The sequence below is a fragment of the Monodelphis domestica genome, chromosome 5 (genome assembly GCF_027887165.1).
Source record: "Monodelphis domestica isolate mMonDom1 chromosome 5, mMonDom1.pri, whole genome shotgun sequence".
Lineage (NCBI taxonomy): Eukaryota > Metazoa > Chordata > Mammalia > Didelphimorphia > Didelphidae > Monodelphis > Monodelphis domestica.
The window spans coordinates 3,427,008-3,492,448 of record NC_077231.1 but is presented as its reverse complement, the minus strand read 5'-3'; the positions used below and the strand labels follow the sequence as shown (position 1 = coordinate 3,492,448).

At 57.2% G+C, this 65,441-nt stretch overlaps 5 protein-coding genes across 16 annotated transcripts in view; 3 read left to right on the top strand and 2 right to left on the bottom strand.

Annotated features, from left to right (window-relative positions):
* CSDC2 (cold shock domain containing C2) overlaps positions 1 to 4,167 on the bottom strand; it is a 9,749-nt gene extending 5,582 nt beyond the window's left edge. Inside the window, exon 1 of the mRNA XM_001363692.4 lies at positions 3,235 to 4,167. The gene's annotated coding sequence lies outside the window, so the exon portion shown is untranslated. The remainder of the gene's footprint in view (positions 1 to 3,234) is intronic.
* Positions 4,168 to 9,192: 5,025 nt separating this feature from the next.
* Positions 9,193 to 16,564, top strand: POLR3H (RNA polymerase III subunit H). 2 transcript variants are annotated; one of them, XM_001363535.4, is made up of 7 exons: positions 9,193 to 9,360; positions 10,013 to 10,145; positions 11,463 to 11,559; positions 13,812 to 13,898; positions 14,354 to 14,417; positions 15,109 to 15,310; positions 15,963 to 16,564. In XM_001363535.4, the coding sequence occupies exons 2-7, from the start codon at positions 10,035 to 10,037 to the stop codon at positions 16,014 to 16,016; spliced, it is 615 nt and encodes a 204-aa protein (XP_001363572.1). In that variant the 5' UTR covers positions 9,193 to 9,360; positions 10,013 to 10,034; the 3' UTR covers positions 16,017 to 16,564. The 2 variants fall into 2 exon arrangements, with proteins under 2 accessions (XP_001363572.1, XP_007506129.1); XM_007506067.3 differs by lacking the exon at positions 13,812 to 13,898 and having other exon boundaries at positions 9,204 to 9,360.
* Positions 16,565 to 17,021: 457 nt separating this feature from the next.
* Positions 17,022 to 43,387, bottom strand: ACO2 (aconitase 2). Of its 2 annotated transcripts, XM_007506066.3 has the most exons (19): positions 43,250 to 43,385; positions 30,374 to 30,941; positions 27,349 to 27,491; positions 26,779 to 27,037; positions 24,499 to 24,591; positions 24,222 to 24,380; positions 23,900 to 24,050; positions 23,517 to 23,621; positions 22,907 to 22,998; positions 21,754 to 21,859; positions 21,020 to 21,177; positions 20,813 to 20,886; positions 20,529 to 20,640; positions 19,736 to 19,858; positions 19,451 to 19,606; positions 18,932 to 19,123; positions 17,713 to 17,845; positions 17,419 to 17,540; positions 17,022 to 17,319 (listed from the first exon to the last, which is right to left on the bottom strand). In XM_007506066.3, the coding sequence occupies exons 3-19, from the start codon at positions 27,420 to 27,422 to the stop codon at positions 17,185 to 17,187; spliced, it is 2,244 nt and encodes a 747-aa protein (XP_007506128.1). In that variant the 5' UTR covers positions 27,423 to 27,491; positions 30,374 to 30,941; positions 43,250 to 43,385; the 3' UTR covers positions 17,022 to 17,184. The 2 variants fall into 2 exon arrangements, with proteins under 2 accessions (XP_007506128.1, XP_007506127.1); XM_007506065.3 differs by lacking the exon at positions 30,374 to 30,941 and having other exon boundaries at positions 43,250 to 43,387.
* A 295-nt stretch (positions 43,388 to 43,682) lies between these two features.
* On the top strand, positions 43,683 to 49,514 carry PHF5A (PHD finger protein 5A). Its single transcript, XM_001363460.5, has 4 exons — positions 43,683 to 43,823; positions 44,265 to 44,288; positions 44,626 to 44,792; positions 48,943 to 49,514. Exons 1-4 carry the CDS (start codon positions 43,772 to 43,774, stop codon positions 49,030 to 49,032), a joined length of 333 nt encoding a protein of 110 aa, XP_001363497.1. The 5' UTR covers positions 43,683 to 43,771; the 3' UTR covers positions 49,033 to 49,514.
* A 4,883-nt stretch (positions 49,515 to 54,397) lies between these two features.
* TOB2 (transducer of ERBB2, 2) lies at positions 54,398 to 63,245 on the top strand. Of its 10 annotated transcripts, XM_056797427.1 has the most exons (4): positions 54,398 to 54,756; positions 56,212 to 56,415; positions 58,043 to 58,139; positions 60,678 to 61,896. In XM_056797427.1, exons 1-4 carry the CDS (start codon positions 54,413 to 54,415, stop codon positions 61,584 to 61,586), a joined length of 1,554 nt encoding a protein of 517 aa, XP_056653405.1. In that variant the 5' UTR covers positions 54,398 to 54,412; the 3' UTR covers positions 61,587 to 61,896. The 10 variants fall into 10 exon arrangements, with proteins under 10 accessions (XP_056653405.1, XP_056653411.1, XP_056653404.1 ...); XM_056797426.1 differs by lacking the exon at positions 58,043 to 58,139 and having other exon boundaries at positions 54,551 to 54,756; positions 60,678 to 63,245; XM_056797432.1 differs by lacking the exons at positions 56,212 to 56,415; positions 58,043 to 58,139 and adding an exon at positions 58,880 to 58,978 and having other exon boundaries at positions 54,622 to 54,756; positions 60,678 to 63,245.
* Positions 63,246 to 65,441: the final 2,196 nt, after the last annotated feature.

The following is a 65,441-nucleotide window of genomic DNA, read 5'->3' as shown; positions in this document are numbered from 1 at the left end:
GCTTCTCTCCATGCCAGCTTCCCTGGCCAATGGCTGTCGCACTAGTGCCTTCCTGGCCAGGGGCCCCGTGGGGACCGCGGGGCGCCACTGCCCTCCCTGGTGACTCGAGCAGCCAAACCAGGCCACGAAACGTCAGCGGGCTCCTCCACGGTCCTTGTCTGGCCCTGGACACGGCCCAGAGGAGAGGGGAGGAGGCTCCGCACAGAAGAGACTCCCAAGGGCACAGGTGGGTGAGTGGAGCCCGGCTCCTGGGACCTCAGACCCAGGACTCGCTGATGCACTGGGAGACCCGCCCCCACGGCTCCACACCATACGTGTGTGTGGTGCATGTCCACATGCAAGTGATAGTCCCGCATGGCAGGACAGGCACCGAAGCTGAGTCATGTTGGCCACATCACAAGAAGACAGGCCTTACTAGAAAAGCCCCCGGTGTTGGGAAAGAGGGAAGGGGAGGATGGCAGAGAGATGGATGGAGAGCGGCCTGGGAGCAATAGATGAGAGCTTGGCCAGACTTTGGGACCCACCCAGTGCGGGGCAGAAGGGCCCGGCACACTGGCGATGGTCCTCGAGCTCACAGGGAATAGATGCAGACACAAATATAAACATATATAAATGGAGATCAGGGACAAAGACAAAGCCGGGGACTGCAGCTGGAGATAGGACTTCTGGGACAAGGGTCCAAAGGCTCACACAGAGGAAGGATTAGTGAATGGATTGTTTTTTTAGACCACAAATAGCCTAATTCAACTTCTCATTGTATAGAGGGGTAAACTGGGGTCCAGAGAAGCAGGGGAGAGGAAGGGATCTATCCAAGGTCACCCCCAGCCATTTTTCAGTCCATGTGCACTGCAGTGCTATTAGGGGCAAACTAGAGAGTCAGGACTCCTGGGTTCTATTCTGATGATTCAGGCAGGAACTTTGAATGAGTCACTTGCCATCTCTGGGGCTCAAAAATAACAACAATAAGAAAACAAATGCCTTTCCGTGAGAAGGGCCCAGCCTCACACTACCATCATGGGAAGGTAATTACCATGGTGGGGTAAAAATAATAGGCGATAAGGACTCAGGGCAGGGAAAGGGCTCTGCAAGAGTCCCCAGTGCACCCTAGGGCTGCTCCAGGGGAACAGGGGACCCTGGACTTCCTCTTTTGTATTCCATCTCAAGGCAGGCCTAGTACTACCGTTTTGTCTGAAAAAGATATTTGGTGCCTAGGATGCAGCTATAACTAGGTGACCTAGTTATAATCCAGGTCTTTTAGGGAGGGGAGGTGGGAGCTCCATGAATAAGCCTTGTCACAGGGGCTGGAGTCCGGGGTGCTCCTGCCCAGAGAGGGACCCCCTTGGTCATGCCGGGGCCTCTTTTGGCCTTTTCTTGGCTTCCTCAGTACCTGTGCCAACCAAGCCTGGACAATGAGGGCTTTGGGGTTAGGAGACCTGAGGCCAAATCCTAGCCCTGCCCTGAGCAAACCTTAAAGCCCTACTAAGAACAGCATTAATTCAGCTCTTTAAGGTTTGCAGAACGAAAGTTTACATCTGGCCCTCAGGGCCCTGGCGGGGAGGGGCTGTTATTACCCCCATGTTGTGGATGAATAAACTGAGGATGATGGATCCTACGAAATGACTTGCTCCAGAGGACACGCTAGGAAGTAGCTGAAGCCTGATTTGAACTCAGATCCTGATTTGGCGCCCCATGCCAGTCCACTGTCTATAGAAATAGGAAGATTACTGAGAACTAAGCCCAAGAACATGCTGCCATCCTATGCTGATCCCTCGGTTTAGCGCTTTGTAAATGTGTTAGCGGAGGTTGTAACGTCTGGGGAGAGGAGAGATGGCACTCCTCCCGGATTCCTTTCCGTGCCAGCCTCCACTCTGGGGGCTCAAGGGTCTGGGGCTGAGGGGTGAAAAGGCCCAGCCCTGCCTCCCGGGACCTTTTGTCTGCTGACCCCGGAGGGAGCAGGGGGTTCGGCCTGCTCCTCAGGACTGACCACTGTGGTGCTTGGAGCGGCGGGGCGGCCGGACCCTCTTGTGCTCTCACCCTTCCCGGGGGTCGCCTATCCTCCCCTCCCCCCACGCCATCGTGTCCGGGGCGGCTGCGCAGCCCTGTCCTAGCTCAGGGACATCTCCCCCGGACAGCGGCATTTCCAAGCCCCGGCCCGGTCCTGCCCCCCCCCCCCCCGCCTCCCCCCGCTCCTCCTGCAGAATGAGCATCCCTGGAGCGGCTCAGGAGCCCCTCCCAGGGTCACTTGGTATGCCCTGCCTTTAGGCTAGAGCAGCCTGGCCTGGCTTCTACCATTTGCTCTAAGGGGGACCCCCTTCAGCCCCAGGCCCGGAAAGAGGCCGGAGCGGTCTCTCCGCACGCTCCTGTAGGGGAGGGAGCAGGGCCGGCCCCAAGCAGAGGGCGATTACTGAGAGATGGGGCGGGGGAGAGCTGAAATCGAGAGGTCGCCCTCCCCCCACATCCCCCGCCACATCCATAGCCACACTGGACTTATTATTGTTCCCTCGGCCAGCTGTCCCTCCCTCTGGGCCCCTCAGGGCGTCTCTCCCTGTCGGTGCCCCCCCGCCCCGCCCCCCGCGCCGCGCCTGCATTTTTCTCCCCTCGGAGAGCTCTGCGGTCCGGCGCTCCGTAGAAACGCTCTCTCGGGCCCCTCTTCTCCTGCCCGGCTCGGCCCGCACTGGCCTCCTCCCGCCGGGCGTGCTCTTGGGACCCCGGGGAGCACAGCCCCGCCGGGTGGTCGGGCAGGAGGCGGCGGCCGAGGGGGCCCCGGGCTCCGTGGAGACCATTACCGTAGGGGTGGGAAAGAGGCCCGGCGGAGGGCGGGGGCTCCAAGGACGGGGTAACCTGGAGTCATCCCTCCGGTCCTCTCCGCCCATTAGCCCAGCTAGCCCGTCACCGCCCTCCGGAGCAGCGAGGACAGCGAGGCTCCCGTCCCGGCCAGGGCCCGCGCAGCCTCCCTCCCCATCTGGCCCCAATTCGGAAAAGAACAATCAGGGCCGGCCCCTCCCCAGGGATCGGGAGCGTCGCCTCGGGCTCGCCCTCCCCCGCAGGCCTTTAGGGGCTCCTCGGGGGGGAGAAGGGACGGCGCTCCCGCCTCAGCTCAAGCTTCCCTTCCACAGGAAAGCTGGGCCGGGGGCCAGGGTGGGAGGGGTTGGCGGTCCTCTCTTTAGCCCCCTCGGCGACAGCCCCGGACCTTCCTGGTCCCCTCTCATCCGGGACCGGCCTCCCGCGCTTTACCTCCTTCCTTCGGCCGGCCGCGGCTCCTCGGGGTCGCGGGTGCCCTGTCTCTTCGAGCCGGCGTGAGGGCGAGGGTGAGAGCATGCAGCGGCGCCCCAGAACCCGAACTCGCACTCACACATCCACGCCTCCTCGTGACGTCACGGAGCAGGTGGGCGGGGCGGGGCCGGGGCTCGGCCTGCGGGCTTAAAGAGACCCGGAGCCTTTCTGCTCCTCCGGCCCGGCCTCTTGGGCAGCTGGCTTCGGGCTCTGCGGCTCTGATGATGCCCGCTCGTCCTGTGCTCCGAGGGGCCTTCCTGGCCGTCCGTGGCGCCTCTGCATTTGCCTCTGGGAATCAGAGACCCTGCCATCGGGCACTGGCCGAGGCTCCTGCGGGCCGCCCCGGCCAGCAGTCACTTCCTTGGCATCCCTGAGCAGGGTGCTGCCCCCTCTGTGCTGCTGAAATGTGCCTGGGCTCCTCCAGCCCTCCACGGCCTCGCTTTCATTCTCCCCATTGCCCAGAGCCAATCAGCTGCCAAGTTTCGCCGGCGCTCTAGTGACCTTGGCTCTGCTGTCGGGTCCTCGCTGGCCTTTCTTTCTCCGGCCTCTCCCTCTCCCCCAGACCCTGCTCTGACCCAGCCGCCGTACTCTCACAGCTCGGGCGGCTCCCTATTGCTGGGAGGATCAAATAGTTCAAGGCCTTCGTGGGCAGCTTCCTTCAGTGTTCTTCAGAGATTTCCCACCCTGGGCCGAGAGGTCCCCTTCTTCCTTCCTTCTGCCTTTTTGTTCCGCCTCTCTAGCCTTCCTTGGCAGTCGGTCTAGCTTCATGCTTGAAGTCACCCCCGCCCCATCCTAAGCCCTCCTCCAAGACTCAATGCCAGGGGCAGCTGGTGGCCTCAGACACTTCCGAGCTGGGCGACTGGCCCAGTGACAGCCCCTGTTACGGGGACTCTTCTTTCGGCCTTGGAACCAATCTCAGTGGGAAGGAAGGGCTTTCTGACCTTCCGTTCAAGCGCTGTCCCCTTGGCTGGTGTCCCCCCGACTGTTGGCCCTCCCCTTCGCCATCACTCTTCACTTCCCCTTGGGCTTCTTCAGGAACCTCCTGTCTCCTTCTGGTCCCGGGACTACTTCATTTTGCCCTTGTCTCTCTGGTCTCAGCTAAAAGTGGCCCTCCTACAGGAGTCCTGGCCCGTCTAGAGCCTCCCCTCTGGGGACTGTCCCACTTGGCTCTTATGGGATTTGTTTGCTGTGTCTTCCCTGTTCCGTGGAGAGCTTCTCGGGGGCAGCCCTTCCCCCTGAGCTAAGTCAAGGGATGCTGCTGTGGCCTCTAGGCTTGATGCAGGAAGTGGATTCTACAGCGCCCCTTTCTAGCCGGCGGCTCCCACCTCCTCCAGTTCCCTTGTCTCTGAGCCGTCCTGGTCCCTCCTGGCCCCTGCAAAGTGTCCCTGAACAGTCTATGGACGTCTTGCTGGATTCCGGGGTTCCTGGTCTCCCTTCTCAGGGAGGGCGTCCTTAAGGCTACCTTTCAAAGGCCAGAAAGCAATCTCCGCCTAAACGCCCTGCCCGGTATGGTGCTTGTGGTCCCCTCTGCCCCGGGTTCCCAGTTTGGAGACCTAGTCATGAGCAGAGAAGTTGTGGCCGGAGCACCCTTCCGCTCCCTGCGCTAGTCATTAGCCTCTGAGCAAAACTCTAACTCGCAGGAGAGAGAACAAGGGCTGCCAAGCCAAGCTACCTTCTCAGGCCACATCACAGATTCGCAGAAGTCTCCGAGAGGGAAGAGACCGACATTTTGGCCACCTGGCCTCCTCTTCCTCATCACAAGAGCTGAGGCCATAAAGGCTTGCCTTCTGCCTTCTTATTGGGCACATGCTAAGGCCTAGAGGAGGAGGATGCTTCCCCAAGGTCACTGCGGAGGAGAGCCAGTTGGAGCCCAGGGCGTCTGACGCCATCCTCCAACGCCATTGCTTTACAGCAGGCCTCAAGATCACATGCTCGGGGACAACAGAACCAAAGTCCAGCCCTTCCCTCTCCCAGACACTGCTCTTGCCACTCTGCAGGGCAAAAGCTGCTGATTTGGGGTTTTATTCAGACAAATTTACATCTGCTGTGATGGGGGAAAAAACTTCCATTTCACATAGACTAGACTGGCCTGCCTCAGTTTCCTGAACTGTAAAATGGGGATAGTAACAGCACCCACATCAAGGGTTGTTATGAGATATTTGTAAAGTATAGTGCATAGTGCCTGGCAGCACATAGTAGATATTATATAAATGCATTTTCCTTTCGCATTCCTAGTATCTCTCCCTCTTTTTCACCCCAGTCCCAGGACTTACTTGGGATTTAGCTACAGGGTTACAACTTGAATAACTGACAGAATTCCCAGTCACCTAAGCTTTGATAGCTTAAAGCCATCCTGACCTTCAGAACCTTCTATATGAAAGTCTATATGAAAGACTCCCCAAGTATTGGGGCCCCTCAGGCTCAGCCCACCTGCTGACCAGGTACACCAACATGGGAAACTTCGGGGTAATGAGGAAGGACTTGGGGTCTCTAAATCCATCTCCTCATTCATTATTCACCAGTCAGAGATGACTTGGGATGTCCAAGGGGGGAACTGAATAATGAGGTCCCAGATTGGATTTATAGACCAGTGTCAAAGAACTTCCTGGTCTTTGATCATCAAGAGGATCACCAACCCATTAATTAATCAGTTAAATGCTAGCTTAATCAATAAATTAATATTTTTCTCCCCCCACCCAAAAAAAAACTTGGGGCAGAATTGTTGTGTCCAACTGAACCCATGCTGTTTCCTCACTGAAGATCTTTTTCAGGCTATCATTAAATAAACTTGTTTGTGTTCTGAATCTGGGCCCCTGAACAGGTATGAGTCAAGCCTGGTCCAGAAGTGGCCTTCAGCTTCAGATGTAAATCATGGAGAAGGGCTTTATCAAAGAAAAGGACAGAATGGAAAAGTGAGGGCTGGGGGAGGAAAGCAGGAGGAGGCTCCTCCCCACCTGCCATAGAGCTCAAGGCATCAGTGAGTTCCATCTGTCCTTATGGAAATAAGGACCCACATCTTTCCCAGGGGCCTGTACCACCCTGGAGATGAAGATCCCCAAATGGGAACAGAACCTTTGGTTTCTAGAGAGTTGCTCTTCTCCAGGACCCTGCACAGTCCACATAACACACAGAACAGTGGAAGGCAAGGTCTATGTCTGCTTGTCCTCCTCAAGGGCTTGGGCCTCATGATTTCTTGGTTCTAGTTCCTGCATCTCCTGCAATGAATAGGGTCCCTGACTTGGTCCAGGACTTCCTTATCACTTTGTGCTCTTGGTGCTTTACTAGGTGTCTGGCCCCCAGGAAATCCTTGAAAATCCTGTTGTGTGACTGATTCCTCTGCTCCTCCTCAGGATCCTTGGCTGTAGGGTTGGCCTCTGTCTGGGATCGGCTCCAGTGGCTGGTACCCAGGAGGGCTGTCATGACTGCCTGCCACAAAAAGGAATCCTTGCTGTGTAGACACTCTTGCCCTAGCTCTTCTAGGCCTTTGGGATCTAGAGGTGACCCCCTTCCTCCCTTTTAGTGCTGACCTGGGTAAGGAACTGCCAGGGTGGAAACACTCCTCAGGGATACAGGACTTCTGCTTGGCTGGGGCACTAAGGGAATGACCCAGGTCTTTTCACCAGGCCAGCCTTGTTACAAGGGAATCTTAGAGCATTGTTCCAGGGCTGTGTCAACTTGGAAAAAGACAGAACTACTAAAGTAGTCATAAAACCAAATCTTTAATCAGGAGAAGAGATGGTGCTCAAGATTCTGCAGCCAATACCACTCAGAACCAAGGCTCTGAGGCTCTGAGAGAATCACCACCAAAGATGATTCTCCAAAGAATGATAAAACACAGGGCTCTGCTAAACCTTTGGGGGAACTAAGGACAGAAACTATACCCTGACTTGGTTACAAGCAGGCCTGGGAAAGAGGCTGTAGCCAGAGGCTGGGCTACGAGGGAGTGGCCTAGGATACAATGGAAGTAACTACTGGAGAACTTGAACATCTGTCACTCCTGTTCAAGACACTTCATGGATGCTTGGAGATCCTTTGTTCAGCCTAAGACAAGGTCAGTTTGGGACTTCCCTAAAGGCAAGTTCCCAAGGGACAAAGGCAAACTTGGGGCTCTCCAAAACCCAGGGCCAAGTCCAAGAGCCCCTATGAAGCCAGGTCAGGTGGTGCAGAGGTGAGGATTGAGGGGGAGGAGGGAACAGGATGCCCTGTCTTCTTTGGAAGATAGCAGAGGTGTACTAGTGGGGAATCAGGAACCAAAGTTTTGACAGGCAAGATAGGGAGAGGGAACAGATAAAGAAGAACACCAATTCTCCCTCCCCCCAGGCAGAGCTGTCTGGATGATGGGGTTAGATCTGACCAGAACTGAAGGGTAAGAGAAGATCCCCTTCAATCTCTTTCTTCTTTGTGGGGATTTGTGATCCCCCTCTAGTACATTTAAGATGTCTGAGTTCTCAGTGAAGTGAAAATATCTATTTATTAGATAAGGGGTTGGGTATAATCCTGAACTATCTCCTATAGTTTTCTTCAGGGGTTTGAGGCTCAAGTCTAGGGACTAAGTCCCAGATGATCTTAATATCTTTGTAGGTTCAAGATGATGGTATTTCTTGGCACAGAGATATAGTTTTTAAGGAATCTTCTGAAGGATAGGCTATTGCCTTCCCTGAAGGGAAAGAATCTCTATTCAATCACTATGAGACAGATGATTAGGCTGAATCTTTTCTGTTGAAAATGAGGGATTGGTAGCTAAATAGGCTCGGTGGAAATTGCTCCTTCTGCTTCTCAGTTCAAAAAGGAAGACATGCTCTCCAACTGCTCAGCTCCTGTTTTTCTTAACTGGAGGTCCCATTCCCATCCCCTGTTGTCAGCCAGAATTCTATCTCCTTTTTCCATGAGATAACACTGCCATCCAGTCCTTACATTACCTTCAATATTTCTCTCTTTCACAGAGGACAGTTCTTGGCCCCTTGGGGGTGTGTCCTGCCCCTCCCCCCAAAAGAACAAATCTGAGAAGGCATCTTCTTTGCAGAGGTGCCCAGGGAGTCCAGCTGGAGAATACTGTGCAGGTTGGTAGGGTTTTAGAACTAGAGAGTCATAGGTGGATAGAGACAGAGAAATATGTGGATAACTTCTGCTGGTTTTCCACCTCTTTTTTGTTAAAATAGTTTGAACTGCATTTTAGAATGGATACCAAGTGTCCATTCCATGGCAGAAGAGCAGTAAGGGCTGGGCAATTGGAGTCAAGTGACTTGCCCAAAGTCACACGGCTAGGATATCAAATTTGAATCCAGGACCTGGCTTAAAAAATTGTTTGTACTAGGGGGCAGCTGGGTAGCTCAGTGTAGTGAGAGCCAGGCCTAGAGACGGGAGGTCCTAGGTTCAAATGTGCCCTCAGACACTTCCCAACTGTGTGACCCTGGGCAAGTCACTTGACCCCCACTGCCTAGCCCTTACCACTCTTCTGCCTTGGAGCCAATACACAGTATTGACTCCAAGACGGAAGGTAAGGGTTTAAAAAAAAATTGTTTGTACTAAGGGATGGTTGTTTAGGAGAGAGAATGCTGGGGGAAATCTGTGGGAAACCAACTAGAGCATGTATTGTTTAAAAGGGAAGAAAAAAAGGAGCGGGCAGAAGGACTAGCCTCCTGGGACTCTCCCCTTGAGCCTCCCCTTCCTTACCGGCTCCCTTCTGAAGACTCGCACAGGTTCAGCCCTAAGGGGGGAGTTTAATCACAGCTGAGTGATGGAAGGCGGAGGGAGGAGAGGAAGAAGGGGGCGTAGTCTGAGCGCAGTGGGCAGGGCTCGAGGGGAGGAGGCAGCTGGAGGCGTGGTCTGAAGGTGAAGCCTATGGTAAGGGGGCTTCTGAGGAAAGGGGAGGAGTCTCCCTCTCCGACCGCCGGCACGACAGGAAACGGAAGTTAGGGGGCGGGACCTAGAGGCTAAGGTTGTTTTGATTTGTCCGCTCTCCGGAAGTGATACGGTTTCCTGGAGACGGCGCATGGAGGAGGCGGTGGCGGTGGCCGAGGCCGGTCTGGGCGCATGACGGCTTCGTGCCTGCGTGTTCGCTGTGGTCGCGGGGACCCCTGCCCCAGAGTGAGTGTGGGAAGCCAAGGCCCCCGAGGCCCGCGAATCCGTAGGATACCCCGGAACCCCAAGCCTCCCACGTGCCCCATGCTCCCGTTTCCCTGCCTGTAAAGAGAGGCTCGGAGGTCCTTGAGGCACTTCGGCCGAGAGACCTGACTTTGCCCCCGTTAGACCTTCCCGGGGTCTGGAGGAGGAGGGGATTGGGCTAGAGCCCTTCGCCCCAGACTCCCCCTGGGTCTCATGATCTGTTATTACAGTGAGACCTCGAGCCAATCACTTCCTGCCTGGGTCTCAGTTTCCTCATCTGTTAAAGCAGTCGCACACCCAGATCTTTTTCTGGCTTCTCGAGCCTTGTGGTTTTCTCACCTTGGGGATCCTCCTCCTATTCTTTGCTGCTTCCTCCCAAATCCAGTGCCCTTGAGGGCCTCAGCCGTAGTCCAGCAGCGCTCATTCTCTCAGAGCCCACAGGACCTTGGGTCCTAGTGCCCCTGGTTGCTGAGACCTTGGGCAGATCTATTCCTCCTCCCAGGCCTTCCTCATCTGTGAAATGGGGCTGGTCAGCGAGTCTCTAGCTTCAGGAGAGTTGGGATGCTTAGAGAGAGGGAGGGGGGACAGTTATGGTGGGCTCATACACAGTTTAATTTCTGGCTCCTGCCCTCAGGGATTGTAGCCAGGCCTCCAGGATGTTTGTCCTGGTGGAGATGGTGGACACGGTGCGGATCCCCCCGTGGCAGTTTGAAAGGGAGCTCAATGAGTCCATCTCGGAGGAGCTCAACAAGAAGCTAGCCAACAAGGTAAGGGGCGGACTGGGGCGCCTCTGGCTGTGGCTCTATCCCCCCCCCCCATCTCCTCAAGGCAGTCTGTCCGCTAGGTTGGGAGCCCCCTAAGGGCAGCAACAATTTTAGTTGAATTTGGTCTGAACCCCTTCCCTTCTGTCTTAGAATCCATACTGTGTATCGGTTCCAAGATAGGAGAGTGCAAAGGGCTAGGCCATGGCGGTAAGTGACTTGCCCAGGGTCACAGGGAGGAAGGGCCCAAGGCCAGCTTTTAGCAAGTCTTTGTTAAGTGCTTGGTGAGTGCCCAGCGTGCTAAGTGCTGGGGATCAGACAGGGCACGACCCCATCGCTGACCTTCCAGGGCTCCTGCTTGAGTGGAGGAGACAACATGCCTAGATATAAGTACATACACCATACTGGATCCAAAAGCTGTAAATGGAAGATGATGGGGGAAGGCAGGAAGGGTTTTCTGTTTGATCTCGGAGGCTATAGGGAGCCCAAGGGTGGTCAGGCTTGAGCTTGTGCTGAATCACCTTGGACACCTGGGTGGTGTGGGGCAGGGGAAGCTGGAGGCAGGAGGCCCAGGGAGAGGCTGTGAGTGCAGCAGTGAGAGCAGTGATTGGCACCAAACTCTGTTCTTCTTGTCTTTGTATTCCTGAGGCTGGACACCATGCCTGGCACAGAGCAGGTGCTCATAAATCCTCTTTGATCCATTGTCAAGTGGGGATGATACTCCCCTTAAGAGGCTTGAGAGCTAGACCAAAGGGTCTTTCTCCCCCATTTTCTGGATGAAGAAACTGAGGCCCAGAGGCGGCTTTCCAGGCACCAACTTGCCCAATTAAGAAACACCACCAGCTGCCTGCATTGTTGCTGTGAACCTTCTCCCACTCGCACATTGTAAATCGGTGCTTTATGGCTCAGCCTCTTCCAGGGAAAGCCCCAAGCCCTCTGAGGCCCCTAAGCTCCCCCTCTGGCCCCCTCCTCAGGCCTGGGAGGGCCAGAAGGGCAGGCTTCCTAGTGGGGCTCTGGCTGTGTGGGCCCAGCACCTACGTGCTTGTTGCTGGACTGACTGAGGCCCAGAGAGCCTGGGGGGGGGTCTAACCTGCCAAGGGCTGCCAGAAACATGCTGGCTTCCACAGCTTCCTGAGCAGCGCAGGGTGCTTGATGAGCATCTCTTTGGTGTCGGCCTCAGCCCTGACACGCTGTCCTTGGGGGTGCCAAGGACGCTGCCTGCCTGTGTTCTGCCTGGTGAGTCACTGGCCTCAGGCAAAATCCTCCCTGAACATCAGGCCCCAGAGCATGGCGTCGGGCAGCTGACTCCGCGTTTCCCCACAGGTCGTGTACAATATCGGGCTTTGCATCTGCCTGTATGACATCACCAAGTTAGAGGATGCCTACGTGTTCCCAGGGGATGGCGCATCGCATACTAAAGGTGGGCATCCCTGGAGTTGGGAGTTGGGAGAGATCCTGGAGGTCTTGTCCTGCCCGCTGGGGCCAAGGAGGCCAGGTGGTCCGTCCGCCGAGCCTTTGCCTGTGCTGGGGACATGACCTGAAGTGGTTCGTTCTCCTTTGGGTCACCTGTGATGGTTAGAGAGCCCCGTCTGCCCTCCTGTTCTGAACAGCTGAGCTACTTGGGGCTCAGAGGCATTGTAGCGGGGGGCCTCGGTCCCTGCCTCTGTCACACGGGGAGGTTGGACCCATTGATGTTCGAGGAAGGGCTGGCATCACGGGCCCCAGGACTTCCCTCCAGTTTGGAGGCCAAGCTCCATCTTCCCTCAGCTGATCCTTGACTACCCCTGTGCTGGGGACTGTCTCAGGTAGGCTGATGATCAGAAGCAGGCCTATTGACCAGCCCCAAGTTCAGGGTGCTCTGGGATGCACCCTCTCCTTTTATTTGTGTTTGTTTAAGCCCTCACCTTCCATCTCGGCCCTGTGTATGGGTTCCAAGGCAGAAGAGCAGTAAGGGATAGGCAGTTGGAGCTAAGTGACTTGCCCAGGGTCACCCAGCTAGGAAGTGTCTGAGGGCAGATTTGAACCCAGGACCTCCCATCTCCAGGCCTGGCTCTCTGTCCACTGAGGCACCTGGTTGCCCTACACTCTCTTTGAGTAAAGAAAGATGAGCAGAACCAGGAGACACATCTGCACTGTTTGGCACCTGCGCGAGCGGAGGGAGCTGGCTTCCTCTTCTCTTTTCCAGGCTGTCACTCTCTGCAGGGGGATCTCGGGCATTCTTCCCCCCACAAGCCCTTGGAGCGGCCATTGAATCACTCTGCCGCGCCGGCCAGGCTGACCGGGGAGGAATGTTCATTTTCAGCAGCCCGTGCCTGAGGGCTCTGCACGAGCCAGCCAAGGGTCCGAGTCCAGGGGTAAGGGGCTAGCTTGGCCCTTCGGAGATGCTCCATCAGACACTGGGGGCCACGGTTATCCTGAGGGGACAGTGGTGCGGAGTGGCCCCAGTCAGAGGACAGGCACGGCACCCCCTGCTCCCCCAGCGCCTCCTTGGGTCTGAGCAGGGCGTGCGATGTGATACGAACAGGAAACGTTCTCACTGGGCCTTCACTCCCTCAGGTGCCTGCCTTTCTGGAAGGTTCCTGACAGTCCCATATATGGAACCTGTGCTTGGGGCCCCCTCCCCCAACCCCCGCTTTCCCTGCCAGAAAAGGGCCTTGGATCAGCGGGACAGGCTTGAATGGCTCCGAATTCCAGGCTGGGGGAAGCTGAGGGACTTGCGATAAATGCTCTCTCCCGAGCAGCCCAGGCCTTTGCCTTATGGTAGCAGAAAATGCTTCTTGCTTAAGGAGGGGGGTCTCTCCCTGCCCCCCGCCCTTCCTCCACCTTTTGGGGGTGCAGGCTGCAGAGTGCAGCTTTCTAGACTTCTCTCACCTTCCTTTCTCAAGCCATTTTACTCCCTTTGCCCTCCAGGGAACAGAATTCAGACAAGGGGGAAGGCCATTCCGCCAGGGCCTGGGCCTCCAGAGCTGTGCCTCGGCACACTGGCCAGCCCTCCAGAAGGAGGACTTCTTTTTGACCTCTCTTCCTGATGGACATGGGCCTGGAGGAAGGTCCAGTAGAGGCCTCCACCAAAGCCCCAGAGCCAGCTTGGGAACGGCTCTTTGAGGTCATCTGGGGCCCGGTGGCTGCTGACCAGAGGCAGGTTCTAGGGAGCTCATTTCAAATCCAAAGAGATTTTGATTCAGGAAAAGGAAGAACTTGTCTTTAGATGCTCTGAAAATGAAATCATTTGCCTCGTGTCACTTTGTGGGGTTATTGTATGCGGGCCTTGGGTTGGGTCTAGATCGGGGTTCCTCCCCTTTTCAGCTGTGTCTGTCACCCTCAGCTTCCACTTGGGGCATTCAAAAATGATTGTGAGAAGGTGTTGGGACGGACGAGCAGTTGAGGGTGAAGAGCCCCTGTCTGGCTCACTAGGCAGCCTCCTCCAAGACTCCAGGGGCCTCCTTTGTTTACTTGGGTACCTCAAGTGCTGGGGAGCCCCCAGGTCTCTTCTGGCGCTGAGCAGGTCTAGTGTGCTCGGGGCTGCCTTCCTGCAGGACGTGGGCCAGAAGCTGGAAGCCTCAGCTAATGGCCCAGTGGAGAGCCTGGCTTGGCCTTTGTGATGTGGGCCAGGGAGGGGGGACAGAAGGATCCCGCGGAGCCTGGGGCCAGGCTGACTTGGTGTCTTTGCAGTCCATTTCCGCTATGTGGTGTTCCACCCCTTCTTGGACGAGATCCTCATTGGCGTGATCAAAGGCTGCAGCCCCGATGGGGTTTATGGTGAGCGGCTCCCCGGGCCTCTGGGAAAGAGCTGGGGTGGGCGGCCATGGCCGGCCCTGAAAAACTGTGTGCCTGGGGAGCTGGCCAGAGCTGAGGAAGTGCCTCAGCCTGTGTAACTCTTGGGGCTGGACTGGTCAGTGGCTACAACCCAGAGGCAGCAAACTTCCCTTTTCTTTTGGCTTCGAGGCAAAAGAAAGATAACGGCTGGGCCATGGGGGTTAAGTGACTTGTCCAGCGCCACACAGCTAGGAAGGGTCTGAGGTCACATGTGAGCTCAGGACCTCCTGCCTTTAGGCCTAGAGCTCCCTCCGCTGAGCCACCTCTGCCCTTTCCCCATCTATTTTTTTTAAGTAAAGGAGAAAGAAGTGGATCTGGGGAGTCAGGGCAGGGGTTGGGGCACACGAGGATGTGCTGAGCCCCGGGGTCACCCCAGCTCCCCCCCCATCTCCTTCCAGTCTCTCTAGGGTTCTTTGATGACATCCTCATCCCCCCAGAGTCCTTGCAACAGCCGGCCAAGTTGTATCCTTCCTGATGTCTGGGAACATTCTAGATGAGGGTGTGGGGCTGCCACTAGGGGGAAGCACGGCCACAGGCTTCGGAAGGGAATGAGGCAGTGATGGCGGGCAAATTCCAGCTGTTCACAGCCGAGGGAGAAAGTGCTTGCTTGCTTTGGGCAGCTGGCCAGAGGGGGACAGAGCAGCTCCGCAGTCTGGGCTCTAGGGACTGGCCACCTCTGTCCACGCTGACCAAGAAGTTCTCATGGGCCCCCCCTTTTCAGGGGTCTATGAGGTCAAAGCTGCTTTTTTAATGAATATCAACAGCTGTGACCCCCAGAAGCAATCCCTCTTGGTGGGGAGGTAGCTCAAGGCGAAAGGTTGGAGAAATGGTGGTGCCGAGAGCCCCGTGATGAGCTGGATGGCAGGAGGCAGAGGGGAAACAGGAAACTTGTGTATGCTGGGCACAAGAAGCAGGGGTGGAACACCCTGTTCTGCCACTAATTGTGAGCCTGGTGACATTGGATGGCTGTTAACTCTCCTCTAAAGTGAGGGGTGTGGATGGAGGGGACTCCCAAGAGCTGCCCTTTTATGTTTGAGCATAGGACTTTGCCCTTCGTTATCCTTGAACCTGGGCACTGGCTCTGGGCTCAGGCCTTGGGAAGAGGTGGGCCCCTTCCTGTTGGTTGAGCACCTTAACCTTTGAACCTGATCAGCGATGAGGCTGAGCAAGTGTGGGTTTGGGAATATGAGACGGAAGAAGGAGCCCACGACCTATACATGGACACTGGGGAGGAGATCCGATTCCGTGTTGTGGATGAGAGCTTTGTTGACACATCCCCAACTGGGCCTAGTTCTGCTGAGGCTTCCACATCCAGTGATGAGGCTCCCAAAAAAGAGGCCCCTTATACCCTAGTGGTAAGAGTGGGGGTGGCGGACCCCAGGCTTCAACTCATGGGGCTGAGGGGGTGGGAGGGGAAAGAGGAGGGGGCAGCCAGTTGGGGATTGGACTTGTCCAAACACCAGGAAAGCCTTCTGAGAGGAGGTGGTTATTCCCCGAGGCCATTAGGTCCAGGAAAGAATGGTGTTGGCTTGTCTTCCTCTCCAACATGGTGGAGCCAAGCTCGTTCACATGGGTGAAAAGGGCCTAGCCTGGTATTCTGATCATGTTCTCCCGGGGCCTGACTGGATCCCTGGCTTGGTATGGAGGTGGCAGCCCGGACTGATGGCCACAGCTTGGTGGCTGTAGAGGAGGGCAGCATCTGCTCCAGATTTAGAGGAAGGAGGGCCACCGTAAGAGCCCTGGTGTTCTGCCTCCCTCAAAAGGACCCTGATGACCCAGTCATGCGCCTCCCTCAGGTCTGCCCAGCCTGGTTTGGTCCTTGGCGCCATGGAACCGGCCCCAGCTGACCACGGACAGCCCAGAGCTCGACCTCCCCAGGCCCCAGGGCCAGCTGGAGGGAGGCCTGGTTTGCCAGGAGGGGCTTCATGAAGAGGGCCCATTCCTCGGAACGGGTTGGGGCAAACTGCAGAATTGAGGCTCAGCGTCCCTGTTTTTCCTTCCTGACAGGGATCCATCAGTGAACCAGGCTTGGGGCTTCTCTCTTGGTGGACCAGCAACTAATGATGGTCAGAGGGTGTACCTGTGGCACCCCCTAGGACGGACAGGCGGGGGTGCTGGAGGGCCCAGGCTGCTGGCCTCTACTCCTCCAGGAGCCCCCTCAGCCCCTGCTGCACCTTGCTGGGAAATGAGAAGACCCCTCTGCTCCCTATTTTGTGGCTCTGGGCCAAGACAAAGGGGGCCTCCCGGCGGGCAAGGGGATGCTGTGCGATCTGTGCCGAAGGGCCCCAGCCAGGGGAGAGCCCCAGTATTGCTGGGAGCTTTTCTCCGGTCTGGCCTCTACAGGAAAGGCAGGGATCTGGAGGCCGAAGTTCTGGGTCTGGATCCCTTGCCAACTTTGCGACCTTAATCAAGTCCCTTCCTTCCTCCTGGCCTGTTTCCTCACGCGAGCAGGGCTGCCCCGAACAAGGGTCTTCCCAGCTGAGCGACCCGGCCCATGGCTGTCACCTTCCTTCAGACCATTTGCCTACGAGGGGTTGAGTGGGATGACAGCTGCTGCCTGGGGAGCTCTGCTCTAACCCCAGAATAAAGTGGCTTTCTTGGCACTGGCATTGGAGCCTGAGCTGCTTCCTCAGGATGTTTGCGTGGCCCGTTGGTGGCCAGGCTTAGATGCAGGCAAAGGGCCTGGGGCGGACCTGGGAGCACCACGAGCCAGGCCAGGCCCTGGGGTGGCACCTCTGCTTGGGCATCTTTGCCCAGGGAGGCCCCCTGTCTATGGCAGTAAAAGGGGCTGCTCCAGGCCAAATGCCCTTCTGGGCCCCCCTTGAGGTCACCTCACACACCTGTGGCTGGCACCCTATTGCCTCCTGCTCAGCTTCCAAGTCTGCCTTCTGACCCCTGGTCCCCTCCAGCACTTCCTTCCTCTCCTCAGGCCTCATGCTGAATCCCTGCATTCCCTCCCAGTGCCCTCTGATACCAAGAGCCTTCCCGCCAGGGGCAGGGGCCTGCCCAATGGGGCTGTGGCGCAGGGGGCAGAGACACACAGTGGCCGAAGAAGCAGTCGCCGACTGGAATCTTATTACTTTCTTTTAAAATCCTCAAAGCCGTTGGCGAGACAGTCGGGAGGGAAGCACGTCTTCGGATGGAGTCTTGTGTAAAAACAGGCACGGGGGCAGGAGTGTGGGGGGAAGGCAGGGATGGGCTGGGGCGCAGAGGGCTGGCCGGGGAAGCCTCACTTCTGCAGCTCCTTCATCCGGTTCAGGGCGCTCCCTGCACGGAACCACTCGATCTGCGTCTCGTTGAAGGTGTGGTTCAGCAGGATGCTTTCCTGGTTGCCGTTGGGGTGTTTGATGATGCACTTGAGGGGCTGCAGGGGAACGGGGGATACCAGGCCTCACTTCTCTGGCCCAGGGCAGGGGAGCCCCCCTCCCCCCGGGCTGGCCGGGGGACCCCGTTCCCCCCTTACCTTGCCAGGAGCAAATTCCTTCAGGCCCTGGATGGTCAGTTTGTCCACAGGGTGGATCTTGTTGTAGTCTGCAGGGTCAGCGAATGTCAGGGGCAGCAGGCCTTGCTTCTTCAAGTTGGTTTCTGGAGGTCAGAGAAGGAAGGGCCCCAGTGGTGCAGCCGGGGCACAGATGCCCCCAAGGCTACCCCTATGGCTGGATCTGAAGGAACAGGAGCTTGGGGACTCTTCCCACGCCACGACCCAGAGGCCTGGCCATGGAGGGGGCCCGTTGGGGCAGGGCAGGCAGCGGCTTACCGTGGATCCGAGCGAAGCTCTTGGTGATGATGGCTCGGCCTCCCAGGTGCCGGGGTTCCAGGGCTGCGTGCTCCCGGCTGGAGCCCTCCCCGTAGTTTTCGTCTCCGATCACCACCCACTTGATTCCGTTTTTCTGTGCAGGGAGCAAGTGTGGGCTGTGAGGGGCCTGAATGCTTCCAAGCCCGAGAGTCCCGGGGAGCCAGCTCTTCTGGTGCCAGGAGGCTGGGGCACTGGGGACTAGGAGAGATGGGCTGTCAGCACCAGAGAGCGGCCAGACTTTCGTGTGGGACTCAGAGTTGCCGGCTCCTAGGCTCACAACCTGGCTTTGTGACCCTGGCACATGATCCTTGCTTCCCTCTGCCTCAGTTTACCCATCTGCCCAAAGAGGCTACCTGGATGGGCCAAGCCGAGGGGAAAGAACAGTTTTCCTCCCCTTCCAGGTGCCCCCCCCCCCCCCCCCCGCCCAGGTCAGCAGAGCCAGATGAGGTGGCATGACAGGGGAAGGCCCTTGGGGGCTCAGGGAGAATTGGGGCAAACACAAGCCCCAGAGGTGGGACCTCCCGGCCACTTTGAGCTGGCACAGGATTTTGGCCCCAGATTCCGAATCTTAGACTTCCGCCTGGGAATCTGAGAGGAAATGATCAGTCCACTGTCACACTGGTGGGAAGAGAACCCAAACTCGGGACCCTCATATTCTATTCCCAAGCCAGAGCTTCTCTTCCTCTGGCTCCTACTCACAATGTGCCAGGGCCTGTATGCGCTGGGCCCCGCACCCGAAAGCTGCACCCTCCAGGCTGCTCCCCTCTTCCCCCCATGCCAATTGCTTGCAGCTCCTGCCAAAAGAACTGGCTTCTAACCCCATGAGCCCGGAGCTCCTTCCACCCCAACCCTTCCCGCTCTGCTCTTAGGGGCACTCGGGCAGCCAGCTCCACACCAGGTGACCAAACAACTAGGGCCACACAGTTGGCGAAGACAGGATATGGGAGCCGAGTCTGCGGGTTCTGGCTTCCAGTTGTGGCAAGGAGGCCTAGGAAGCACCTGGCAAACCCCTGGTGCCCTCTCTGACTGGGCCCGGATCTTCTTTTCTAAATCCCTCCTCTAATGTGGCTTTGTGACCCCTCCCTCCTGTCCTTGTGAGCCCTTGGAGAGGCAAAGCCAAAGATGCTGCCTCCCCCTCCCCCCCCCATCCGGTCCCCGTGGTCCTCTGTGGCCGGCCTACCTTGTAATAGCGAGCAGTGTCCGGGACCGGCCCAAACTCCTGGGTCACAGCATTGCGGACCGAGTTGGCTTTGCCATTCTCGATGTTGATGGCGCCGATCAGCAGGTTGTTGGAGATGTTGTCCAGGTGGCCGCGGAACTTGAGCCAGGGACCGGCAGCGGAGATGTGGTCAGTGGTGCACTTCCCCTTGACCTAGGGAGGGGTGGAGAAGCAGAGGTTGGCTTGGGGGGAGGGGCACTCCCGGGGGGGGGGGGGGGAGGGAGGGGGCCCTTAGCTTTTGTTCCAAGCAGAAAGGCCCAAGGCCAAGCTCAGGAGAGCTGGAGGATGATGTGGGGCTGCAGGGGGGCACCACAACCGCCAAGTCCTCCCCCAGGGCTTGAGCTCTCAGGCTGTTCCCTGGAGCAGCTGAATCTGAGTGTGGCCATGATGATGGACCCAGGAGGTGGGCTCTCTGGAGGCTAGGGAGGGACAAGGGATAGCCGGCAGCCAGCAGAGAGGAAGGACGCTGCGCCTGCCCACCTTGATGAGGATCTGGAGGTCCTCCAAGTCTCTGCCGTCCCACTTGTCAAAGGGCTCCAATAGCTGCAGCCGCTGGCTGGTGGGGCTCACGTCCACACGCTGGCTGCTGCCGTCTTTTGGGGGGTGCTGGTAGGTGTCCTGCCCGGGGTCAAACTCCTACAGGAGGGCCGAGGCCCAGACCAAGGTCAGGCCCGGAAGCGGGGCCCCCACTGGCTTGTCTGGGGCCCAGCCTCTGGCCCTGGCCCTGTGGGCCTCCCCACTGGGGGAGGACGTGCGGACACTTACCGCTCTGGGAAGCTCATCAGCATCAGGGGCCTCAAGCTTGAACTTTTTGCCGTCTTTGCCCGTCAGAAAGTCTGTCTCTGGGTTGAATTTGAGGGTGCCGGCGATGGCCAAGGCGGTAACAATCTGAGACGGAGAAAAGCTTAGAGGTGACCCCCCGTCCCCCTCCCCCCCCTGACATTCCGTCTAGGAATCAATCCTGGGTATTGGTTCTAAGGCAGAAGAGTGGTCAGGACTAGGCCATGGTCGGTCAAGTGACTTGCCCAGGGTTGGGCCAGCTGGGGAGTGTCTGAGGCCAGACTGGAACCCAGGACCTCCTGTCTCTGGCTCTGACTCTCAATCCCCGGAGCCACCCAGCTGCCCCCTCTCGCTCTCTCTTAGCCCTTCCCTTCCATCCTAGACTCGAGCATTGGCTCCGAGGCAGAGGAGCAGTAAGGCCTGGACGATGGGTGTTAAGGGACTTGCTCAGGGTCACCCAGCAGGAAGGCCTCTGGGCCTGGCTTCCTCCAAGAGTCACCTCACTGCCTTCCCAAGTATCTTATGACAAAAGCAATGCCTGGGCTGAGGCAGAGACCACAGAGGCCGAGCCCAACCCTGCAGCCATGGCCATCAGCCCTAGGACCCCTAGGAAGAGAGTGGAGGTGCCCAAGTGCACTTGGGGGTGCGCCCAGGGCCACGTGCCCATCATGGCCTCCACAGACAGGCCTGGGGAGGTCACAGATGCCACGGCCACGATCGGGTCACATGAACCTTCCCCTCCCCAACCCCGCCAGGCCCATCGCCAAGGGAAGCTTGCCTCTGGGGAGGTGACGAAGGCATGGGTTTCAGGGTTGGCATCGTTGCGGCCTGTGAAGTTCCGGTTGTAGGAGGTAACAATCGTATTCTTCTCCCCCTTCTTAATGTCCTTCCTACAGGGGAAGCAGAGGGCAGCAGGTGGGGGTCACTCCTAGCTCCCTGACCCCCCTCAGGCCTCCCCACTCTGGGCCAGCTCCAGCAGGGCTGTCAATGCTGGGCTCTGGCTCAGGGGGTGCTGGGAGTAGCGGTTGAGTCATTCAGTCACTCCTGGGCTGCCCTCCCTACCTGTCCCATTGGCCGATGCAAGGGCCACAGGCATTGGCCAAGACGATGCCTCCCACATCACGCAGGATCTGTGCCTGTGGGAAGGAGGGAAGGGAGGGGGTCAGCCCAGGCTGGCTGGGCTCTGGGCTGGCGGTGGGACCGGTGGGGAGGCATGGCTGGGCAGAGGCCCACCCGTGTCTCCATGGCAACTGGGGAGGAGATACTCACGTAGCCATCCCTCTCGATGGTGGCCCGAATCTGCTCGGAGCCAGGGGTGATGGTAAACTGGGACTTGCACTTCAGCCCATGGGTGAGGGCCTGCTTGGCCACGGCTGCTGAGCGCCCCATGTCCTCATAGCTGGAGTTGGTGCAGCTGCCGATCAGTCCTGGAGGATCATGGGAAGGCACGTCAAGAGAGCCCGAGGTGGCTACACACACTCCTGTGGGGCTGGGAGGCTGAGCCGGGGCACTGACAGAGGGTCACCAGAGCTGGTGGATGAGGAGGGCCCAAACTCTGCCTTGGCAAATCAAGTCTGGCCAAGGAGCCCGGCCCCAGGGAGGGAGCTGACCTAACCATGGCTCTCGCCGGAGGTGCCATTCGCTACTGTGGGGAATCTCTATGCATGGGCAAGATGGCGGGCCATGCTCCAGGCTGAGCTCTGTGGCCACAGTGACATCGACAGCTCCAGGCGCCTGGCATGATGGTTGTACATGCAAATACCCATCCTTCCTCCATGCCAGGTCTCTGCTGGGCTTGGGTGCCAGCCCTAATATTCGCTCCTTGGGCAAAGGCCTCTTCTACTCCCCTGGCCTCCTGCCTAGCCTGCCCTGTGCCAGGCTGGCCTGGGGGACCTGCTGCTGCCACCGCCCCCACCTTGGAAACTGCCTCTAGCCACCCAAGTGGGGTCTAAGGGCCGGCTCCAAAGCCCCTGACAGACTGAGTGCCCAGGGTGCAAGCTTACCCACTCGGATGTCCAGGGGCCAGCCTTTCTTTTCTGCCACAGCGCCTATATCAGCCACGGGGTGAGCCAGGTCCGGGGTGAAGGGCCCATTGATGTGCGGTTTCAGCTGTAGAAGGGAGAGCACTGGTTTCGGTTTGAGAGCCAGGGAGTGGAGGGGGAAGGAGGCAAGTTACCGACTATTCCGGGCAACTGGTATCAAGGAAAAATCCCAGAAGCTTCCTGGAAATGCATCCTGCTGGAGCTGGGGGAAACTGAGGCACACAGGGACAGTGCTCCCAGGCATAGGAAGTGGGCAGTCAGGCTGGACTTAACCTGAGTCTCTCTCCACTAGAGCAGCGGTTCTCAAGCCTTCTAATGCCGGGACCCCGCAATACAGTTCCTCATGTTGCGGTGACCCCAAACCAAAAACTTACTTCAAAGCTGTGATTTTGCTACCGTCACGGTTCAGAATGTAACTAGCTGGTGGAGAACCGCAGCTCTGGAGCCAGAACAGAGGGAGCACAGGCAGGGGGTTCAACATGTTTGTTTGCTCCCTATAAGTGATGGTGCCAGCCCGAGGCGGGGCCTAGATGGGGGCAAGGTCACCCTGCCATGGACTAACAAGCAGACCTGGAGCTGGAACCCTGGCTTAGACTCCTGGCCTCAGCCTTTCTCCAATATCCTGGCCCGGGAGAGCAGGCCCTGAGCTGCCTGATCTAGACCCCAAGGGCAATCTCACTGACAGGAGGGCCCTGCTGTGCTCCGGTGACCCATCTTGCAGCGCCTCCCAGGGCTGCCCGGGGCAGGCCCAGTCCTGACCGACTCAGGCCCAGGCAGAGGCCCAGGGGCACACAAGGACAGGCTCCCCCGCAGAGCTCACAAAAGCCAAGCTTGGGGGGAGGCCTGCCGTTCAACCACTGCGACCTCGGGCCATCCGGCCAGAGGCTGCTCACCCACACTGCCGCCGAAGCCGGCTACCTCCATAAGGTTTACACAGCAAATGAGACCACACCAAAGGTCTGGCTCAAGAAGCAGTCCTGGGGCAAGCTCAGACCCCAGGCCCGACACTCGGCACAACAGCTGTCCCAGGCGAGAAAGGCACTGGGCTGCCGCACGCTCGGCGGCCCCTCCGCTTCCCGCCCCCGCCAGGCCCGGGTTCACAGTCGCCCTTTACCTCATTGAGGTTAATTTCAATCACTTGGTCATAGTGGCAGCCGGGGTCAGGCACCAAGTGGTCCTTGAATTCTTCAGCCAGTTTAGCAATGTCTGAAAAGAGTCAGGGAGCCCCGTCAACAACCCTGTCCCAATCCACTGAGGAAACAGCCAGAGTGCGCGCGATTGGAAGGAAGGAACTGACACTGGCAACAGGAAATAGAATTGGGATGGCTACGTGGTCAGTGGTGGAAGGGCTTCCCAGAGGAGGGGATGGCCTGGCAGCTCCAGGCGTTCCTACCCACCCCGCTGTCCAGACAGAACTCTCATTTCTGACCAGGAGAAAATGAGGACGGCACTGGCCAGAGGATGCGCAATTCTGTCCAAACCCTGTCTTGGCAACATCAGAGTGCAGGCAGACTGTTCCCTGTTCTTCAGCACTTCCCCAGCCCTCAGGCCCTCCCAGCTCCAGCATTCTGTTTCTCTTTCCACGTAGCCCGGGCAGAGGATGGGAATGCCACCCGCAGGCCTTACTGCTACAGCAGGCCCCAGCCTTGAGGAATTGAGAGGTTCAGGTGCCTCTTCCACAGGAAGAGCGAGAAGCATCTCCTCCTCCCTCCTCCTCTCCTTACCAGTCCGGCCAGTTTTGCTCAGGTATTTCTTCATCCTGTGGTTGTAGGGGAACACGGAGGTGGTGGCCCCTATTTCTGCACCCATATTACAGATAGTCGCCATGCCTGGAGGCAGAAAGATGTTATGGTGGGGCCGAGTACGGAGTGGTATGCTCTCTCCACTGGGCCATGTCCTTGGCTGGCTGGCTAGGCCCCCGGGGGCTCAAGAGCCGGCCCTTCCCCATCCCCCCTCTCTGGCCCACGCCTGACCCACAGCTCCTCTAGGAGTCCTTTACGAGGCTCTACTACATGACGGGGAGACCCGACTCTGATCCTCGGCTGCCAGGCCAGGGACCACGGCTCCATCCATCTCTGCCCAGCCCAGCACCAAGGACGCCTCTCACCTGTGCAGGAGATGGAGTCCACGCCGGGCCCATGGTACTCGACAATGGCTCCAGTGCCACCCTTCACGGTAAGGATGCCCGCTACCTTCAGAATCACGTCTTTGGGGGAGGACCAGCCAGACAGGGAGCCTGTCAGCTTCACACCAATCACCTGAGTAGGAACCAAGAAGGCAAGGGCATGACGGAGGGCAGAAAGACCTTGAGGAACTAGGCTGGGACAGCTGGGAAGCCCCCAGGAAGCCCAGAGGGGGAAGGAATCCTGTCTCTCTGGACACCTGCCAGCTGCCACCATCCAAAGGCCCGAGCCTCCCTCCTGACTCACCTTGGGGCACTTCAGCTCCCAGGGGATGCCTGCCATGACATCCACCGCATCAGCTCCGCCAACACCAATGCAGATGCCTCCTAGGCCGCCCCCGTTTGGGGTGTGGGAATCTGTTCCGATCAGCAGGACCCCTGGGTAGGAGTAGTTCTCAAGGATGATCTGGAAAGGGTGTTAAGGATCGGGACCTGAGACGCTGAGCACGCAGGTGGAGGAGAAAAGGAGTCTGGGAAATCAGGCAGGAAAGTGGCCCCTCCCACGCCCCTCTCCCCCTCTTCACCTGGTGAATGATGCCGGAGCCTGGTTTCCAGAAGCCCACTCCATACTTGGCACCTGCCGTTGCCAGGAAGTTATAGACCTCCTGGTTAATGTCCTATTGACACAAGTGAGAAAGAAAAGCTGTCGGCACGTTTGCTTGGAGCCCAGCCCCCAAAGCCCCCCTATTCCCCCAGCTGGCTGAGCCCTTCAGAGAGCTCCTAGGAGCCCCCAGCTAGGGATCAGGCCAGAACGGAAGGGGTCAAGAGCCAACCCTCGTGCTGCACCGCGTCCGGTGGGGGTGGCAATCATCCTGCACGGACCACTCGCCTGAGGCCGGCTGTGGGCGCCTTTCTAGCCATCCCATAGAGGGAGAACCTAATGGGCCCCGTCCTCATCCACGGAACAAGGATCAGAAAATGAAGATGAGGGCAGCACGGGGCAGGCCTGGAGACCAAACTCCACAAGGCCTGAGGAAGGACATGAGAAGACGGGCCGGGGATAGGGTCAGGGAGGGGAGAGGAGGAGATCGCAGAGTCCCAGGATCTGGAATAGCTGTTGTTGGGTCGTGTCTGACTCTTCACAACCTCATTTGGGGTTTTCTTGGCAAAGACACTGGAATGGTTTGCCGTTTCCTTCTCCAACTCATTTTACAGATGAGGAAACTGAAGCAAATAGGGCTAAGTGACTGGACCAGGGTCACACAGCAAAGCTGAAGTGGCTTGCCATTTGTTTCTCCAGCTCATTCTATAGATGAGGAAACTAAGGCAAACAGGGTGGAGCGACTTGCCCAAGGTTACACAGTGGGGAAGGGTCTGAGGCCAGATTTGACCTCTGGAAGAGGAATCTACCTAACTCGGGCCTGGCACTCAATCCACTGGGCCGCCCTGCTGCCCAAGTAGCTCAAGGGGGTCACATAAAGAATTCCGCCTGCTCTGCTGGGCTGCTGAGGGGAGGAGCAGGACTAAGGGGCGCAGTTTGTTGTGGAGAGGTTCTAGCTTCATCCAATATGAAGCTTTCCCTTACAGTGAGAGCTGCCCTAAGATGGGAAGGCCTGGCCCCATGCTCCTCCTCGCTGAGGCATCTGCCCCCCAGGGCGAAGGGAACAGGAATCAGAGGGAGGGCAAGGGAGAGTCTAGCAGCCTCAGGAGGAGAGGGATGGGTCGTGTGGCCTTGGCCAAACTGTCCATCTTCTCTTCATCCACTATGGTCCTTTCCAGATGACAGATAAAAGAGTTCCTGCCTGTGGGCACTGGGTGAATGCAGGAGATGGCAGGTATGCCCACCTGGCACACAGTGGCAGGAGTAGGGCCAAGATTTAGGGGCCCTCAGTCGCAGCTGAGCCACTAGCTGGCCAGAGAGCCAATGGGCAACTCGAGACCACAGTTTTCTCTTCTACCAGAGGAAGTTCAGATGTAGGGTCTCCGAAGACCCCTGGGAAGCCCAGCAGACCTTGCCCTAGGCCGGGGGTGGGGGGGTCACTGCTACCAGAAATGGGGTCCATGAATCCATATACTGAGATTTTGAAATGTCCTGTCCTCCGCAATTTCTTCCATTTGTCTTCAGTTTATTCACCATCTCTCAATGACATTTCAATCTGGGGTAGCTGTGGGCCCAATCACTCCCTGACCATCAGCTCCAGAGTCATTTCTGAGCCTGGTCCAGGGCAGACCTGATTCGGGGTGTCTGACCTTGGGTCCCAAGGGATGAGAGACACCTAGGCTAAACCCCTGATTTCCCAAGAAAGGAAACTGAGGCCCAAGTAGGCAATGTCACTGAGAGGCATCCAGGCACCCCTGGAAAAGCCAGTTGTGCCACTTGTCCCCCTGCCCTTGGAACTAAGGAAAAGAGAAGGCCCAGAAGGAAGAGAGACCGAGAGTGTGTGTGTGTCTGGGGGACAGGAGCTTCTGGTATCAGCTGGCTAGGGGGGTCTAGCCCACACCCCAACAGACACTGGAGGAGAAGGAATGTTGGGCAGAGGAGGGACACTACGGGCCTCAAAGGAGAGGCAGCCAGAGTTTAGGGAAGGATAGATGTGGGTGTCATGGCTGGGTAGAGGTAGGGTCTCCCCCTCAGCAGGAGTGGGGGTGGACAGGCACGTCCATCCTGGGCAAGGCCTCCCAAATGAGACACTGTGGTTTCCAGCCAAAGAAGGGCCCGAGGCTTTCTGACCTTCTTCCCTGTGTGTGAGCTGGGCCTTTCAGGGCCCCAGATCGGACAGTGCTCTAGACCAACCAGCCCTTGGCTAGGGGAAGGCCAAGCCCTCACTGAACTGACCCGCTTGTGCTGCAGACTACCCCCGCACCTTGGCTCGGCGCAGATCCTTATCGCCACCGAGCTGGGCCTCGATCAAGTGGTCACAGTGGATGGTGGATGGCACGGCCACCTTAGGCAGCCCGCTGCTGATAAACTGCAACATGGCCATCTGGGCCGTGGCGTCCTGCATCGCCACGCGGTCTGGTCGCAGTCGCAGGTACGTTGTGCCCCGCTCGATTTCCTGGTTGATAGGATCATCCAGGTGGCCATATACGATCTTCTCGGACAAGGTTAGTGGCCGGTTCAACCTGTGGAGAAGTGGGAGGTGGGGGTCTCCATCCCTGCCAGGTGGGAAAGCCTAGGAGAATGCCCTCTGTGCCAGTGTCCTCTGGGAGCAGAACGAGGTATGGGGAATGAAGGGGGAACGTGCCTTCTGGCCCCAAAGATGGAACCAGAGACCCAAAGAGCGGCTTTGACGACACCGACGAAGTTCCTAATCGAAATATATGATTTTTCTAAAAAAGGCAACAAGGAGTGCACCCGAGAGGCCTCCAGGCTTGGATTCTTGACGGCTTGCTCCAAAGGGATCCTCCCAGCAGCCCAGAAGCTCCTTCCCTACCTTTTCCGGACGATGTTAATGTTCTTTTCCAGGAGCTCATAGTGGATGTAGTCATGGGGCTCAAAGTGGCTCATGGCCACCTTGGCCGGCCGGCACAGGATGGAAGCCACGTGGTACCTTCGGACCCCATTGCCCAGCACCTTCTGTAAGGAGAGAGATGACGGAGCTGAGTGGTGGCCGGCACGTGGCACTACGAGTTTGGAGAAAACACTGTCTACACACGCCCTCCTGCAGTTTTAGGACTGATCAGGAGAAGTCATCTGCGCCAGGCCCTCGCACTCGCGACAGCAGCGTTATAGGGCCAGCGGCCCTCAGATCTGCCCCAGCCTTGGGCGGGCTGGACCTCCTGAGCTCCTGCTGCTGCCACCCACGTGTCAGGAGGGGCAGACAGGAGACTTTACCCCGGGTGTCCCCCTGGCTAGAAGGGAGCGGGGCCTAGCCTGGCACTGGTCAGGGCCCCTCTGACCCCCAGGCTCCTCATCTACTCAAAAACCACCACCACAGCTCAGGAATACGGACAGTCAGCCCTTGGGGGCTAGAGCAACGGCAGCATTAGGGCCGCATCTGAGGAGTGGAGAGATGGGCGGACCAGTGAGAGTGGACAGCCAACTGGGTCCCGTCCTTCTGACCCTGGACAGACGGACACCAGCTTGAGCCTCTGATGGTCACGTGGAGATGTCAGCTCACGTGCCTGTGTGGAAGTAAGAGGCGGCTTCGGCCACACACCCAAGAGGAACACGGGATGCCACAGAAAGGTCCCCGGGGGCCGAGGGAGTGAGCCTAAAGGCTGGATCAACAGGCCAAGACAGGCAGGTCCAGGGCTCGGTGGGTGCATGACTCAAGGCCTGGGAGTAAAAGCCTGCTCTTGCTCCTTAGGCCGCAGGGACCAGAATGGGCACGCAGAGCCTCTTCCCCTGGAACGTGGAGAGCCAGGCAAGGTGCCGATGCTGGTGTTAAGTGATGCTTATAGAAGGAGAAGGACCTTGTCTCTCGGGTTTGAGGGTCCTCTGGGTGAGGAAATGGCCAGGGAGTCAATGGGGCTAAGAGGTTTGCCCAGGATCCCACCTCTGCGACGGGCCAGAAGCCAGCCTGGCTCTACCCATTGCACCATATTGCCCAGGCGTTTACAGAGTACTAGAAATCTTCCAAAGCATGCAAATGCATTCTCTCTCCTGAAACTTAGAAACACTTTGCAATCACCCCATTTTACAGATGAAAAAACTAAGGCTCAGAGTGATTTTGAAGGTGTCTTCCTAATTCCAAATCCAGCCAAGCTGCTGCCCTATCATCCTCTGAACCCAGAGGCCATTACGCAGAAACCCATAGAAGATACCAAAGCACTCAGCAGCCCGAGTGAGGCCTGCACTAGCCAGGATATAATCACCCCCAGACCAGGCTGGACCCCCGACAGGAGACAAGAGGAGCTGCCAGCACCGGGAGGTGTACACAACAGTTCTGTTAGCCCAATCTTACAACGGAGTGACTTGTTCGGGGCCATCTGAGGCGGGACTGGAACTCAAGACTTCCTGACTCCAGGCCCTCGCACCATTAACCCAGCTACTCTTTCTTCCGTATTTTATTTTAGAAAGGTTATCGGCTGCTTGATCTGCATCCACCTGCACCAGTTCTTCCTCTGGAGGTGGATGGAGAGCACTCTTTGTCCCGCGTCCCTCGGAGTCGTCCTGGATCATCGCAGTTATTAATAGCAAAGTCTGAAACACCTGATCGTGCCACGCTTGTCTCTGTGCACAATGTGCTCCCAGTTCTGCTCCTGCCACTCCGCCTCAGGTCACGGAGGTCTTCCCGGCTCTTTCCAAAGGAATCCTCCAGTTCCTCATCCCTTAGAGCACGACAGTGCTCCACGCCAGTCTTTGCCCCCTTTTTGATCTCTTTGGGGTACAGACCTAGTCGTGGTATTCCTGGGCTCATCTTCTTGTAAGGAGGGCTTTGCGTGGGCCATTTAGCAAACGGGTTAGTGACTAGCCCTGGGTCTCCCAGACTGCAGGCCCACTGAGCAATCAAGCTGCTAATAAAACCTACCTTTCTATGGAAGCTGGAGGGCTGCAGGAGGCTTGTGCCCAGAAGGGAGGAGCACTCACCCTCGTAGAGGTCCTCTGGCAAGTGAGGGGGAGGTGCCCTGAGGTTCTCCCCCCTCACAGTGCACCGTCCCAACAGCCTGCTGTTCTCTTCCCTGGGGGAGCCAGGCCTGCCCCACTGGCTCCTCCCCACAGCCCACCTAAGCAGGGCACAGGCTGCGCCCAACGGGCTCACAGGGACTGGACAAGAGGAGGCCCCGTTCCAAGTTCTTACGGCCTTTGCTTGGTGCAGAGACCTGCATTACCCGCACGTGCCACTCCTGGGTGGGTCGAGGGGCTTCGAGATATGAGGGGCCTTCTGAGGAAGGCCCAGTCTAAGCTAACAGCCTCATTTTACACCTAGGAAGGCAAGGTCTAGAGAAGGAGCGTGGGATTGGGACCCGTGCCCCCAGGGCCCTTTACACTAGATCCATGAACACATTCCGAGGATTACCAGAGCCAAGATTCCAGCACAAATGCTGACTCTAATGCGAGAACCATCACTTGGGGGTCACAAATTTGCTCAGCATATTCTTGGATTCTTTCTTTCTTTTCTTGTAAAAATTCTTACCTTCTGCTTTAGAATCAACACTATGCATTGGTTTAAAGACAGAAGAGCCATAAGGACTAGGCAATGGAGGTTAAGTTGTTCCGCCCAGGGTCACCCAGCCAGGAAGTGTCTGAGGCCACATTTGAACCCAGGACCTCCCATCTCCAGGCCTGGCCCTCCATTGACTGAGTCACCTGGCTGCCCTTTGGATGTTTTACTTTAAAGGACTCATCCTATGGCCAGGCGGGGAGAGTAGAAAGGGGAATGAACCAAAAAATCCCTCCACACCTTCCCATCCCATTCTTTCCCAAGTTTTCCTAGAAATCCTTCAAAGAGGACCCCCCCAGGGCACGGATCGAATTCCTTGGGTTCTTTATGTTAAAAGGTACCAACGTCATACCTAGCTGTCCAAGTTAGGTCATTCTGCATCTAAGCTGTGACTGCCTGCAATATCGATGGACCAGTTCAACAGGTTGCCCGTCATGAGCCGGGTTAGAGAGATTTTCATCCACTTTGTTTCTCCAGTATAGATGGTTTCTAGGAATAAAATACAAAGCCAGCAACTCCCAGGAGAGCAGAGTGACCACACAAGCAGCCAGCACTACTACACAAACTCAATCCACAAATACTGCAAGTTTCCAGCCAAATCCAACGATCTGCTGATACTTTGCTCACGCTCTTCTTCCCTATGCTTGGGGAGTGTGGTCCACCCCACCGCCCCCAGAAGCCTCGACTCTTCACCACCACCCAATCCAAATGACCAACCCCAAGGAAAGCTCCTTCACGAAGGCCTCCCTGATCCTCTCCTTCCTACCCTCTGCTCTCCACTGCTACCTGCATGACCCTAGCGAATGGCGGGACTGTGCAGTCCATTCCTGGGCACAGTCCTATGATTTTCAGGCTCCACCACCAGGTACTGGCTGCAGTCATGGCCAATTCGCCACCTCTTGGAGCCTCCGTTTCCTGACCTGTAAAACAGAGACGCTCCTGGTGCAACTTCCCTCACGGGACTGTTGGGAAGAAGGCGCTAACCCTAACCCTAAGTGCGTGCCGATTTCTAACCCTAAGTCTGGCCTGCTCTTTCGAATGGAGATGACCAAAGTAGACCGAGGGAAAGAAAGACGTGAGCTTTGCCTTACAGAGCTTTTCACAGGGCACAAGGCCGAGTTTGAGTCTGTCCCAAAGCTCTGACAAAGGACTTGGGCTGTGGCGGGTTCCTCTGGGGCCCAGACACAGCCGAGGGGCTGCCCCGCGCCTGACAGAAGACGTGGGCTCAGGGGGACTGTCAGACACAGGTTTGGCCCGGGGCCAAGGCTGGAATCTGCTTTGTGCCAGGAAACGGACTTTGGTTACAAGGTTTCCCCCCTTGTTCCCTGGGCAGTGCGGGGATGCTACAAACACAAGTCATTCTCTGAGTGTCCGCTTTCTTTCTCCTCTGCACAGTGAAGATAGCCTCAGGCTCCAAGGCCAGGCCCTGTCTCCCACCTCCAGGCACTGCCTCATCGCAGCCTCCTGCTCTCCTGCCCTGGCTTCCTTGGGAAGAGGCTCACAGAGAGATCCAGAAGAGCGGGGCCCTTTGGAGCCAGAGGGCAGGGGCGGGCCTTGAAAGCCAGCTGCTGGCTGGAGACCAGACATCCCCAGAGCTCCTCCAGGATGCAAGGACGCAGCAGGCAGCTTTCCTACAAATTCCAATCTCGACTGTCCAAGAATAGCATCTTCAACCAATTTCCAGTCCCACCCCTAGAAATGCTACCATTCTTTGAATCAGCTACTTTCTTTGTTCCTTTTTTAAAATGTGTGTTCCAGCCACACGGATAATGTTCAGAAGACTTTCTTATTAGCTCCCATCCCTGACGCCAGGGGCCAGAATCCTGCACGACCAGCCCGGATACCTGCAGCACTTGCGGGGGGTGCGAGGGGCTTCTAGTTCCTTTGGCTCGTCCCCTATACCTCACTCCCTCCGCCAGGGGCCCAGCCCAGGCAGTAAGTGGCACAGCAGGGCCTCGGATTCTAGCCCAGGGCTCCCTAGCATAAGCTCTGGCAGGTCCTGGAAAGGCCCCGAGGGGCCCTGGGTGCTCGGTGTCTGAGTCAGTCTGGATAAAGAGGGCAAGAGAGGCTCAGCTGCCCACCACTGGCATCTTTTTTTGGCCACCACAGAAGAAGACTGGAGACAGAGAAGGGCCTGCACACACTTGGGAGGATCTGTGCCAGTGGACTCCCAGAGCCTCCAAGGATTGGCGAATTTTCCCTAAAGCTTCTCCTCTCCTCATGACAGCCGTGGGAGGTAGGAAGGGCCAGAAGATCCCGCAGAAATGATGCTACATACTGTGCTTTGTAACCATAAATAACTACATAGATGCAAACAATTGTTTTTAACAGGAAAAAAAACCGCAGCGGTGTGACCCTGGGCAAGTCACCTGACCCCCACGGCCTAGCCCTGACCACTCTTCTGCCTTGGAGCCAATACACAGTACTGACTTCAGACGGAAGGGGAGGGTTCAAAAAAATGAATAAAAAACCTGAAGGAGACTTAGGGGGCTCTCAGAGAAGACAAGCTGGGACCAGAGTGCTGGAGCCCTGTGGGTGCCTGGCATCTTGCCCTTTGAAGGCAGGCAGGGGAGAAATGTCTAGCTCTCAGCAGCCTGGTCTTCCCACTGCCCCTTGACCCAACTGGTCACCGTCCACCTCTTTTCCTCAGGCGCCACCAGGCCCAGTCTCTTCAGGTGCTGCGACTCTCCCCTCCTTCCGTCAGAGGGCGGGGGGCAGCTCTCAGCTGCTGATTCCACGCCCCAGCAAGAATGTCTGTCCTCGCCACCTCCAGGAATCCTGGCACAAATTACCCAGCTGGACCTTGGAACACCCACCAGAGATGAGACATTATCACAAAGTCACGAACTTTGGAAGGAGGAAACCCAAGACGGTGCCGCCGACGCCGACGCCTCAGCCTGCGCCACCTTGTCTCCTCGGCCCAGCGGCACGTGCTGTGTGGTGGCCAGGATGTCTGGGCAGTGACTCGGCATCCCTTATTTTGGTTCCGGTCTCACGATCAGACCCTGGCTCAGGAGCTGGCCCGCTAGGGGTGCGAGACAGCCTAGGAAGCCCCGCAGCTCCCTCTCCCTCTCCGGCCCACAGGACAAGCCCATTTTCTCCAAGAGAGCCCTTCACATTCCAAAAGCTGGTGCCTGCTCCCTCCCCGCAGCGCCACCACTTCTAGATCCCTCCATCCCCTCACCAAGGCCTGCGCACACTAGTCCTGCTGGGCCCTCCTTACCGGACGGACACTAGGGCCACGTGGCAGCCAGGGGGCCCAGCAAAAACAAGACTTCCGAGTGCGAATTCAAGCCAATAAACCGTGGAGTCAGTCATTTACCCCCATCACGGATTGTCACGTAGGGAGGGCTGTAAGGCAGGGCCCGGCCCAGCTCTAGTGTGCAACATCGGGTGAGGAAAGCACCTGCTGATGAGCCAGGAAAATGGGAGCGCAGGGCAGAAGCAGCCTGAGCTTCTACCAACTTCATAGGGGCCTCTTGCTCTTGGACCTCCCAAGAAGCAGGAGACCAAGAGAGGCCCAACAGCCAGGTTCAAGTGCCACCCAAACTCATCAACAAGACCAGTTTTACCAATGCCTTTAGTTTTACATTGAAATCAGGGTCAGGATACCCTTCCTGTGCAGCCATCTCTCTTCCCAGAAGGCTAGTCAAATAAGACATTTTTTTTCCCTTTCTTAAAGAGGAAGAGAAAAAAAATTCAGTAAAATCAATGAACTCCTTGAAAAGCAATATGATGAAGGGGAGCTAGGTGGCTCAGTGGGCAGAGATGAAAGATCCTGGAGTCCAGTCTGGCCTCCGTCACTTCTTGACTGTGTGACCCTGGGCAAGTCACTTAACCCCAACTGCTCAGCTCTTAGCACTCTTCTGCCTTGGAACCAATGCATAGTATTGATTCTGAGAGAAGGTAAGAGTTAAAAAAAAAGAAAAAGAAAAACAATGTGACGTGAGCTGCAATGTCCCACCCTCTAGGCCCAGCCGGGCCAACCCCATGGAGGCAGGCTGGAGAAGACCGATGGGGGTAGATGCCAAGGAGGGGCAGCCAAGCCAGAGAAGCGGGGTGATGAGACAAACAGAAAGGACTGCCACAAAGAAGAGATTGGGGAAGCTGCCGCCCCCCGCCCCCCCCAGTCCCTGGCCTTGGCAGGAGGGGAAGGGCCACAGGTGTGGCACACAGCAGAGACTTCCTTTTAAAAGACAGCATTTCACTTAAAAACAATTTTCACCATTTGTTTTTTTTAACGCAGAGTTCCCAATTCCCTCCTCCAGAGAGAAGGCAGCTGAGCCCTCTGTGAGCACGGGATACGGTCTTTGGCTTCTTCCCAGTACTGCTCACTATGCTGCCTTTTGTCATTAAAAAAAAAGTTATTAGTTAGCCAGGAGGGGGAAGGGGAATTCTGGGGGAAATTCTGAGATGGGAAAACAAAAAATCCGCACTAAAACCTCTCACGTCCTCTCTTTTTTTTTACCCTTTTACCTTCGGTCTTAGAATTGAAACGAAGTGCTGATCCTCAGGCAGAAGAGAGGTAAGAGCTAGGTAAATGGGGTCAAGTGACTGTGACTTTCCCAAGGTCATCCAGCTAGGAAATGTCTGAGGCTAGACCTGAACCTAGGACCTCCCTCCCAGCTCCAGGCTTGGCTCTAACCACTGAGGCACCCAGATGCCCCCTGTCTTTTTTATAGCATCTACTGTGAGCCTAGCCCAGTGTTGGGTGCTTCAGGGGGGCCCCAACCACAGCCACCCTGCCCTCTTTCAGAGTTTCCTTACAAAATCCGTTATTAAAGGACAAGCCACCAGACCTTTGTGCTAACATATTTACACAGCCGTCTGCTGCAGGAGCGGGAAGAGGAGGGGCGCAAAGGAGCCATTCTGATGTCTCAGGAAATTAGAGGGAGGTCAGGCCATGGTTGAAGGCAAGCTGAAGAGCTTTGGATGGGCACAGGAGGGGCCCATCCACAGCTGGGAAAACAGCCTAGGCCAGGGCGCACACTTCCAGAGGACCAGGCATATATAGGGCTCGATTCTGGCCTACAGGGCCAGTGATTGACCCAAGCCAGCAGCCTCCTGATAAGGGCTATAAGGGCCAGGAGACCCAGGAAGCTGGGACCTCATCAGACTTCAAAGAAAGCCCCTCCAGGCACATGTCCTACTGGCCCAGTTGCCATCCTCACACATGGGAGGATACAGCGTTCCCCATTAGTTCCTGGAGCAAAGCCACCAACGACTTCCTCGTACTTGGAGAAATTCATGAAGTGCCAACCCCAACGCCATCAATGCCCGGGGTGCCTGATGACCGCTGGCCATAAGGCCTCATTTGAAGGGCCAGAGAGGAAGCCTTCCTTGGCCTGGGATCCTTAGTGACAGATGCGGGGCCCTGGGGCCCCCCCAACCCTCCCTGGTGTGGTTTTTTACCAGGAGAGTTTCTGCATCACAACATTGTCGGTGGAGCCCCAGCACGGCCACTGATGGTGTCTCCACGTCATCGCTCTTTCCTTCGTGTCCACTGTTCAGGTTCCACCACTTTATTCTGCTCCCTTCACAGCGGTCTCCCGGGTCTCGCCTCTTGTTTGGCCACGCTCCAGCTGAGGGTGCTCCCTTAGTTTTCTTCTTGGCTTTCCCAGAGCTGTTACTGATATGTTTGACTAAATGGGCCTTTTGGGGCTTGAGGCCTAGCAGTGGTTTTGCCTCCATTTTGGATTACTCATGAAGAAGCACAGGACTGGCCTGCAGAGCTGGACATTGTTATCAAAGGTCACGATGGTCTTATTTTTACAGATGAGGACCCCAGCTCTGGGAAGGTCCCTGGGGCAGAGCCAGATTTCTGACCTTGGCCCCCAATTTGGTGCCTCACGTTGTCAAGTTGCAGGTTCAAAAGCCGGGCTCTGCCCCTGAGTGCGTCTGTGCTGGTGAGGGTGAGGTGTTTGGCTTCTCTCTCCATCTCTGTGAACCCTCTGGGCATGACAGCAATGCCAGTTGTGGGGCCACTCGCTTCTCGCTTCACCCTAGGAGGAGGGCAGGCTGGAGCATCTCCAGATCTTGCGAGAAGCCCACATTGTGTGGCTTGGACTTCTCGCAGACAGTAAGGCGCCATCTTCTGCCAAATGGACAGCGAGTCCTCTTTTTGACAGAGAAGCATAGGAGAAGGGTCTTCTCCATCATCTCAGGAATGCTGGTCAGAATTGGCACCAAGATCATGCAGTCGTCACATGGGGAGGGAGGAAATAAAGACTGGACCAAAGCCAGCTGGCACAAAACAATGGTCTCCCAGAACCACAGGCTTAAAGGAACTTGGCCACCTCCCTAAGCCCCATCCAATTAGAGATGAGAAAACCAAAGCCCAGAGCCAGGAGGGTCCCGCCCAAGGGCACGACTGGCTAAAGGCAGTCAGGTCAGATGCCTTGTAACTCTTTAAATCAGGAGTTCAAAACTGGGCTGGAACTTGGTTTTTCCTAAAAATACTTAAAAGATTTCAACAAAATTGGTTTCCTTTTGTATAAGTGGAAATTTTCTACCCTTGGACTTCATCCCCCAGAAGTCCTTCAGTATTTCCCAGAATTCCTCTCCTCTCTACCACGTGCTCACATTTGTATAACTTTCTGGGTCTCCCCCCACTTTCTTTATCGAGATCACAGCTTCAGTTAGTTAGCTCCTTTTAACTCTAGTTTTAATTTTAGTAAATCTTACATAATATTTGAGTTATTGTATATTAATTTTAATTCTCACACTTTGTAAGGATATCCTAGGCTGTTCATTTGATTCCTTTAAAAACATGGTTCTGGGGGCAGCTGAGTGGCTCAGTGGATGGAGAGCCAGACCTAGAGACGGGAGGTCCTGGGTACAAATTTGACCTCAGACACTTCCCAGCTGTGTGACCCTGGGCAAGTCACTTAACCCCCAAAGCCTAGCCCTTACCATTCATCTGTCTTGGAACCACTACACAGTATCGATTCTAAGACGGAAGGTGAGGGTTTCAAAAAATAAAAAATAAAAACATGGTTCTGAGAAAGGATCCTAGAGACTAAACAAAGTGACCCGCCATACAAGGGAGATCGAGAATTCGTCATTTCAGCAAATGTACAACTCGTATGACAAGAGACAGCAATCCTACTTCTTTTCCCTTCGTGGTCCTAAAACAGGAGAGCAGTAAGGAAGAAGGTTAACTTGCCCAGGGCCACTCAGCTAGGAAGTGCCACTGAGGCAGCAGCTGCCCCGTCTTTTCTACCCAAGGCTGCCTCCTGCCTGGCCTCCGAAGGCAATGGGGCGTTCTGTTCAGCACAAGGCCTTGGTGCCAGGGTCAGCCAGTAGAGCAGGCCCCCAGACTTTCCTGGCTTGGCTCTCCCAGGAAAAGGAAGTGTGAGGTGAGGCCTTGTCAGACCCAACCCTGCCCTCACTTCCCACCCGCCAGCATTTTTATGGGCAATGTCTTCCCCCCATCACAATTGGAGGCAATGCGGGAGATTTTTCTCTTGGGGTGGAGAGCTGGCTAATCTCCTCCTAGCGGGACACAGAGCTGTTTGGCTCGGTCACTTAGCAACAGGCAGAGGCTGCGGCTGGGCCTGCATCTGCCTCCAAGTCCCAGCTCTCCCAGCTTGAATGAGCCAGGAGAAGTGAAGCTGAGGCGGTCTGAGACACGGAATCTGCAGCTAAGTAGAGCCACACTGACCAAGGCCTGGGGTGGGTGGAGCTCTGGGATCCTCAGCCTCCAGAATGTGACAACAGGGAAGGGGAGCATTGAGCGCCCCTGGCCCAGCCCCAACTACCAGAGGGAATAACGTATACTAGAGGCAAGAAGGAGGCCAAGAAAAGCCTGCTGGGTCAAAGAGTCAGTCAGGGAAAGCTTCCCAGAGGAGGCAGAACGTGAAGAAGGGTTAGGAGGGTATTCCAGAGGAGGCAGCCATAAATGACAAGCAAGGAGAGTCTGAATGGGGCTTCGTGAACAGCAGGAGCCCCTGGGAGTGCTGAGAAAGCGTGGCCCGTGTTCATGGCTTGGGAGTGGGGAGAGAACGTGGGCAGGAAGACCTGCGGGCGGTTCCGGCCTAACGATGACAGCCTGGTACTGATTCCGTGACGTTAAAGTGAAGGGCACAGCACAGGCCACTCAGCTCTCACTTCCCCAGCACTAACTTCCAGTTTGTAGAGAGAAAGGAAAAGAGTCTTTGGCAGGCCCAGTGGGGAGTTCCACAGGTGTTGCTCAATGGACATATTTTCCCTTTTTTAATACTATTCATTGTGTGGGATAGAGGGATACTGGCAGAAACTCTGGGGGGGCTACATTTCTAGAAACAGAAAAGGGGCCAATAAAAACCTCTATCTTGAAACTGAAACTGCCCAAGTGCCTGGCACAGTGCCAGGCAGAGTGGCCTCCCCATTCCCTGTGTCCTCTCGGGGCTCTCAGTATAAAGCAGAGAAGACTGGTTAGAACCTCTTTTCTTTTCTTTTTTTTTTAAACCCTGTGTATTGGCTCCAAGGCAGAAGAGTGGTAAGGGCTAGGCACTGGGGGGTAAGTGACTTGCCCAGGGTCACACAGCTGGGAAGTGTCTGAGGTCAAATTTGTACCCAGGACCTCCCGTCTCTAGGCCTGGCTCTCAATCCACTGAGCTACCCAGCTGCCCCCAGAACTTCTTTTCTTACTTGGAAAAAAGATGGAGGTCAAAAAAGGGGGTGCTAGTACGTCATTTAGTAATCATTCTTTCTATCTGAATAGGCTGCTGCCGCTAGCAAAGGGGCTTATACACAGTACCTCACTGCAAGGGCATTTCCCTCCTTCTCTGACACCCCCACCCCAACCAGCTCTTGGTTTTGAAACCTTAAATGCTATCCCAGTGCCTTACTCTGTTAGACAGAAGACTTCTTCCATGGAGATTCCAATCTCCCACAGCCCAGAACACAGGCACTTGGCTTGGCTTGTTCAAGTGGGTCCTGTGGCCCAGGGGGTGAAGGGGTCTAGGCGTAACCCCTGCTACAGCTTGCTGGTGCTTGCTGCAAGGGATGCCTGACCTGTGTGGGGGGGGGTGAACAGCTCCAGAAAAAAATGGATATTCTAAAAAGAAAAGCAGTCTTCCCAAGCCAAGAATCCATTGTAGAGCAAAAAGTACCCCCCCTCAGCTAAGCTAGAAGGGACATCAGCCGGCCACTCTAGAAGGCAATGTGGAACTCTACCTCTAACCCTCGATAACAACCCTAGTAGGTCTGTACTCCGAGGAGAGCCAATACCAAAGGGTGTCTAGCAGTTCTTTTTGGGGGGAACTAGAACCTGAGAGTCCCCACCAGCCAGGGAATAACAGAACAAGTTGACACATGAGTGGGATGAAGAGGACCATAGGAGAGGAACATGGGAAGCCTTATATGAACTGATCCAGAGAAAAGTAAGCAGAGCCAGCAGGACACTCACACAGTAACAGCCAAGCAGAAAGAACCCAAGCAGCTTTGAAAGACTCGGGAACTCAGCCCGATGGGCAGCCATGAGTCCAGAGGCCTCAGTCCTGCAGGGGACAGCCTCCAAAGTACCGAGCCAGTGCCAGAACTCGGTCTGCCTGACCACGCTTGACCAAGTTTGGAACTGGATCTTTTCTCGCTTCCTTAAGTAGGCATTGGCAGGCTGGCAGAAAGTTTTCTAAGAAAGACGACCAGAAAGAATGCAGTCTTCTCTACCACTGCTCTATTAAGGGACGAGGGCATTATAAATCGATTCCTGTGAGCCTACCACTGCCAAAAGGGAACAGGCTAACCCAAGGCTATACCATGAACCAGTGTCAGAGATAAGCCAGGAATACAAGGATCCTGAGCTCCAGCTTGGTGCCCTTTGGACAATAACTGGGTCTGCCTAGCTCCGTCCCCTTACCTCCATCTCCACCCACTCTGTGCTGAGAGGACTTCAGCAGGCAACCTCTTCTCCCTACCATGAGTGTTTGGCCCTAAGAGTGCCAATGGAAGCCTTGAACTCAGAGGGAGAAAAGCCTCACCCTTGGAGCAGAAGCATTTATTTCTGCTCCTCCCTCGAGTCCTTGGTATCCTTCTTGAGCCCTGAACAATGACACACCCATCTGCAGGGACATGCCATCTCCATCTTCAAATACCTTTTGGATGCATGAGGAAAAGGACTTGGCTTTATTCAGTTGGGTCCTAGGACAGGCAACAGAAGGGAAAATTTCCTAAAGATTCAAGTTGCCTAAAAATGAAACTGACTGCCTCAAGGGGCTAGTGGGGTCCCCATCCCTAGAGGCCTTTGGAAACTATCTTGATGACTAGTACATGTTGAGGGCACTGCAGGAAAGAGGTTCCTTCCTTTTAGGATTCTCTAGATGGTCTCCCCTGACTTCATGGGCAAAGTGGGCTGCTTTAGCCCAGATGACTGCATAATGAAAGAGAATCTGGTTCAAGCAGGCCACCTGGATTTCTTTCTTTCTTTTTAACCCTTATCTTCCATCTCAATACTGTGTATTGGTTCCAAAGCAGAAGAATGGTAAGGGCTAGGCAGTGAGGTTAAATGATTTGCCCAGGGTCACCTAACTAGGAAGTGCCTGAGGCCTCCCATCTCCAGGGCTGGCTCTATCCACCTAGCTATCCTGGACACCAGGTTCTAGCTGTGTGGCTCTGGCCAAGATCCTTAATCATTCTGAGCTTCAGCATTCCCACCTGAAAAAAGGGTTCATGCTTGTATTCCCTGCTTCAGAGCTGTTGTGAGCAAAGGGATTTGTTGCCCTAGCTAATGTGTCACCATTAGGACCCACCTCCTCCTAGGGCTTGGTCACATCTGGAAAAAAGAAAGCCTCAAACAGGCAAGGCTTCCTGGGACCCTGCCTGCCTCATCCACCGGATCCCATCTCCACTCGGTGCTCTGGGCCCTAGACAGTCTTACTTAAGCTGCAGGTATTATCCTCCAATGCATCAGCCAATAGGATTGTATTTTGAGGAGTAAAATCAGTACCCCAAATAACAACATCACCAAGCATCACCATAAGACTCCGTAGAGAGCTAGTCTAACCCCCTCTGAAGGGCAAAGAGGTGGCATCACTTTCCCAAAGATAGAATGAGGCAGGTGTCCGGCCCCCAAGAAGGTCCATAGATAAGTACTAAATAGGCCTCAAAGCTGGCTGGGAAAGCAATGGTGGGCACGCCCATCCCCTCCCCTCCTCTGCTCAGACAGCATCCCCACCCTTGCCCCAAAGCAGGACTAGCATCCCTTGTTCATCAGGGCTCCAGGAACACAGCCTGTGGGGGAACCTATGTGATGACATGGAAAGACAGGAAAAAAGATGATCCAGAAACAGTCATGGAAGGCCACCAAAACTTCCCTTTCTGACAGTCAATAAGTATTTCCTATTACTTGTATGTGTACAAAGATGAGACAGGGTGCCGCTACCACATTCAACCAGCATCACCAGCTCCACAGTTCAAAGAAAGGCAAAAGTCTTGCTAAGCAGTTCATTTTTGCCAAGGGTATCATTAGGGGTCTTTGCCCAGTGAATACTTGATAGCAGCATCCAGTTTGGAGAAGGAGAAAGGCAGAAGGCTAGGTGACTTCCTTGCCCCAGGCCACACAGTAATTCACTGAGATAAGGTAAGACCTTATCTCCCTCTTTTTTTTAGCCTTATCTTCAGTCTTAGAATTATACTAAATAGCATTTCTAAGGGAGAAGGGCAGTAAGGACAAGGCTTAACTGGGGTTAAGTGACTTTCCCAGGCTCATATAGTTAGGAAGTGTGGGAGGCAGTCTCTTCATCTTGGGCTGCTAGACCCCACCAAAGGCTTTGATTTCACTCTTGTCCTGACAGCCCCATTTCTCTACTGGGATTCCTGTAGTTCTGGCTTTCAAATGCTACTGATGGGCCTTGCTTGACAATTTGGGGCACAAAGGTGTGCCTGCAATTGAACAGGCTGAGAACCCAGCCCGGAGGTAAAGGTGACAGGTCACAGTCCACCTCCATCTTGGTCCAGACTTGACTGCAAAGGCCAGGAGGAATGAGGCATCATCGCCATTTTCTACCTGGCTATGATGAGCACCATAGGTTTCCACAGGCTTTGGAGTTAATGGTGATCGAGGCTCTCACCGAATGTGAGCCCATGCCCCCTTAACCAAAACCTCACTGGGTGGGCAGGCAGGGCAATTCCTGCTGCCCCACATCTCAGAATTCCTGGCTCCTTCATGGGGGTGCAGGAAGTTTTCTTGACCCCTCCCCCCCAGCACCTTCTACCCAAACTTAACCAAGAGTTTCTTTTCTTTGGAGATTCATAGGCTGATCTATGGTCCTATATGATGGCTACCCTGCCACCCAGGCAAACTGGGTCTGGGCTCAGAGGACTTTCCTCTTTATTTCGAGGTAGACATGCTCCCATTTTACAGCTGAGGAAACTGAGGTCCACAATGACCCGGAGAGACAGAGCCACAGGAATGAGCCCCAGGCCCTCAGGCTGTGAATGGGCAGAGGCTGAGTGACCTGACCTTGTCTCATATGACAGGGCCAGCCTTTCCCAGGCCCCCTCTTTCTGGAGAAGACCAGGGCACTTCCAAGGAGAGTGTCCCTGAACACCCACTAGGGCTGCCAGGCTGGGGGGGGGGGGGGGGGGGAGCAGTGAGCAGGTCCTCACCCTGGGCAGAGACTGTACTGACAGACTGAAGTCAGGCACCTACGGGCCTTCAAAGTCTCCAAGACAAATCCCATCTGACCCTTATGAGGAGCCGGGTCCGTGTCCCCCAACTTGGGCACAGCTTCTGCCCTCGCCAAGGTGACATCCCCACCATTGAACACCCCCACCCCGCTGGGCCGTGCCCGCGCAAACAGTAGGCGCCTAATGAGCTAAAGCCGGCCGATGGCCCTCAAGGTTTGTTTCCCAGTCCATCTCCGGGGGAGGGCGGCTGGGCCAGTGACCTTGGGAGGGCCGAGGCCGCCGCTGCCGCCCAGTCACCTTGTCCTCACCTTGGGGCCGCGGGTAGCTCAAGCTGACAGGATCAGCAGGCGGGGGAAGTGGAGGTGGAGCCGCCCCGGCCGCCGCCCCGGCCTCAGGAGCAGCCCTGCTTGGCACCGCTCGTTCTGGCCTGAAACCTTGGGCCCGCTGGCGGAGGTGGGGACGCCCTCTCTGACCTCCCTCGGGCGCCGCGCCAGGCTCGGCTGGCCCAGCCCCTGCTCTCCCGCCTGCCTGCCCCGCTGCGCCTGGGGTATATTCCTCCTGCCCGCCCTTCCCTCCCGTAGCGCGGCCTTGCCACCTTGCCACCACCGCCTGCGCTCACCTGCAGCCGGGTCACCAGAAGGCTGTAAGGCGCCATTTTGTGCACTGACAAAGATGTGGTCGCGTGAAAGTGACGCGCACGCGGGCGCTTTTAAACGTTCGGGGGCGGGGCCTTGCCGAAGACTCTGGGCCGGCTCGTAGGCGGGGCCCAAGGAGGAGCCAAGAAGGGGAAGGGGCGGAATCTCCTGAGAGCGGAACAGCGCCCAGTGGGTGGGGACGGGCGAGAAGTCACAAGGGGCGGATCTAAAGGACCACACGTAGGGCAGGAATTCCGCACCGCTGGCCTTCGCGCTCAGGACGTCCCTGGGACCGGAGCAGCCCCGTCTGAGGCGAACGGGCGAGCGTCCGGTGTCCACCGAGTCGGGCCAGACGCCGGGCCCGGGCCCCGCCCCCCAGGCTCGGCGGCAGGAGGAGCGAAGCCTCGAGGAACGCCCGTTGAGAGCGGCGGGGGGCGGAGTCCAAAGGAGGTCAGAGGTCGAGCGGAAGCTGGGGCTACATCCGGCGGCCTGCCTGAGACAAGGCGATGGCCAAACATCACCCGGATTTGATTTTCTGCCGCAAGCAGGCCGGCGTCGGTGAGTGGGTACCCCCTCAGCTCTGGCCCTGGCGTGTCTCTGTGATGGGAGCCATGTCCCTGGGCAGTGCGCGTGACCGTGGAACCCAGCGGGAGGGGGGCCCGGCGCATGCCTCCGTTGGAACAAGGCGCCTGCGCACTGGGCCCGAGAGCGCGGGACCGCTGGGCGGTGGGCGGGTGTCCAGGAGCGCGCCCGAAGCTGGGGGCGCTCTGGCGGAAGGGACTGGGGTTGGAGTTGGGGCTGTGACTGAGAATCATCCCCGACCTATGACCGATGTCTGGCCCCAGACAAGCTGGTCCGCTGCCCCTTGAGGGCAGGCGCTGGCATTTTGGCTTTGGGAGCCGCTCCTCCCTCGTGCCCCTCCCGCAATGGGCAGCTCCCGCTTCTTGCGGACTTGTCGATAATCCTTGTGTTTTCTCTTCTTCCCCGGGTGTTCCGAAGCCATCGGGAGGTTGTGTGAGAAATGTGAGTATGCATAATGCCGCTCCCCCCCCCCCCCAGGCACCCTGGACTAGAGATAAGATCTGTGCTGGGTGCTGGACTCCACTTCATGCTCGGGTTCTTCTTAGGGAGACACCTGACCGGAATATAGAAGCTGCAGGCTTTTCAGACTTAGTCGTGGGCCTGGGCTTTGTCACGGGTGGAGAAGGGCAGAATGGCCTGAGCAGAAGGGGTGACCTGGGTTGGCATTGGCCACAGGAGCCAATTTATGGGCATGGAAGCTCCAAGGAGAGTACACAAGGGACAGGACCCTAAGCAGGGGACATCTGCCCCTCAGGGACTTACTGTCTGGTTCTTGCAGGCGATGGCAAGTGTGTGATCTGTGACTCCTATGTCCGTCCCTGCACGCTGGTCCGGATATGTGATGAGTGTAACTACGGCTCATACCAGGGCCGCTGTGTGATCTGTGGGGGCCCTGGAGTGTCTGATGCCTATTACTGCAAAGAGTGTACCATCCAGGAGAAAGATGTGAGTGCACTGCCATGGTTCCTCTCGATTGCCTTTCCGTCTTTCCTCTAGTAATACCTAGCAGCCATGTCTCTCGGCCTACATTCCAATTCCAGCCTCTCCAGACACTGGGAGCTAAAGTGAGGCAAGGCCAACAATGCCCCTTTAAAGCAATGGCGCCACACTTTGGAGAGTCTGCTGCAGCCTCTGTGTAGAGGCTCATGCCCAAATAGTGATACCTGCCAACTGAGCAGGAGCATTCTCCTCGGGTTAGATAGATCCCTGTAGCTTACCTGGCACCCTGTGGGAACAACGGATCCCTAGGAAAGAGAATAGAATGGCATCTGCCCAGCTGGCTGCTACTTGAGAAGTCTTTGCCTCTTAGCATTTTTGCTCACCTCCCTCCCAGCCACGGGGGTGGGGCCAAAGACCTACCCAGATGTAGGTCAGGGCCCTAGGCTGGTTTTTGCCTGTAAGGGCCCATGTGAGACATCCCATAAACACTGAGGGGAAGATAACAAGGCCCTTGGCCTGATGGAGCTCTAAAGTCAGGGAATTGGACAAGCACAGCTAACCATAATATACAGCATTAAATTATAAACACCTCAGAAAGCTGCAGAGTAAAGACCATGGGAGATTCTAAAGGAAAGGGTTGACCATTCCCAGTGTTGACGTGGCCGGCACGTACCCCCCAAACCACTTTCTTCTGTGGCAAAAGTTAAAGAAATGTTAGTGTGGTTTCCTTTTCCACAGCAAGCCCCTAGATCTGTGCATGGTAGTGTCTGCAGGGCCTCAGGAACCTCTCTTGGCATGACTGTGTTCCCAGGATAGCACACACCTTGCTAGGGGGCAGCAGAAGCACCATAGCCCAGGCCAGCCTCCTCTTGGCTCCCTCCAGCTGTTTTTAGCCAAAAGGGAAAATTACCTGGCAAGGTTGGAGAATATGTCACCGAGACTTAACAGTCCCTTATGCTTATTCATGGGATCTAGGAAGAGGATGGGTCGCTGAAATCCTCAAACATCATTTTAGTCAATCATTTTTTATTTTAAACCCTCACCTTCTGTCTTGGAATCAGTACTGTGTACTGGTTCCAAGGCAGAAGAGTGGTCGGGGCTAAGCAATGGGGGTTAAGTGACTTGCCCAGGGTCACACAGCTGGGAAGTGTCTGAGGGCAGATTTGAACCCAGGACCTCCCATCTCTGGGTCTGGCTCTCAATCCACTGAGCTACCCACAAATCAAGCCAAAGCCGCATTTATGGCCTTGGCAATAACAGTCCTCTTGTCTCTTACCTCAAAGCCCTGATTACTGCCACCATCCCCTTTCCTCTGTGCTTATACTGAACAGAGATGCCCAGACTCCTCAACTGTGCCAGTAGGTTTCTGTTTAGACCCTCATACACCTGTACGTTGAATACTCCCTGATTGATCGAGGCCGTCTGACACCCCTTCGTGCCTGTTTCAACCCCCTTCTCCCCTTAGTCACTGACACCATGTTTTCCGGCTTACCCCTGGCAGAGGACAAAGATTCAACAGGCACTTTATCCTCCAGATCTCTTACCAGCATCCCCCGGGCCTTCCTGGAGGGGCCAACCTTTCTGTCATCCTTGTTGCCTGGATCCCATCCCTCCTACCCCTTCTGGCCATCAGATGTAGCCGTGTGTTGGGGACGTTTGGCAGAGCTGGCTCGGTTACCAGAGATAGAGGGACGGCACTATCCATCAGGGAGAGAGAAGGGATATGGTCATAGGGTCACTTTGGGGATCAGCATGTCAACCCTTCTCATCTGAAATATGAGAAAACTTAGTGGGCGGAGAAGCCAAGGGGACCCAGGGCATCATAACCCCAAAAAGTCTGTCAGGATTCACACCCAGGGCATTCTGCCCATCCAATCCAGCCCTCCATTCCGGTGCATTGTCTTCTTTGCAAATAAAGGTGACAACAGAAACAAAGGTAACACTAAATAAAAGGTTTTTCCAAAAGTTGAGCCAGTTGGCAGTGGGCATTTAGGTGGCACAGTGAATAGAACACTGTCCCTGGAGCCAGGAAGACCTGAGTTCAGGTTCAGCCTCAGATGTTCACCAGCTGGGTGACCCTGGGCAAGTCACTTCACCTCAGTGTCCTCATCTGTCAAATGAGCTGGAGAAGGAGATGGCAATCCACTTCAGGATCTTTGTTGAGAAAAACCTCAGTGGGGTCATGGAGAGTTGGACAGGACATTAAATCAAAAACTCCAGTAGACAACTGTGTGGCAGAGATTGGATGGTGGGAAATCCTTAGGAAGCTGCAGCTGGCAGGCCGTAGACTCACCTGGGGTTTCATAGGGGTGAGGAAAGTCCTGGGTGCAGAAACTCGCTGCCAGTAGAGAATGGTGTCTCTCGGCAAGGCCCAGTTTGGATTTCTCGGGGTGCTCCGAGGTTCAGTGACTGACCTAAGATACTAGTGACTTGGCCTGCATTTTTCCCTAGAGGCATTATTTGTCAGATGAAGGTTAACTGCCTCCCCGGTGTCCTGGCTTCTGACTCAGACGCCAAGGAGGGGCCCTGACTGTCCACAGTCATTAAAAGTCCTTCAATCCTGTGTTCAGGGACAGGCCATGACCTATTTCAGTTCATTCTGTTAGAAGTTCAGGCCTCCTTTCTTCTCTCACTTGGGATCCCTTTTGGCTGCTTCTGCTAAAGGAATGAATCTGACCCTGGTGGAGTAAAAAGGGCCTGGGATTGAGGCCTAGCTCTGTGGTGTGACCTTGAGCAGGTCACTTCCTTCTTGGGGCCATAGCTTCCTCCTCTAGGAAATAAGCAAGTTGGACCAAATGAACTCTCAGATTTCTTCCAGCTCTTAAGTGCTCTGATGCCATGAAACCTGACTCCTGGCAAAGGCCTAGCTCTTCTTGGGAAGGTTGGGCAGGGGAGCTCAGCTCGTTTTCAGCTTGTGCCCAGGAAGACCTGAATTGGGAAACCCTAGCCTGGCCCTTATCTTGCTGGGTAATGCAGCCAGGAAATGGTCTGATGTGCTGTTCAATGCTGACGCTAAGCCTCCTTTCCTGAGCGGCCCAGGTCCTCTCAAGCGGTGATGGGGGGGGGGGGGGGGTATGAGCTGGAGAATTGCCACATGCTTGATCCTAAAATGGCAGGACATCCCCGGGTGTCCAATTCCTGGAGATGAGCCTTCCTGGCTTCTGAAGTCAGTGGGGGAGACCAGCCCTCTGGAGCATTGAGGAGCTTCCCTACCCCCACAGTGGCTGTTTTATCTGGAGGCCAGCCTCTGACCAAGGGAGCGGCAGCTGGGACTAGACTCCAACTCTCGGGATGGGCTCTTTCTACAAGGACAGCTCAACTGTGAGAAAGCAGAAATCCCCAGAGCTGGTTTGTTTGCCTTTGTGGAGCTCTTGGAGAAGGTTGAGGGAGAAACAACTGCTCAGCCTGGTGGGCCTGACCTCTGCCCATGCGCTGGAGCCTTTAACAAACCCAGAGGCTCGAGGGTGGTACTTTCCTGAGTCTTTTCTGCCTGGCATCCCAGAGCAGCCAGCGTTGGCCGTAGCTTGAAGGCACAGCGCTCCCAATGGTTCCTTGGGTCTCCCCAGGAACTAGGGCTAGTATACAGCCTAGGGACCGACTCAACTCCCACCACAGAGGCCTGGAAGTCAGCTACAGTGAGACACAGTCAAGGAGCTGCACACAGATCATGGAATCTGTCATGGCCCCGGGGAACCTCTTTTCAAGGGCAGTCACAATGAAAAGGTGGCCTGTTTTTGCTTTTCTCCTCATCCAATGTCACAGCTGCCCTGGAGGCTTCTGGGTTGAAGGGGCTGTAGAACCCGCCCCCTCGGTGCTCTTCTGGATGAGTGGTGCTGGGCTGGGTTTTTTCTGCCTTCAAGTGGGTAGGGAGTTCCTGACCACTAACAGTTTTTAGGTGACGGCTGGCTGGCCAGCCACATTGGTGAGCTTTTGCATAGGGGTCAGTTGGCCTAGATCAGTGACTCTCAAAGTGTGGCCCAGGGACCCCATGACCCTTGTGCGGTCTTTCTATTTCTCTCCCTCTCCAGCTGCACCTCCTGGGCACCATGCCCTGCGACATGAGTTTATCTTGCGACGTAGCAAGAGAAAAGATAGAGCTGGGTCCGGATTTATGGGCTCTGCCTTTAACTTTGCCTGCTTTCCATTGTCTTGCCAGCGAGATGGTTGCCCAAAGATTGTCAACCTGGGGAGCTCCAAGACTGACCTCTTCTATGAACGAAAGAAGTACGGCTTTAAGAAGAGGTGATTGGCTTGCCCCTTCTTGCCCCACCACCACTCTGCTGCCACTCTTGGAGAAGACACTTTCACTATCCTCACCACCACCACAGGGAAGAAGATGGGACCCAAAGTATCACCAGATTTGCCAGTGGCCACCTTCCCCCTCTCCCCTCAACCAGAAATGTGGCAGAGGGAAAACTGGATCCTGCCTAGAGGCGGATGGCATCAAGGAACCACCAGTGGGGCTCTGGGCTGGGCCTTTTCTTACAGAAGGGAAGCCGGGGTGCAGTGCTATCCGTGCCCCCATTGAAGTGGTGTCTCTTTAGTCCAGCACCACCCTCACCACCACCAAGAGTGAGGAATGACTTCTAGAGCCAGCTCCTTAGTGTACCGTTGGAGGTGGGGGCCGGATCCTTACTCTCCCCTTTCCCCCCATCTCCTGTCAGAGGAGGCCTGGAGGTCCTCTCTGTAGCTGTAGTGTGTGTTAATAAAGTTGGGGTTTATTTTCTACCCTCAGTCTTCAGGCCCTTGATGGATGGATGGCTCTCGGGGAGGAGGGGGAGAAGTCGGCTGGGCCCTGGGCAATTTCCTGGACCCTTGACATTTCACACCACTGTAGCAACAGCCAGAGAGGTCTTTGATATGTAAGAGCCCGTTATTTCTCCACTCAGCTGGAAGTCCTTGGCTCATTCCTCTGTGAGCAGCTCTTGGTTACACACAAGCATGTTAGTATTTAAGAAGGAAATGTGGGATGAACCCCTGGTCCTAAAGTGACTCCTGAAGTCCCTGTCCCCATGGCCTCCTTGCATTCTTTCTGGTCCCTCCTTGAAGGCCTTTCCTTGGAGATGGGTTGGGGACCGAAAGATTGAAATCTGATTCAGCGATATGGAATCGGGGAGAGATTGTCTTGGCTTTTGGTTTGCTTGCAGTTACTTGAGTATGTGCTCACAACTGGGGGGATTGAAGTTTGGTTGGAGGTGGTAGATAATGCCCATTTTACAGGTTAGAAAAGGGAGGCAGATATGAAATAGACCAGGGCCTTCACAAGTTGCCTCCTTAAGTTACAAGACTTAGCCCTTTATGTGACTGGACTCTACTTGGCATTTCCCCTCTAGGTTCTGCTTTTCTTGCCTTCATTTTCTCCCTAGCCTCTTTGCCCAGGTTTCCACCATCTTTAATTTGCCATAGCCTGCAAAACAGTGCCTTGGTGGCAGGCAGTAATCACTGGCTCCTACTCCCATAAGTGCCCATCAGAGGCCAGCCTTTCCAAGGGGCAACACGGGGGCTCTTACAGGCTGCCAGTGGGATTTGAAGTGGCCAGTGGTCAAACCTAGCAGGACAAAAAGGCAGACGGCCGAGTTTATTCTTTGAGTTCCTCCTATTCCTCCCTCCCCGTTTTTAATCTGCTTACTGATTTTTTTTCCCTTTCCTTTGTCAGTGACCCAAAAGCCACTGGAACTTGGGGAGGGAATTAAGCCTGAGCTTCAGGCTTATGATGAATGAAGGATGATGCTAAAATTGGAAGAGGCCAAATAAAAAATAAAATTGGAATAGGAATGCTAATCGTCAGTGCTGGTGTCTAGGATTTGGAGACATCTACAGCACATACCATTTACATGGAAACCCTTTGAGTGAGGTAGTTAGAGGAAGAGAACTCTTTTTTTTCAATTTGAATTTATTTAGTCAGTTTAGACCATTGTTCTTTGGTTATAAGAAACATTCTTTCCCTCCTTCCCCTCCCCTTCCTGTAGCCGACACGCAATTCCACAGGGTTTTACATGTGTCCTTGATCAGAACCTGTTTCCATGTTGATATTTGCACCAGGATGATCATTTAGAGTCTCCATTCCCAGCCATGTCCCCTCGACCCATGTATTCCAGCAGTTGTTTTTCTTCTGTGTTTCTGCTCCTACAGTGTTTCCTCTGGTTGTGGATAGTGGTTTTTCTCATAGATTTCTCCAGGTTGTTCATGGTCATTGCATTGCTGCTAGTAGAGAAGTCCATTACGTTTGATTGTACCACAGTGTATCAGTCTCTGTGTACAGTGTTCTCCTGGTTCTGCTCCTCTCACTCTGCATCACTTCCTGGAGGTTCGTCCCAGTTCACATGGAATCCCTCCAGTTCATTATTGCTTTGAGCACAATAGTATTCCATCACCATCATATACCACAATGTGTTCAGCCATTCCCCAATTGATGGGCATCCCCTCATTTTCCAATTTTTGGCCACCACAAAGAGCGCAGCTATGAATATTCTTGTACATGTCTTTTTCCTTATGATCTCTTGGGGGTACGAACCCAGAAGTGCTATGGCTGGGTCAAAGGGCAGACAGTCTTTTAGCGCCCTTTGGGCATAGTTCCAAATTGCCCTCCAGAAAGGTTGGATCCATTCACAACTGAGGGAGAGAACTCTTCAGGTTTGCATGGCTGAAAAATCGGATCGGATGGATAAAGTCTACAAGATCAAAGGATTCCAAACCAGAGAAGACCTTGGCGACCATTTTTATCTGGTCCAACCGCCTTAGTTTACAGAGAAAGGAAGCAGCTCAATTGATCTTTATTAAGCTCAATACCAAAGTTGTAAGACAAGGTTTTAACTTAAGGTAGATCTGGTGTGATTGATTGCCCTGCTCAATAAACATCAGTGGCTCCCTGTTCCTCTAGGATAAAATACAAGCTTCTCTATTTAGCTTTTCAATCCTCACAGGGACCACAATTTCTGGGTTTTGCCCCACTTCATGTGGAAGAAAGATTTGATTTCACGTACTTGGTCCCAGAAGCAAAGGGAGATTTGTAGAGGCCACTTGAATGTTGGTGCAGGGACAAATCCTATTAACTGGCAGTGTGGTAGTGGCTTGTCCCTAGCAGTGTCAGAGACCCCTCCCTGGTGACCTACCATCAGGCTATCCTGTCTGAAACAAGCCAAATTTCCCTTTTCTCTACCAAGACAACCCAGGCAGTGTGGTACAGTGGGAGGAGGACTTCCTAGTTTTGAAGACCCAGGACTTGGGTTCAAATCCTTCTTTTGATGATGTGCAAATCACAAAACTTCGGTTGGTTTGTTACTAATTGTCATTCATCTCTAATCTTGGAGTTTCCTTTGAAGCGCAGTTTTGGACATCTTGGAGGAAGACTTCTAGGCCCAGCCATAAGAGCATTAGCTGTGGAGTCAGGCTGGGTCCAAGTCCTGCCTACTGCTTGGGAGACCCTGGACTTCCCTGAGCTTCCCAGGCCTCCCCCAGGAGCTGTGCTAGTTCATTTTACAAATGTCTCCTTTGATCCTTGCACCAACCCAAACCTTGTTCTACCTATTCTACAGCTGAGATGAAGTGACTTGCCCAGGGACACAGCTAGGAGATGGGACCAGGGCTGAATTCGAATTTAAGACTTCCTGGCTGAGGTCCTTTCTGTGAGGTTGGGGCACACCTGTGGCTCCTTTGTTCCCTTGGCACCCAGCGGGGGCTTCAGATGGCAAGAATTTGAGGGTGAAGGAGCTGGACCTCCTCTTTGATCACTTCAAAGGGCCTCAGGGGTATTTGTCACCAGCGTGAGAACATCTGGCAGGCAGTGGGGGAGAGGGGGCTGCTGCCCTTTCCGCGTGTGAATTGGGCCAGGCGGAAGGGCTCAGCAGTCCATGGGGACCTCTGGGTGCCCCTGCCCAGCCCGGCCCTCCTCTGGTGGGGAAGCTGTGACCACTGCCCCACTCAGTGGCCTAGCTGGGCATGCAGGCATGGATGGACTTTCAGACTCAGCCTGGCCTCTCCCAGCAGCACCCTCGGAAATACACGACCAGGGGCTGGAGGGAGGGACCGGAGAGAGGAGAGCCAGAGGGCCAGCCTGGCTGAGGTGTGTGAGCACAGGCAGTGGACAGGAGCTCCACACCCGGGCAAACGTTTGGTGGTTAAAGGGCCCGACCCAGTTCCCATAGCCCGTGCGTGTCTGAGGCGGGATTGGAACTTGGCTCCTCTTGACTCCAAGCCCAGGGCTCCACCACTGCTCCCCCTAGCTGTAATAACTCCAGAAAAGGGCCAGAAGGAGAACGCGCTTCGGGGAGCCTCTGTCGGCCTCCTTCCCACTGTGAGCTTCAAGCAATTCTGTGAAAATTCTGGGGTGAAGCCAGGTAGCCAGAGCCGCAGGAGCCCGGGCTCCAATCCCACCTCTGCAGGCTTGGGGCACGGCCAGATAATCCGCTCTGCGATCTCGGCTAGGCCTGGAGGGACGTCGGGGTCTCAGCGAGCCTCCAGCGTCTCAAATCCTGCCATTAGCCAGCTAAACCAAATGGAAGGCCTGTCGAGTGACCCCCAGTGAGTAATCCCAGCTGCTGCTTGGGCCCAAACACCTTTCCTTCAACAAACACAGCTCTTAGGTTTGGGCATTGTCTGGGATTCCCTTCGCTAAGGGATTGGTACTCAGGTACATTTTTTACCCCGCGGCAGGTGCCACAGGGCTAGATAAAAAAAAATTTTTAAGTGCCGACTACAACTCCCAGAATGCCCTGCTTTACACGGGTAATCCGACTGGCTCGCTTCACGCGATCCCCCCACCCCACAACTTCGGTCTTCCTCATTTCTATTCGTCAGTTTCGAAGACCAATCAGACGCCGTCAGTCTCGCTTGCTGGCCAATGGGAAGGCTGTTGCCAACGTCGCTTATATTTTTAGCTCGGCTCCACTCTTGCACCTAGCAGGTCGGTTTTAGCCGCTGTGGATGTGGAACAGGGAGGAGGGAAAGGGGAGGAGATGAGGGAGAGGAAGAGAAAGAGAGGGGAGGAGGAGTAGAGGAGGGAAAGAGGAGCGGGCGAGAAAAGAAGGAAGAGAGAGACTGAAGGGAAGAGAAGAGGAGGGGAGCAGGGGACTCGAGGTAGGCAGGGAAAGGAGAGGGTGAACAAATTAGAGAAGAGAAGGGAAGGGCAGGAGATCATGGAAGAGGAGTAGACAGGCAATTACGGAGGAGGGAGAGGGGTGTGCTTGACCCCCGCCCCCACTCGTTGGTACGCACAAGAAAAGTAATTCGTGGAGGCGCTCTCCTGCCCTGGGACCGCCCCACCCGGCTGAGCTTCGGCGAGGACTGGAGTTGAGGGGGGGGCGGAGAGACAGGTGGTCGCACCCTACCCAGCGTTTTGGCCGCAGCTACGGAGGGGAGCCCGGGTCTTCTTGGTCCCCAGCCCCCGGCCAAGAAGGCGGCAACGTGCTCAAGAGAAAATAAAGGCAATTACTAAACCCAGACTTGTCCGGAGCGGAGAACTTGCGGCTAGCCCTGTCCCCCGCGGACCGGTGGGACAGGTGGGCTGAAGGGCCGGCGGCCCAGGCGGGGAACGCACGTGCACGCGTCCGCTGGCTCTCCCCTGGCCGGGAGGGAGGACCGAGGAGGGCGAAGGGGAGGGGGCGCGGGCGCACGTGTTCCGGAGCAGCATGCCTGGAGCCCAGGAAGGCGGTGCCACGAGCCACCTGACCAATCCGCGGTGGCGTCACAACCGAGCCCCTGCCCCCTCCCCCCTGCGGGCCCCCGCCCCTCTGGCCTCCGAGGGCCCTGCCGCCGCCCTGCACAGTCATAAAGAGGCAGAAATCGGGGGCGGGGAGCCGGGGGGCGGGGGGGCAGGGCCAGCGCAGGAGCCGAGCGACCTACCGGGGCGTCGGGCGGATTATGCAGGTGGGGGGAGGGCGCGAGCTAAACCATGCCCCATTTTTGCTCCCAGCAGCAGTAGCAGCGGCGGCGGCGGCGGCAGCGATGACAGCCTCTCTCACGCTAACTTGAGGTACTCTCCCTGCCCTGGCTCTGGGGGCGTCCGCAGGCCCCTCTTGTGCCCGTCCCCCCTCTGCCTGGCGGGCCGGCCGGCCCTGGAGAGGCGCCCCGAGGAGCCGGCCGGACTTCTAGAGAGAGAGTGACAGGGAGCGCCTTGGCTGCCCCATGCGGAGGAGGGGAGGCAGCCAGCCCGCTGCCCCCGCCCCGAGCCCCCTCCAGCCCCGGTTCTGCAGCCCAGGGTCCCCCACGTTGTCCCCTCACCCACAGCCTCCCCCTGGGCTGGCAAGCTCAGCCTCTCGGGCTCTGTCCTAAGTCCTGAATGTCACAGGAGCCGGGCGGAGCGGAGCCGGGGAGGAGGGACTGACTGATCGCGCCCAAAGCCCTCCTCCTCCCCGAGGGCAGGCCGCTTAGGCGAGGCCCGAGGCCGCTCACCCAACTTCCTCGGGAGGCGGGGAAGGGCACGCTCTCATCCCGGGCAGAGAAGAGATTTCCGGAAACAATGTATGGACCACTCGAGAGGGCTCCGTCCCACTTGGTGGATCCAGCTGTGCCCCTAACTGACTCTCGGGACATGGGACCTTTAAGGCACTTCCTCCCGTAGAGCCTCAGTTTCTCCGGCTTTAGAATGGGAGTAGGTAGGACCAGATGGACGTAAAGTCTCTTCCGCGTTCTAGAATTCTGGGGGGAGGGGGAAGGAGGAGGAGACGGAGGAGAGAGAAAAGAGAGCGATTGGAAGAAGAGACCGAGAGAAAGCAGGGAGCAGAAAAGAAAGGAAAAGAGAAAGTAGGAGAGGGAAGAGGACCCAAGGGAAAAGAGAGGAAAGTAAGGGCAAGAGAGGCAAAAGAGAAGAGGCGCCCCCGAGAAGAGGGACAGAAGGAAGGAGAGAAAGGGGGAGAGGAACTAAGGAGAGGAGAAGCCCCCGCCTGGGCTCCCTGGAGCGGTCTGTCCGGCGGGTGGCGGCGCGGGCAAGACTGGGTTAAAGGCGGCGGCGGCGGCGACGGCGGCGGCCCGGGCAGCAGGCTCGGGCTGGGCTAGGAGGGGAAAGTAGTCCCGGCTCGGACCCTCCTTCTCCCCCTCCCCCGCGGAGGCCGCGTCACCGGCCGGGGATCCGGGATCCGTGCGCGAGGTTGCTAAGGGTGAAACTTTTCATTGACTTCGCTCACTCGGGCGGGCCGGGGCAGGGGAGGGAGGCAGGCAGGGGCAGACGGAAGGCCGGGTGGCTGGACGGGCGGACGGACGGACGGACGGACGGGGTGGCTGTGGCGGCGGGCGGCCAGGCACACACACCGACCGACCGATAGACGGACGGACGGACTCCCCGACTCCGCCCTTGCTCCCCAAAACGCCCCTCCAGCGCCATCACCGCCCTCCCCCTGCCGTCGAGCCGGGAACAAAGAGTGCTTAGTTGTCACCCCGCGGCAGCCCGGCCCCAAAGTCTGTTTTCAGCCCTCCTCCCCATCCCGAGCAGGCAGCGCCTGGGAAAGAGGGAGACATTGAGCCCCCCACCCTCCCCCCGACCCCAGCTGGTCCAGCCCGGCCGTCCCCAGCAACCACCCTGGAGGCAGCCGCAGCAGCAGCCGCCGTGCCACCACCGCCGCCGCCGCCCTCCCGCCTGCCCCGGAGCTCCGGAGGCCCGAGGGACGCGTGAGCCAGCCCGAGAGAGAGTCAGCCAGTGAGTGGAGTGGGGGGCTCCCTGGCCTCCGCCCAGCCCCCCTCCCCAAAGTCGCTCCCCACCCCCTGGCTCTAACCCGCTTCTCTGCCTCTACCCCCACCTCGATCTGCCCTCTCCTCGCCCGCCCGGGACCCAGGCATTCAGCCTCCCTCTGTTCCCCTCCTCGCAGCCCCAACTTTCTTCTTTTCCGCCTGTTTGCCCCCTCTTTGGGCCCCCAGCCCCTGGGAGTTCCCTGACCCCACTCCGAGTTGCCGCGCCCTCGGTGCCCTTTTTCTCAGCTCCACCCGTGGGCCCCTTGTCCCGGCCCTCTGCTCCCTGCCACTGGCCTGTCTGACCTTCCTCCGTTGGCATGGACTTTTCTGAGTCAGAGCTAAGGTGCCTCCTCCTGACTGCCCCCCCCTCCCCTAAGAAGCTGGAAACGAAGTGGCGGGCCGAATCCCTGCGCCAGCTGCCCGCGGCCCTCCCTCCCCCTGTGAGCCAGCCCTGCTGCCTGCCACCTGGAGCTTCCTTTCCGTGCCCTTTGGCTGTCTGGGTTAGGGGGGCTTTCCTTGGGGAAGAAGGCTGAGATGGGGAGCCCGTGGGCCCCCTCCCCCAGCAAAGGCCACTGAGCCTGGCTGGAGGAGAGAGGCTGAGGCCTCTGGCCAGAGGGCAAGGAGGCCCAGTGGCTGCCCTCTCCCCTCCCTCTGGCCCCGCTGCGGACCGCCTAGCAAGGAAGGGGAAGGAGGATTGGGGAGGCAGGCCAGGCCCCACGGAAGGGCTTATCCTCCTTCCTCTCCTGAGGGAGCAGAGCCCGAGGGAGAGCCGGGACCCTGCCCCACTTGACTGAGGCGGGCGTGGGCAGGCCTGGCAAGGCAGAGGCGTCGTGCCTGGCATTCCCTTCGGGTGGGAAAACAGGGACAGGTCGCTCTGACTCCCTCCTCCCACCCCCACGGGACTGCCCCAGAGCCACTGGAAATAGGGGAGGGAAGGGATGAGAGCGTGCGTAGTGTTGGCTGGCGTCGTAAGCCCCGCACGACTCTTCCCTGGCAATTGGGCCAAGCTGGCCATAAAGCAGGAGGTTATCCTCTGAGGTTATATACATGGAGTAACGGGGAGGGAGAGTCAACCACTGCGCATGTGCACTGGAAACTTTTTCCTACCCTCTTCCCCACCCCCTCTGCCACTGGGCATGCATGAGCTGCCTGGGCCTTGAGCCTGTCAGCCTTCGGCAGGCATGCTGGGAAATGTAGTTCCTAGGGAAACTAGGTCACGGTTCCAGTGCCAGTCCTTAGCTAATGTGAGGACTACCGTTTCCAGAATGCAGTTCGAGCTCTGCTTTGGCCTTAGTTTCTCGGGCTCGTTTCTGGGGAAGGCCCTTCGTGTTTGGGATGAAGGGGGGGCTAGAGATGCTAGGGGCAGTTAACGAAACTGGCCAAGTACCTGCTGTGAGAGTTTGGGCCCGGAGCCCCCACTCTAGGAGAGTCGGAAGCCAGCCCCACCCTGCCTCCAGCACTTCCTGCCCCTGGGACCTAGAGCATCTCTTGTCCTCCCTGACCTCTTTCCCTGCCTATGAAATGGGCACAAGCACAGCCCCCACCCCCTCCCTTCAGCCCGAGCTACTACATAGGGAAGACTCCTTTAATTGTAGGTCATTGACATTGTTGAGCTCCATCGGACTCACCGATGACCGTGTACCCTTTGGGAGGTCACCTCTGGAGGAGCGGGCAAACACTTCTAGTCACATGGCAAGACGAGGCTTGGGACCAAAAGATGGCGGTGGGAATCTCCAATGCTCCCTGGCGGTGTACCTTGGCATGGCCTCAGTTTCCCCCTCTGTAAAATAAGCTCCCTTTTACACACTTCAATCCCATGAGTACAAGGGTGGGGGGAGGGCAGGCCCCAAATGCAGAGCTTCCTCACTGGGCTCTTGAGTGCTGGCTCCAGGGTCCCCTGGAGACCTCCCCAGCCACTGGCCAGGGCCTGAGAAGGTGGTAGGAGGCAGTGGCTTCTTCCTCTTGGTCCCCACCCTAGTTTTCTGACTCTCCCATCTGTCCCTGGCCACCTCTGGGCATGGAGGGCGGGGGCAGCTGTGGAGGAGCATGAAGAGTAGCTTTGGGGAAGAGCACAGAAGGGCACCTGGTCTTGTCGGGAGGTGGGCACTGGCCGGCCGGAGCCTGGGTGCCCACAGACAGCTTCGCTTGGTGCTAATGTTCTTCCTTCCTTTCAGCCTTAGACCAGGGCTCTGGCCGTGTTTCTAGAGCACCCCGTGCCCACATGCCAGATGCCTACGTCGTCATGCTCTCTAGCACCTTTTCCCAGGCTCCTTCCTCCACCTCTCCCTCTTGGGAAACTCGGCGCCCTACGTGGCTTCCTAATGTTGGGTCTTCTGGGAAGTAGAGGAGGGCAGGCTCTGCCTGTGATTGGGGCTCCTTGGGGTTTCTGCCCCCCAAACCTTCCTTCTTTTTTCTTCTTTATTGACTCCCAGGGGCACATGTGCCCGGCTTGGACACAGACTGGCTCAGTGTTTGGAGTCGGTTGGAGTCCTGTGCCCTGTGGGTGATCTTGGGCAGACAGATCAGGCATGGTGAGGGGATTGTACTAGGGGCCTTCCAGGGGTCTGGGTCCCCAGCTGCCCAATATATGCCCCTTCTCCCTTCTAACAAAAGCTGGGTCTCCTCCTGCACCTCCAGACTCCCCCTTCTTCCCAGGGACTCTCCCGTGTCCAGTCCACTTCATCCCCCAAGATCACACAGGAGACCCGCTTCATGCTGACGCTTGGCAAGAATCTCCTGCCTTTCCCACCCATTTTGGTTTTGTGCTACAGCTCCCATTCTTTCCCCCTTCTGAAGCCCCCCATATTCCGCCTCTCCGTCCCTCTTACATCACGTATCTTGGCTCAGAGCTCAGGTGAAGCAGGGCAGACTTGGAGAGCTCTAACCCCTGTTTCATAGTGAAGAGCCTGAGGGGCCGGGGGGGGGGGGGATGACGTGCCCAAGAGCAGCAGTATGAAGTGTCAGAGCCTTTGACCCTGTGCCCATTCTTCCGGGAAAGCTTGCTGTGGAATCCGAGGATTAGAGGGGCCGCCTCCCAGGGCCACCACCACCAAAACTGTCCACGGCTTAAAAAGACACTTTTCCCTGGCACGGCTTGAGAGCTTTAGGGACAAGAGAGTGCTGCTGCCTCTGCCCTAGGCCCCCTGGGGCTTTCTGGGCCATTCCTGGCCCTCTCTTGCCAAGCCCCCGGGTTGGGCCGGCCGAGTGGGGCCCCATGACCGATCCCTCGGGAGGTCAAAGCCATCTGGTGCCTGGAAAGGGCAAATGCACGCGGGGTTCCTTGGCCTCTGCTTGTGGCATCTGCTTTTCGGAGGGACAAACACGGCCTAGCACCTTCTTGGCCTTCTTCTCGGCCTTCTTCCTGAGGGAGTTGGGCGCGGGGAGCTCCCTTGAGTTCCCCCGCTCGCTCTGGGATCCTGAACCCCCCTCTGGGCCCAGGGCCGGGGAGACGACAGGTCACTTCAGTGTGGGGGCTGGGGGCTGGGGAAGGCGTCCTGACCAGGTGGGAGGTCAGTGGGATTTAGCCCCAGTAAGCCGGCTGCGGTCAGGTGGGAGACGGAGTAAGCAAGGCAGGGGCCCCACTAGGAGGCTCTGAGGCCGGGCCGCCAGCATCCCAAAGGCGGTCCCTGGTCGGGGAGGGGGGGCCCCCCGAGAGGAGGCCGGGCGTGGAGCTGGCAGGGACCCTTCCTTCGTTTGGTGGAAAGGAAGCAGGCCTAGAAAGAACAGCTGTGGGGGGCAGCTTCGGGGACGGAGCCTGCTCTCGCCAAGCCTTCCTGCCTCTGTCTCCCCTCTGGGTATTCCCGGGACAGCCCGGCCTGGAGACAGCGGCCTCGGGCCGCCTCAGCAAGTCCCAGGCCTTGGTGCTCGCGCCTGGGAGCCCAGAGCAGAGCCGGACTCGGTGGCTGGCTCCCCCGGGCGAGCGCCCGCAGCTGAGGGGTCGGGGGACCCTGGGGGATCCTGGGACTTCCGGCGGGCCAGGTGCAGCCCTCCTTCCTTTGGTCCACCTTGCAGCCGGCACCGCGGGAGGCCCCGGGGGTGAAGGGACCTGGCCAGGGCCCCCCAGCGCGCACCCGACCTGCCGCCTCTAGGCCTGGCTGCCCCCCGGCCCCTTCCAGGAGAGGGAGCTGGTCCGCTCGGCCTGGGGGCCGGGAGGCTTGGGTTTGGCGTGAGGGGGGCCCGGAGGGCGCACCCTCCTGTTGACGGCGGCCTTTGTCTGTGTGTCGCCCGCAGAGCCATCAGGACCCCGAAGCTGCCCACACCGGTATCTCCCATCCCCCGCGGCCCGCGCGCGCGCCTCTGTGTGAGCCCCCGGCCGGAGCTAGCCCGCCGGAACATGCATCTGGAGATCAAGGTCGCCCTGAACTTCATCATCTCCTACCTGTACAACAAGCTGCCCCGGCGCCGCGCCGACCTCTTCGGCGAGGAGCTCGAGCGGCTGCTCAAGAAGAGGTACGAAGGCCACTGGTACCCGGCGCAGCCCCTCAAGGGCTCGGGCTTCCGCTGCGTGCACATCGGGGAGACGGTGGACCCCGTGGTGGAGCTGGCGGCCAAGCGCAGCGGCCTGGCCGTGGACGAGGTGCGGGCCAACGTGCCCGAGGAGCTCAGCGTCTGGATCGACCCCTTCGAGGTCTCCTACCAGATCGGGGAGAAGGGCTCCGTCAAGGTCCTCTACCTGGACGACAGCGAGGGCGGCGGGGCCGGGGGGGGCGCCGCGGCCGCCGAGCTGGACAAGGAGATCCGCAGCAGCTTCAACCCCGACGCGCAGGTCTTCGTGCCCATCGGCAGCCAGGACAACTCCCTGTCCAACTCGCCGTCCCCGTCCCTGGGCCGCTCCCCCAGCCCCACCTTCATCCCCCGCTCGGCCCAGCCCATCACCTTCACCACGGCCGCCTTCGCCGCCACCAAGTTTGGCTCGACCAAGATGAAGAAGGGCGGCGGGGGCGGGGGGGCGCCGCCGCCCCCTCCCCAGCAGCCCCGCCTGGCCCGGTCCCCCACCGACACCCTGCTGAGGCAGAAGGGCCTCTCCCTGTCTATGCATTCTCTGAACTTCATCGGGGCCGGCCCGGCCCCCCAGTCCCAGCTCTCCCCCAATGCCAAGGAATTCGTGTACAGCGGGGGCTCCCCCAGCCTCTTCTTTGACGGGGGGGCCGACGGGCCACCCGGCGGCACCCCCTTCGGTGGCCCCGGTGGCGGCGGCGGCGGCGGCGGCGGCTCTGGCGGCTTCGACGTGGCCCAGGTGTTTGGAGGTGGTGCCAACGGCCTCTTCCTGGAGAAGTCGCCCTTCGTGGAGGGCCTCAGCTACAACCTGAACACCATGCAGTACCCCAGCCAGTCCTTCCAGCCCGTGGTCCTGGCCAACTGACCACCCGCAGGGGGCAGGGGAGACCACCGCCACCAAAAAGAGAAAGGAAAGGAAAAAAAAAAGGAAAAATAGAAATATACAAAAAGATTTCCCATCTTCTTCCTTCCGGCCTCTCCACAAGGAGGCGCCCGGCCGGCCGCCCGCCCCTCCCTCCTTGGCTGGCTGCTTGGGGGTTGGAAGGTCTGGATCTCGGTTGCCCCCCATGTCGCGCTTCTCGTACCCTGCCCGGAGAGCAGGCCAGGGAGGGGTCGCCTCTTGGGGGACAAGGTTGGGGGTCAGACCCCCCGGAGCTCTGCCCTGGTCTGGCCAGTACTGGGCGGCGGCGGGCCAGCCTTCCCCGATGCCTCGGGCGGGGGGCCTCTGCAAAGGTCAGCAACGCTGGGGAGGGGACGGCCCTAGAGCACCCAGGTCAGCGGGGGGACTCGTGGCATCGGGGCCTCGGCTGCCGGGTTTCCCAAACACCCGCACGCTCAGACTGACCAAAAACACAAACAGGTTTTGGGCCCCGGGCGAGCGGGCCAGGGTTGGGGCACCCTTATTGCACAGCACGGCCCGCAGGGTCCAGCCTTAACCCCACTGCTGGGGCCCCGAGCAGGGCCCGGAGGCGGGACAAAATTCGTCCCCCCTCGATCTCCGCCCTTCCTTGGCCTTGGCTGCCCCCCCAGCCCTTTCTTCATTGCTGCCTTCTGGGGGGAGGAGCCCTCGGCCCGCCCTGTGCACCCCCGGGCGGGCACAGGGCATCCAGGCCAGCCTTCTCCCTCTCCACCCCCACCTCAGCCCCTGGTGCCCCGGCGCCACGGTCCCCTCTGCCCGTCGGGCAGGCCAGCACTACCTCCCCTGCCAGGAAAGCCCCTGGGCCTGCCCTCCACACTGTACTCAGGGTCGAGCCGGGGCCGGGCAGCCCCCTCCGCTGCCCTGCGAGCCGGCCCACACCGAAGCTGCACTCGCGGCCCTGCTTCCCTGCCTTTTTGTGGCGTCCCTTCGTGACGCCTCATTTGCTACGTTTGTATGACGCGCCAGACGGGCTGATAGAGAATAGTAATATATGTAGATTTCTAACGGAAAAATTGTACTTTTTCTTTGGGAGATTTTTTCTTAAAAAGAGGAGAGAAACTTTAAAAAACCTATTTTTTCAGGAAAAAAACCTTTGGAAAAAAGAGGAGAGCCTCGAACCCCCTTCTCCCCTGGGCCCCCCACCCGTCCCCAAGAAGGCATCGCACCCTGAGGTGGCTTGTCCTGTCCGACGGGGCGCAGCGGGGATCCCCAGGAGGGGCGGCGGAGCTCCTTTTTCTTTAGCCAAGGCACAGTCTGCGGCATTCAGACCGTCGTGCATGTTGCGGAAGGGGGCAGGGAGCAGCGCCCCGGCCCGGGATCAAATCTGTACAGTTTCTATTGTTTCCGATTTTTTTAAGTTTGTATTAAAAGCATGATCTCGAGCGCCGGCTGCTTGTCGCTTCTTGGACGTCCCAGTGTTGGGGAGGGCGAGCGGCGGGCCGAGGCGCCGCACCAGGGCCTCCTCCCGGCCGGGTCCAGCGGGCTCGGGGAGATCCCGTGCTTACCGGAGGGGACACTGTGGAAGGAAAATCACTGCTAAGTACCGGTTCTCAGGCAGAAGAGTGGTAAGGAAGGGCTAGGCAATGGGGGTTAAGTGACTGGCCCAGGGTCATGCAGCTGGGAACCCGGGACCTGGGAATCAGGGCTCTGTTTTCCTACAGAGGAAACAGATCCAGAAAGGCCCCACGGCAAACAAACCTTGGAAGACGGACCCAGATCAGAAGACCCGGGACACACAACCGGAAGGAGCTCAGTGGCCCCTCGACTATGACTTCAGCCGGCCCCTCTTACTTTCCAGATGGGGAAACTGAGGCACAGAGTAGAAAAGCCCCTGCCAATGGGAGGCTGTTTGCTTCGCTGACAAGGGAGTCGAGGCCCAGGGCGGCAGCTTGGTGCCTCCCAGGCCTTCCCCCCAGGTGACTTCCCCACGGGAGGCAGCTCGGAGCGGCCACTGCCTTCACTAAGCGCCTACTATGCACCAGCCCCTCAGATGCCAAGACAAAAGAAACAGCCTCGGAGGAGCCTCATACGGAATAAATAGGAGGTGGTTCGGGGGGCCCAGAAAGGGGGCTCCAGAGGAGCTTTGAAGAGAGCGGGGACCCTGGATTAGGGAAGGTCAGTGAGGGGCTCAGCGGCGCTTCCTAGCTGCGTGGCCCTGGGCAAGTCACGGCACCCCCACGGCCCAGCACACAACACTGATCCTAAGCGGGAAGGGAAGGGGTGGCACCACGACGAGGGGGTCCGGATTGGAAGGAGTAAAGCCAGGGAGGTAGGGGAGACCCAGGGGAAGTGGGGTTCGAGTCTCAGAATGCCTTGTTCTGATTCCAGAGGGAAGAGGGAGTCACAGGAGTTTTCTGAGCCCCTGGGGACCTGACGGGCAGCAGAGGGGCTCCCCCTGGCCACCTGCTGACCCTACCCCAAAGGACCTGGGAGGCCCTTACCAGACGGCAGGCTCCTTTGGGGTAGGGTCAGCCCAGTGCTCTCTTCCCCAGCACTCTGGACAGCAGGGCGTCCGCCGCCTCCTCCTCACTGTCTCTTCCTGCCCCGTCTCTCTTCCTCTGCTCACCTTGCACAGGGCCACTGTGGAATGGCAAAAAGAACCCAGGCTTGGGAGTCAGAGGACCAGGGTTCAAATGCCATCTCTGTGACTTTGGCCAGGTCAGCAGCAATCTCCATTTTCTCATGTGTTAAAATGGGGCCCTTGGACAATGATGCGGGCAAGCCTGGCTGACCTGGGACGAGTCACCTCCCTCCCCTGGGCCTCAGTTTCCTCCTCTGTAGAATGAGAGGACTGACCTTGGTCAGGAGGTCGTCAGCCTTTTGCCATGCCCTGGGCCCACTGCTTGGACAGGCTGGTGCACGCAGGGACCCCTTCTCAGCCCCCGTATGGCCAGGGAAATGCCCACCTGGGCGTCAGGAGGGTCAGAGAGGCCTGGCCTCCTCGGGTGGGCCGCAGGCAGGGGAGAGCGGCTTCAGCTGGAACAAAGCCCGAGGGACGAGGCGGCAGTGTGTGGAAGTCCCGGCCGCCTGCCTGGGTGAGAGGGCAGGACAGGAGCAGGGAATGCGGCAGGAGAGCCACGTGGTCAGAACAGAGTTCTTTCCTGAAAGAGGGCTTAAAAGGGAGCTGAGGTGGCATTTCCTCCCCGGTGGGCCGGGAGCCACTCGGGGGACTAGAGCGTTGGAAAGGGTCTGCGCTGGCCCCCTTTCTGGGGGCCCCCGGCAGCTCCGGCATCCCAGGCAGGCAGGGTCTGATGGGCCAGACTCCCCAGAGCTGGCCTGCGGCCGGCCGGCTCTCTCCTCACATCAGTGGCGAAGGACAAGAGCAAGGGCTGAGGGGAGGCCTCTGCTCAGGGAAGGGCAGCTCAGGCCTTCGGTGCTGCCCAGCTGAGCCTGCCTGGACACCCTGTTCTCCTTGGCACATGCTCAAAGAACACTCATGGGCAAAGGGCACGGGGTGGCAGGGCCTCGGAGGGCAGCAGGGGGCTGCAGGCTTATTTATTTCTGACTCTCCCACGGGAGAAGGCCTGGCTAAGGCTGGCCCACTGGGAGCCCAAGGGCTGAGCCCTCCGGCCAGGTGC

What these genes read in the sequence shown, in the direction of transcription:
- POLR3H (XM_001363535.4), top strand. Translation starts at nt 10,035, where the DNA reads ATGTTTGTCCTGGTGGAGATGGTGGACACGGTGCGGATCCCCCCGTGG. An exon ending in CAGCCCCGATGGGGTTTATG is followed by an intron (nt 13,899 to 14,353) that starts GTGAGCGGCTCC and finishes ATCTCCTTCCAG; the next exon opens with TCTCTCTAGGGTTCTTTGAT. An exon ending in TTGCAACAGCCGGCCAAGTT is followed by an intron (nt 14,418 to 15,108) that starts GTATCCTTCCTG and finishes GAACCTGATCAG; the next exon opens with CGATGAGGCTGAGCAAGTGT.
- TOB2 (XM_056797427.1), top strand. Translation starts at nt 54,413, where the DNA reads ATGCCTGGAGCCCAGGAAGGCGGTGCCACGAGCCACCTGACCAATCCG. An exon ending in GCCCGAGAGAGAGTCAGCCA is followed by an intron (nt 56,416 to 58,042) that starts GTGAGTGGAGTG and finishes CTTTAATTGTAG; the next exon opens with GTCATTGACATTGTTGAGCT. An exon ending in CAAACACTTCTAGTCACATG is followed by an intron (nt 58,140 to 60,677) that starts GCAAGACGAGGC and finishes TGTCGCCCGCAG; the next exon opens with AGCCATCAGGACCCCGAAGC.
- ACO2 (XM_007506065.3), bottom strand. Translation starts at nt 43,285, where the DNA reads ATGGCGCCTTACAGCCTTCTGGTGACCCGGCTGCAG. An exon ending in GCCCCTGGACATCCGAGTGG is followed by an intron (nt 21,178 to 21,753) that starts GTAAGCTTGCAC and finishes ATGATCCTCCAG; the next exon opens with GACTGATCGGCAGCTGCACC. An exon ending in GAGCTTCGCTCGGATCCACG is followed by an intron (nt 17,541 to 17,712) that starts GTAAGCCGCTGC and finishes TCTGACCTCCAG; the next exon opens with AAACCAACTTGAAGAAGCAA.
- PHF5A (XM_001363460.5), top strand. Translation starts at nt 43,772, where the DNA reads ATGGCCAAACATCACCCGGATTTGATTTTCTGCCGCAAGCAGGCCGGC. An exon ending in CCGCAAGCAGGCCGGCGTCG is followed by an intron (nt 43,824 to 44,264) that starts GTGAGTGGGTAC and finishes GGTGTTCCGAAG; the next exon opens with CCATCGGGAGGTTGTGTGAG. An exon ending in CGGGAGGTTGTGTGAGAAAT is followed by an intron (nt 44,289 to 44,625) that starts GTGAGTATGCAT and finishes TGGTTCTTGCAG; the next exon opens with GCGATGGCAAGTGTGTGATC.